At 39.3% G+C, this 70,631-nt stretch overlaps 7 protein-coding genes across 8 annotated transcripts; 5 read left to right on the top strand and 2 right to left on the bottom strand.

The window, feature by feature from the left end:
• Positions 1–997: 997 nt before the first annotated feature.
• LOC140929377 (uncharacterized) lies at positions 998–17,358 on the bottom strand. 2 transcript variants are annotated; one of them, XM_073379178.1, is made up of 5 exons: positions 17,259–17,358; positions 13,677–13,809; positions 6,573–6,806; positions 5,691–5,738; positions 998–1,483 (listed from the first exon to the last, which is right to left on the bottom strand). In XM_073379178.1, the coding sequence occupies exons 2-5, from the start codon at positions 13,759–13,761 to the stop codon at positions 1,275–1,277; spliced, it is 576 nt and encodes a 191-aa protein (XP_073235279.1). In that variant the 5' UTR covers positions 13,762–13,809; positions 17,259–17,358; the 3' UTR covers positions 998–1,274. The 2 variants fall into 2 exon arrangements, with proteins under 2 accessions (XP_073235279.1, XP_073235278.1); XM_073379177.1 differs by lacking the exon at positions 17,259–17,358 and adding an exon at positions 16,486–16,550.
• A 1,335-nt stretch (positions 17,359–18,693) lies between these two features.
• On the top strand, positions 18,694–23,902 carry LOC140929376 (uncharacterized). The gene is made up of 3 exons (XM_073379176.1): positions 18,694–18,857; positions 19,523–19,649; positions 20,868–23,902. The coding sequence occupies exons 1-3, from the start codon at positions 18,800–18,802 to the stop codon at positions 22,153–22,155; spliced, it is 1,473 nt and encodes a 490-aa protein (XP_073235277.1). The 5' UTR covers positions 18,694–18,799; the 3' UTR covers positions 22,156–23,902.
• Positions 23,903–44,420: 20,518 nt separating this feature from the next.
• Positions 44,421–46,227, top strand: LOC140931551 (uncharacterized). Its single transcript, XM_073381358.1, has 3 exons — positions 44,421–44,499; positions 45,245–45,763; positions 46,037–46,227. Exons 1-3 carry the CDS (start codon positions 44,421–44,423, stop codon positions 46,225–46,227), a joined length of 789 nt encoding a protein of 262 aa, XP_073237459.1.
• A 1,707-nt stretch (positions 46,228–47,934) lies between these two features.
• On the top strand, positions 47,935–51,475 carry LOC140931550 (uncharacterized). Its single transcript, XM_073381357.1, has 4 exons — positions 47,935–48,013; positions 48,381–48,932; positions 49,949–50,062; positions 50,578–51,475. The coding sequence occupies exons 1-4, from the start codon at positions 47,935–47,937 to the stop codon at positions 50,943–50,945; spliced, it is 1,113 nt and encodes a 370-aa protein (XP_073237458.1). The 3' UTR covers positions 50,946–51,475.
• Positions 51,476–55,841: 4,366 nt separating this feature from the next.
• Positions 55,842–57,410, top strand: LOC140931549 (uncharacterized). Its single transcript, XM_073381356.1, has 2 exons — positions 55,842–56,831; positions 57,154–57,410. Exons 1-2 carry the CDS (start codon positions 55,997–55,999, stop codon positions 57,408–57,410), a joined length of 1,092 nt encoding a protein of 363 aa, XP_073237457.1. The 5' UTR covers positions 55,842–55,996.
• Positions 57,411–58,672: 1,262 nt separating this feature from the next.
• LOC140929375 (major facilitator superfamily domain-containing protein 6-like) lies at positions 58,673–60,950 on the bottom strand. The gene has a single exon (XM_073379175.1). It carries the CDS (start codon positions 60,858–60,860, stop codon positions 59,226–59,228), a length of 1,635 nt encoding a protein of 544 aa, XP_073235276.1. The 5' UTR covers positions 60,861–60,950; the 3' UTR covers positions 58,673–59,225.
• Positions 60,951–68,141: 7,191 nt separating this feature from the next.
• On the top strand, positions 68,142–69,743 carry LOC140931548 (major facilitator superfamily domain-containing protein 6-like). Its single transcript, XM_073381355.1, has one exon. The coding sequence runs from the start codon at positions 68,142–68,144 to the stop codon at positions 69,741–69,743; it is 1,602 nt and encodes a 533-aa protein (XP_073237456.1).
• The last annotated feature ends 888 nt before the right edge of the window (positions 69,744–70,631 follow it).

The raw sequence follows: 70,631 nt of genomic DNA, 5'->3' as shown, positions 1-70,631 counted from the left end.
ATGAGTTTAAATGTGGCTAAATATCATTTAGGCAAAGTTAAATTTGAGCAAATGCAGCCAGCGGTTCTCCTCATCTGTAGCACGTGACCTTTGGGGTGGCTTCTAGAGGTTTCACAGGGTTTCAAGGTTCATTGCTTTACACGTGCAGTGTTATCAGCTGATCTTTGCGGATCAAACGTTTTGCTATTGCGCATCATTGCGGATTCTTGAACCCTCTCCTCCCTCCCTCTTCTGCAATTGGTTGCCAGGGTAAGTATCTTTTCAGGTAAGTTATTTCCACTGATTTTCAGTGTGACGGTGCCGGTTAGCGGGCGCTCGTTTGGGTGGTTCCCGCATTCCAGGGTTGCCATGGATACCTCCCTGCGGCTATGGCATCTGGCACCCCGCTAACCTTTAAGGCACCAGTTCCCAAGCTCATCTATGTGTGATGAGTTTAATCTATAGTCGGGAAACTGAACTCGATAAGTGTTTGAAGGCTTTCTCTTCAGAAAAAAAATATAGTGGCACTGTCTCTAAACGAATCAAACAACACGATTTGAGTTTTCAACCGATTTGTTAAGGTGAATATGTCAAATCCATAATCACTCGACAGAAAGACACTGGAAAGAAGGAACTGTGGGTGGTGTTTGCTTGGCTATCAAATGTCAGACTTGCCGAGCGAAGCGCGAAAACCAGCTAAAACCGGGTACAACTAAGATGTTCATGTTCATGTGGTAAAGTATATACAGTCAACTCTCGCCTTGTAGACACCCCGCTATAACGGAAACCCCGATTAAACGGGTAGTAGCTAAATCCCCGGCAAAAAGGAATTACAGACGTTTGACTGAAATAAACTCCTCCTATTACTGACTCTCGCTAAAGAGGACACTAACTCGAGGTCCCTACACTGTCCGCTACAAAGGGAGTTGACTGTATAAACACTTACCAATGAGTCGATAAAGTAAATGTGCCTCCGTAAAACATAGTGATAAAACCATGACATTTTGAGAGCCAGCTCCGGTTTTAATAATTAAAAAAGAGCTTTAAAATCTCTCTTTTATAGGCATTTCCTCATGAACTTAGTAGATAGTTAAAAAATGTTTGTATTTTACTCTCTTGATTACGCACTGATGTCCCTCGCATTCAATCATTCAATCACGTTTAAAGATGCATGTAGAAGCCGTTATATCAGCTATGGCCAGATCTAGAACCAACAATTTCAGTTCTATTATCTGAATCGCTTGGTATTGTAGATCTATGATCTGTACAGCTGAGTGACTTTGAACCCTTATCGTTCACCGCGTTTGCTTGTCTGATTCGGTGGATAGTGGATAGTACAGAAACCACTTGTGCACATCATCTTTTTTATCCTTGGTTAACACCAACAGAGGTTTTCCAGTCAGATAAGAAGCACCGCTCTCGACAGCTGTTGTTTTTTCTGGAATTCCATTTGAATCAACCATCACTGGGGCATCGGTAATTTTCACTGTTTGTGAGGCGCTATCTTAGATATAAAGAAAAGAAAATAGCCCGACATAACCACTCGAACCTTTTTTTAAATCGAACTTAATCGAACTCAATCAAACTTAATCGAACGATTTGGTTCGATTAAGTTAGATAATCGAACACAATCGAACTCTCACCAAAAAAATTTAGTAATCGAACCCAGTCGAACTTTGATTGAGTTCGATTAGGTGCGATGGTCGAAGTTTGCATACATTCTATTAAAAATGGGACGTTAAACAAGGAAATTGCTTGTTTTGCTAAATGTTTCCTTTTACTATGGGGTTTACTACGACTGAGTAAATTCCGGGAGTGGTTGTGGCGGATCACTGTGGTGTATTTTTTCTAGTGAAAATATATACAAGAACACCCGGGAAGCTGCCTCGTTCCTAGGCGTCTTAAGTGTAGAAAACGGAAAACGCAACTGCACGAGCCATCAAGGAGTATCGCGCAATGTACCATGGGGACGTTTAGCGTCGACGCATGATACCTAATAATCCCAGTCGCTCTCGAATCGGCTAGATCGCGCCTGGGTAGGAGGTAGCCCGGGAAGAACAAGACCATATTGAAGTAATACAACTTTATTTTTGTGTCCCTTTAATCAACCTCCTCAATCACAGAGTTAATATTATGCTTCGTTATGGAGTTTTTTAATATTACAGCGTCCCTTGTAGTTAACGTCACAGTCAATCGCACCGGCACGTTCAGATCTCCTCCACTTTCGTAAAGTCAATCTATTGTTCGTTTCACTTAATTCTTTTTTGGCTTTTTGCTAATTTCCCGGTGATTTGTTTGCTGCTTTCCTGATTCTCTGACTTTTCAAAATCCCTGTCTATTTTGAGTGTTGGTTTAGAACGTTCGATTATAATAAGTTCGATTGGCTCGATTGAGTTCGGAAAACGAACTTAATCGAACTCTCATGGACATTTTTTGGCTCGAGTGTGTTCGATTACCGAACTTAATCGAACCCAATCGTTCGATTAAGCTCGATAAAGTTCGACTACCGAACAGTTCGAGTGGTTACGTCAGGAAATAGATAAACAAAAACAAAATGAAAAATAAATGAACGAAAACTTCCCAAACGAGTAGTTCTTCTCAGAATTTATGATCGTTTTTAACATGTAACTTTGATATATTGATAAGGATAAAATGTAGTGAGATGTATGTTATTATGTATTGTTTTCTTCCTAACGAGAGGTTAAAATAGATATGATTTTCAGGTTTTTTCAAGAAGTCTTTCAACCAAACAACCTCCTTGTAGAGAACTTGAAGTACATCAGCGTTTATTATCACAGTATGTTGCTGGGTAACCGGCCACTTTGCAGAGCTCCGTTGTTGTCCAGTATCCGGCCACAACAATACACCATAATTATACATAAATTTCGGCAGGCAAGAGACTTATAAGCTTTTCTTACGCTTGCAAAAAAGTCTGGCAATCGATTCCAAAGATATCGTGCGACAAAACATAACAAATGACTAGTATATGCCTGGGATGTGGTCGGGAAAAACCACTCACTTTCCCATTTAGTCTGACCTGCAGTGTTTATTTCTTCATGTTGAGTCCCCACATTTGGGCCGTTTTTCTAGCACTAATTCCTCCTTCTTTCAAGTCTCTCGGTCCTTTTGAGAAATTTTTCAAACTGTTGCAACCCCGTTTAGCAGTCACAACTGGGGATTTGTATGAGAATCCCGGTTCAGCTCCGACGTTCCCGGTTATATATAAAAAAATGCAGTCACCCGAAACAAGCCGTGCACACGAAATCAAGTCGCCTCTGAATGAGTGAAGAAAATTTCCATAAGGAGTTGAGTAGAATTACATTATACAGATTATATTATAAACCCTAACCTTTAATTATAGTTATAGATATGAAAGAAATCTTATCCGGATAATGTACGCAGTTAATTCATCGATTCTGCACAGTAAAGACAACTGTCCAGATACTGGGCACCTGACGTCAATACTTAGTGAACGTTTCTGGCCTCCTTTATTCCAAACAAATTAAATTTCAAGAAGAATTAATAATTTTCTGACATCCTGACTTCTTTAAGTATCTTCACTTTAAATATACCACAGTTTCTTTGAAGATATCACATATTATCAATCCTTTTTTTAATATCACTAGTTTTACGAAAAGTTTACTCACCTGAACAGAACGGCGCCCTCTGCAACTTTCTCGCAAGCTGTAAACCCGCCAAAACTTTCATTTTAAAGCTGAAATGTTCAGCTTCCAAAAGACAAAAGAAATTTGGGCAAACCAGTTTTCAAAGAAGTCTCCATGTTTCTTTTTTATTATTTCGAAGAGATGGATATTTTCTATTTTAACCTGAAGTCGACGTGGTAAATCCAGTTAAATTCACACGAGACAGTAGGGTGAAGAAATTTTGTACAGCGTATGGTAGATAGCATCAGCAATGGGTCTTGAAATGAAGAGGTGACTGACCAATTCTCAGTTTGAATTACGAGAAGCTAGGGCACTCAGACAATCGCCATCGTACTGCCTTCAAGCCCTTGTAGGTGAACACGCGCAAAGACAAGCGCAGCTAACACCTCGAAGCAGCGCCGATATCCTTGTTTTGGCCCCCCAGCGGACTCAACGAATTACCGGAAGTGGGTTTCAAATTTCCTTTCGTCTTGATTGGCAAATCGACAATGGCTTTTTCAAAAGGCCAATCATGGCGCGTACTCAAATCCTGGTACACAAGTGGAGGCCCAAGGGTGTTTCACAGAACGACTTAACCAGAGTTGAGTTTCGTCTGTGGCGCAGGCTAACCACCGTATTAACATTTACTATGCGTCCATCGATAAAGTGTTGTCCGAGTTTGAGCTCAGGTTTAGCGGAAATGATCAATAAATACTCTGTGCTTTGGGAAACATCTGTCACAGTGAAACACCTGATAAAGAAAGCTTCTCTCGCGTTGCTAAATTTTGCAAAATCGACGGCGAGATCCATGAAGCCGAGCAGAAAATGTGCGCGAGTTTTAGTCGTATGCACAGATTAGGCTACATGACTGTTCCAGAAATGCTGGAGACAATGCACGAGAATGATCTATTTGATATTTGAATGTTTCCAGCGTTTTCTAATGTGGTACATATCTTTGGAATGATACCTGCTACATTGCATTGTGTTCTGCAGAATGATCATTCACTGCGTTGCGCAGATAAAAAACCTACCTCCGCCGCCACCATGGGGCAACGACGTGTCAGTAATCTCGCACTAATTAACAACGAAAGGTATATGGGAACTCTGTAGTCAACAATGACATGGATCGTATCATTCATATCTTCGGCTGTCAAACGGCCAAGAGTGCTGTTAACGTGTTTTATGAGCTCATAAGACAGATTTATATGTAAGAATATTTTCACTACACATGTAGGCCTATGTTGATGCATCGTAATATCGGACCTTCGTTTCTTTTCGACGGTTTCGTAAAAATTTGGGCAACATGCGAGAACTTTTTGGGCAAATTGTTTACCGCACCCCCCCTCCCCCCTCGTTCCACCCCTTGCAGAAAAATTGCCCGTACGCCTATGAGCTTCCATTCAAAATACTTTGTTTACCGAGAGCTAAAAAGGCCGCCGCAAACTGAGTTTTTGTTTTAAGTGGCCAGATACTGGTACCGGCCGGATACTGGGCAACGTATTGTACTTGTCTGTGCAACGCAAGGAGTACATGACCTAGTCAGCCCATTGCCAAAATGAGGTATATTGATTTCTGAGTTGCGGCTGGGATACCAAGAAGGATTACGAAGAACACGATATTCAAATAATGTAACGGAAAACTTAAGCTGAGCGCAAGAATTATTCTTTCTACTTAGTTTAGCGGCTGAAGAATAGACCGTTCCTTGTTTTTTTTCCCAACTTTTGACACTGACCACTTAGGGAAAATCCACGTTTCTGCCGCCCACCATACAAACGTCTGTAAAAATTCGCGACTTTGAGGAGCTGTATCTTCGTTGGTTTTCGATATCACTTTCAAACTTGGTAATATTCTTGCTAATTTAAAGGCGCTCTTTCCACCGGAGTTGACGCGTTTTCCTTAACTTGTCCATGTCAAACTGAAATTTGAAAAACCCGTGGAAAGGTCTATGCTGACAATTTTCCCACTAAGCTAAAGAAGATATTTGACTTGAAGCTACAGCAACGACAACAGATCTTATGAAGTGTTCTATAGAGTTCATGCACGTTAACATGATTGCAGATTAAATACCTGTTACTTCTTCTTCATTGGGTTTGTCGCTATCGTTTTGAAAATATCCTAAAGATAAAGGGAACATGGTGAGTACGTTTCTTTTGTCTTATTCGACACCAATAAACATTTCAGTAATATTTACTAAATCTTTCAAAATTGATTAAAAGATATACAACTATTATAGTGCATAATATTTCCCTTGAAAAGTTGTCTGAATCATAACGCCTGGCTGGTAACATGTCTGGTATAAAGTTACCAAGATAGTCGTGAGTTACCCGCATATTTTATGTATGATAGGAAGTACAAAGTCAAATGATTAGAAAATATATTTAAAAAATTCCTCTTTACAACACTACTCCGTTTCAAAAACACACCAAACATTAATGATATGAATCGTTGCTTTCCTTTTACGTGAATGCATAAAGTCTATCTATTATTTATCTTGAATCGTTTGTGCCAAATAAACGTTAGAAACTCCATCATAACTTTCGCAACTCTAAAGACTAGTTTCTATTAACGTCGGGATCGGAGTTGAGCCGGGAGTCCCAAGAATCCGAACGAACTCGATCCTCTATGATTGTTGGAGTGAGAAGCAGAAGCGGTAGAATGAGTTAAAGCAATGTACCTTCCCACGTGTTGTCGTGGTTGGTTTTGTTTTTCTACTTCTTCTTGCGACACTGATAATCTGATTACACTAGATTGTAAGTGACTGAGCCTAAATCTGACATCCACAACTTGCAAAATCCTAATCAGGACCTTTCGCTTGCTACGAGCTTCTGATTACAACCTCGACTTACACCTGTTTTTAAAACAATTATTTGTCACTAAGATGATTCATCTTCGCGTCGCCCGTAGTCCCTGTTTCTTTTGAATTAACAGCATTTAAAATTTTAAGCCAACCTTGTGAGAAGCTGTCATTTGCTTGGTACAATTTTTCGTCGCCCTTTTTTGTTTGGATTTTGGCACTTAAAAGCTCCTCGCCAATCTCCTGACCACTCTTAATGGCTTCTGTCTCATTGTCTAAATCGTCCAGAAGTTTGGTGATGTCGCTATTGCCTAAGTTTCTTTGACGACGGTTCAGCCCACCTAAAATAGCCTCCTGATGTTTGACATGTTCCAACTTTCTTAAAGAAGCTGTCCAAGGTAAATGAAGATGAGATCAATAAAAAGGGTAGGGTGAATGACCGACATAATACCAAATTTAGAAGCGCCTGCAAATACAAATTCACATTCTTTCACATTTCATTGGTGTAAAAGGACTTAATGAAGGTAATTTAAAACTTCGAGTGAAATTGACAAAACAGTTTGATAAGACTCGAGAAGTCTATGTTCTATAGTTCATCGTCCCTGCGAAGAAATGACAGTGTATCCTCCCCCCCAAAAAACAGAACAAATGAAACTTTTTTATTTCTCTCCAAAAAAAACCCAGATCTTGTATCTCCCGTTAGTAATAAATTATTCAGTTGTGATATAAGTTATTTAACTGAAAAACAATGCATTCTGAAAAAAAAGTATATCGTTGTGATTAAAGGCCTAGAATAAATGAAAAAATCTTGTTTTGCAGAAAGTTGTAACTCATATATCAATCGAAATCTCCTTGGCTTCAAAGAAAACATAGAGGATATTACATGGCCGCGCGGAGGTACGAAATTTCTCTTCGAGTGAGCGTAGCGAACGAGTGAAATATTTTTCAACACGAGGAGAGAAATTTCGAATCTCCAAGCGACCATGTAATGTTCTATTTACTATATAAACACCAATGAAATACCAAACCACATTTCACTTTAATAGCTTTTTACTGTGAAAGGTGCAATTTATCATGCAGCCATAGCAACGGTGATCTTCTCACATGTGAAGACAACGTGTTATTTTCACGTGTGAAGATATTGTTGAACGGCTGGGAAAGCTTCCATCAAAGGAACAACAGCTTTCGAGAACACAACTCTTTATTCTCAAAGCACATGCAGCCATCTTCAGTTTACACATACAATACGGCCCACGCGGAACAGCGCTGACCCCTATGATACAACGACAGAATTGTCTCCTATCAACATCCTCCCTTTCAATGAAAACTATTAACATGTTATTATGTTTCGAAAAATAAAAAACAAAAACAAAAAACATAATAAGTCATTAACACAAACACATGTGAACTGGAATGTCAGATAATAGTCAGCATCGAGTACCATACTGCACTCTAGTCTCCAGTTTCAAAGGTCCAGTCTCTTTGGTGGTCTAATTGGCCGGCCATAACGTGAAGTTTGCACTGGTGGAAGTGACTTCTCATTCGTGGACTCTGAAGTGGGGTTAGGCACTATGGTTTCCGCAGAATTTCCGACATCTACACCACTATCTATTACTGGTTGTTCTGGCAAGGGTTGTGGGTCACATGGGACCTGAGGCTCATTAGGTCTTAAGTGGATCCTGTTCCGTCTAACCAACCCGTCTTGCGTTTTTATCACGTACGAACGTGGTGTTACTTCGCCCAAGACTTCGCCGTGACCACACTGTTCGCCATGGTGATGGTCATTTGGCCTGGTATACACATACTGTCCAGGCGTAAGAGGGGGTAAGTCTCTGCCAGCAGTTTTGTCATAGTGAGCTTTGGCTTTAGCTCGCCCACCCAGATGCTCGTCACGGACTACGTTTACAGGTGGCACAGATTGGCTCAACAATGATTCAGATATTGGCAAGTTAGACTTTGTTCGTCGGCAGAGAAACCTTTGTGCCGGGTAGTAAGTCATACCCTGAGGCGGAGTGTTCTTATGGTCCAAGAGACCAGTGGAGAGGTCTGATTTTTCTAACATCTTGGCCTCCTTAACGGCAGCTTTAGCTTTACTGGTAGCTCTAGCTTAATACGGTGACCGGGTAGTCAACTTGAAACCATAGGTCTTGGCAAAATTTGAAAATTCCTGCGAGGTATACTGAGGTCGATTGTCGGACAAAAATATATCTGCTATACCATAACGGGCAAAGTGCGCATTTGTGACTGAGATAACATTGGCAGCAGTGATGTCTTCATTCAGATCGACCTCAAACCAGTCACTGTATTGGTCTACTGTAACAGAATACCAACGCCCAAATTTCCATGGACCTTGTGGAATTTCATGAGACAACATCGGTTCCTTTGGGAGGGCCGAACCATAGCTAGCACACAATGAACATTTGGCACTCTCTTGAAGGATTGCAGCTTGCATTCCAGGCCAATACACTACTTCTCGAGCCCGGCGAATCATGCTTTCACCGCCTTGGTGTGCGTGGTGGAGTTTTTTCAGCATAGTAAACTGTAGCTTCACGGGAATGAGGACTTTGTGTGACTTGTACAATACACCATTGTATACCGCTAGCTCATCCCTTAACGGATAGTAATGACGGAGTGCTGTGGGCGCCTGTGATTTGTCGGAGGGCCAACCATGGGCCACGAACATATACATAGCACCTGACAGGGTAGGATCTGCCTCGGTTTCAGCTTTAATTTCCTCCTCCAGGGTCCTAGGATACATGTCAGGGGAGTCTAGTTCCATGGTCTCTAGTTCTACCCGGATCATCTCTAGTGCATCCTCTGAGTTGCACTGGAACACCTCTTCTTGTGGGTCTGAGGGTGTAGGGCGGTTCAAGGCGGCTCTCGACAGTGTACCGGCTAAGTACATGTACTTGCCCTTCTTGTAAACTACTGTGAACTTGAGCGGCTGTAGCTGAAGCATCATCCGTTGAATTTACTCAGGGGTTTTTTGAAAATCGTTTCTGGTGATCAGAATGTACTATAATATCTTGTTTACTGTAAAGATACTGGTAGAACTTTGTACAGGCTACTTTGATGGCCAGACATTCCTTTTCAATAGGCACATATTTGACTTCAGTTGCTGACAGCGTTGAACTTGTAAAAGCCACAGGTTGCCCATCTTGCAGCAGGGCACCTCCAAGGCCTGTGTCAATGGCGTCCACTTGTAATACACATGGCTTGTTCACATCAAAGAACTTCAACGTCGTGGCATTTGCAATTAAGCTTTTGGCTGTCTTAAAAGCTTTGTCATGCTGGGAGGACCATGACCACACTGCATTCACATGTGTCAGCTCAGTGAGCGGCTTCACAATTTCTGCAAGGTTTGGGGTGAAGCGTGACAAATAATTGCACATGCCCAGAAACCGCTGAACCCATTGCACATCTCGTGGTGGGGTCATGTCCTTAATAGCCTGCACTCGATCTGGATGTGGAGTGATGCCATGACTGCTAAGGAGATGGCCCATCCAGGTAACTTGCTTCACTTTGAACTGAAATTTCCTGGGGTTTAACTTTCACGGCACCCCAACATTATGATCACAAGTTAATATCGTGATCCTTCTCAGCCTCCTACATACTATCTCCCCTCCCAAAGACCAAAATGTCATCAGCCTTGTTCACAACACCAGTAAATCCTTCCAGTGCTTCATGTTGTCTACGCTGGTATTCCTCCGGTCCTAAACTGACCCCGAACGGCATACGAAACCAACGGTAACGACCAATTGGAGTTTGCATGGTCGTTATGAATGAGGAACTGTCATCTAACTCAATGTTTGTGAACCCCTTGTACACATCCACACAGCAAAAAATTTTGGCATTGTTCAACGTAGGCAGTAACTCATCAACTGTACGTTGGAATGGGGTACTTTGCGACTTCAATGGCTTTATTGATCGTTTGGCTAGGATCAATACACACGTCGGGTTTCTCTCTATAGACGCTGTTGGAGATCCATGCAGTCGGCTCAGTAACCTTTTTCAGGACACCCTGTTTTTCAAGGTCACGAGTTGCGTCAAATGCTTTGGCCTCCTTTGCTACAGGGCACCGATGTGGATGAGCTTGGATTGGAGTCACATCAGGGGTCATGCTGATGTGCAGGGGCGGCCCCAAAGTTCCCAACCCTGTATGGACATCCTCAAAGGCATCCATGACACTGGATTTAGTCAGTTTTACCCAGGGGACAGGCACATGGGACACACCCACCTCACTAGCCATGTTCCCCTTTGGACGAACTTTTTCTTCATTGGTTACAGCACGATGAACGATATACTAATATCCTCACACGTACCATGTACTGGAGAGGTGGTGGTAGTTTCCTCAGTCAGATTAATCTCTTCTGTTGCACTACCATTCAGTGAGGCGGGCCTGACTTCGTGATCAGGAGTTCCACTTTCCTCCACTCTTTCTCGCAGAGGTCCCGAGTTAAGCTGGCACACTTCTGAGGCACCCCCTTTTGGGTTGTTACGATCCAAGGAGCAGGTGTTTCCTCTCATCTCAACCAGGCCTAATCTAACACAATCAGATCCACTTAGAAGAGGTGGCCTTGATCCCATGACGTCCTTAATAAACAGCCGAAACTGAAGAGTGTGAAACTTTCCTTGAGTTTCACAGACCAATTCTATTTACCCCACTGGCTTTATGACACCTCCTCCATAGGTACTCAGGATAGCAGAGGAGGGTTTGATTAGGCCATGGATATCAACCCCTGTTGGACACATGCTCCGGAGGTCCTCCACTGCAAGGGTGTTGGTTGTTGACGTAGTATCTAATTGCAAAGTTTTCCAAGTAAAAACCTTTTTTGCTGCGGATAATTTAATCGCCGCGAAAAACTTTTTCCCTTCTGTAGAGATACCGATCTCACAGAGTGAGTGTCCAGAGTAAACAAATGAAATGTTTCTTGCCCATCATCAGAAACTGAATCATTCAATGCATTCAGGTTCTGAGGTTTGCTCAAACATTTCCGAGCTATATGTCCTCCTTTGCCACATTTTCTGCACTTATACTTAAGGAGAAATGCACGACACTTTTCCTTTGGGTGACTCGGTGTCGCTCCACGGTAGTGACACTCAGACTGTTTCCTAGACAACTCTTTGCCATTGCTTTGGCTTTGAGAGCGAGTGCTGTTTTGCCTTGACTGGGATGCTTTTTCGGTCCAATTCACCTGCTCTTGATCTCCACGGACTTGCCTCATAAGCCTTCGAGCGTCAGTGGAGGATTCATAATTCTTTGCTATTTCAACCACAGTACGGAACTCCACAATGTTATTATCCTTGTCACGATGACCATTAGTATTCAACTTTCCATGTAAAGTTTCGTCCACCAAGCCAGCAATAAAACGGTCGCGGCATGCTTGATCTTCAAAATTCCCATATTCTCAATATCTAGCTCGCTCCACCACTCGACATTCCCACGCACCAATTGATTCTCCTTCGGAATTAAACATGCGTCCCATTTTCGTTCGCTCAGCCTGAACGCTGACACTGCCTCCAAAGCGCTTAATGAGGGCTTTAATAACTTTCACTGGGTCACTCTTATCTTCTTCGGATAGTCCCAGCGTTTTGTTGTTTGGATTAATCAATCTCTTCATCTGCGAAGGCAAAGTTGCTCGAAGTGTTGACATGCAAAGGTTTTGTTTCTTCCATTGTTTTTTCCCATCCTCGCTTTGATCGTCATATTTACATCCGTCTTTCCGCTCGAACCATCCCATCACCGTGCAATAATCAATATAATCCAATATGAAAAAGTCTAGAGCTTCTCGCTCATCTAGCCCCTCTTGCATTTAGGGACAGGAAAACCCACTGGAGCGTTGGCCATGATAACAGCAAACACAAACAATTTATACGGGCACCAGCTTGATGACATCCGAAAATGGCGGGAACAATTCGTACAACTCCCACAGTTCGTTGTCAAACATAAACTGACCGTACTATGGACGAAAGCTCCTGACTTTAGGCGCTTGTTAGTCTACTTCTGAGGCCATGTTGACCGGCTGGGAAAGCTTCCATCAATGGAACAACAGCTTTCGAGAACACAACACTTTATTCTTAAAGCACATGCAGCCATCTTCGGTTTACACATATATTACGGCCCACGCGGAACACCGCTGACCCATATGATACAACGACAGAGTTGTCTCCTATCAACAATATCATGTTTTCGCGCGAAACCTCACCTGGCATTTCATCGGTGTTTATATAATAAATACTGTTGAACTTTCCCTTACCTTTTGAATACTCTTAAATTTTAAATGACGAAGAGGCTGTTCACTTGTTAAAGAAGAATTTTTGTAAGAAGTTGTTTTAAAGCACTGTGCTATTAGACCTATTAATTTCGATAACTTGTGTTTTATTAATAAAAAATATAGTTTATCCCCGGCATACACTATTCTGAAACCTGCTGATCAACCTGCTTCCCTAAGCTTAGTTCATTTGTATTTGCTTCACTTTGAAGACACTTTTGCTAGTGATTTTTGACCTTATTTTATTTGAACCACTTATTGTTCAGTTTAGCGGCTGATGTTCGGAAGAAATTAAATCAGTAGCTATTATCTCTTAGATAGATATCAGGTTCAGCAAATAAAGGCCTGTTTACATGGAGATGGTGCACCCCAGATAGGTGAGGTGACAGGTGGCGGGTCACCCCACCTACAAAGTAAATGTGATCAAAATAAAACGAGAGAATATATGGACAGGCGGGTTACCTCACCTCCCTGGGGTTCCCCACCTCCATGTAAACAGGCCCTAAGAGGCAATCAGCCTGTTAACAACGATTCATGAAAAGAATTGAAGCACTGGGAATTAATTGACGGTGGCCTGATTTTGAAATCATCGAGGGTTGCGGTTCTATGTCGTCGGGTCAATTATTGTTGTTCTCCCGGCAGGCCGCATTTTTTCTTTGCCTATTGCACCTAAGCAATTATCTGCCTGTTTTCACTTACTGGTAAAACTTTTTCCATTCCAACACAACTTAGCCTATCAGTTAAAAAAGTTGTTAAGCATTTTATGGATATTTTTTGGCTTTACTGATTATTTTCCGTGTGTTTTGAAAAGATCAGTGTTTTACTTGCTTTGCCTACTTACTCATAACCAATAAACTAGGCGAAGATTATATAAAAATAATAGTTACCTTCTCAAATAGGCAAGGTCTATCTCAGAGAAACCATCTTTTTGTGTTATCCTTACGACTTATAAACTGCTGCGATACTTTTATAATACAATAAGCTTACCGAGGTCAACTGTGGTTACAAAGAAAAACGTAATCCATGCTATGACAGCAAACAGGTTCGGAATTGCACTTCCACTCATTAACATCCACTCGAGATTGACTGAGCTTAACTTTTGAGGAGCACTCTTTTCAGCCTGTGATATATAACAATTTATTTAGAATTACGTCATGAAAAGACAGCGCTTTTTACCCTCAATGAAAGGCGATTGCCGTTTGTTATCTATAAAATGATCTGCTCAGCTTCAAATACAGCAAAATCTCTACCTTGTTACTCTGACTTATGGAGAAAATTTTGTAATAGAAACATTGTTACATTGCTTACCAACTATACTTGCAATGAAATCGAATTGAGGCTCTGGTGCGTATATTTATGGAGGTAGCATAAGATTTTACCGAAATTTATTTCGATTCTATTATTTATTTATCAGTTGGCTTTTTTTGCAGACTATACATCTTGCTATCGCTAGCGTATGATTCACATGTCGGTAGTCTTGGTAATATTAAGATTTAGCCAGGGCTAAAAGCGAAGCCTCCTTTTATATACAATTTGAAACTAATAACTTGAACTCTAAGCCAATAAAAAGAAATCTTCAAACCCCTTCTTAATTTTAGGAGCCCTCGGCATCAGTTAACCTTCAGAGGGAGCGGTAAAATGATTAAGAAAAAGTATCCCGCAAACACTATTCATCAAGTTCCAGCACACTACAAGAATTCTTTCAAACTACATATAAATCATCGAGCCCCCAAACAACCCCCCACTACCCCGCTCACCACCACACCCCTCTGCGAAGTTATCGGTCTCTTCAGGAGCAGCTATTTACAGGTTACAATTTCTAGGGTCAGTATTTCTGTCTTTAAGGGAAGACATAAAAGAAAAATTAGGCCGACTTTTGTGTTCCCGTAGGCCCATTATGTTTTTTGTCTTTATCGGCCCCTGACGAACAGTATGTGTAGCCTTTACACTTGTACCTCACAATATCTGATTGAAAGTTTTACCGTAAGGTGTTCATTTTCTTTGAAAGCAAATAATAACCTTTTTCGCTGCTAATAAGTATAATTCTTCAACCAACACAAACCGGGCGGTTCGAGTGGTCCTTGTTCAGGTGCTCACTGAGAAAACATACGATAGACTTAATAGGTACACGTTACAATAACTTAAAACTTATTTTCAAAAAGATAATCTCGGGCTCGAAAAGCCGACGAGTTTGTCATTAGAAGAAAGGAGAACTCTTTCATATTTCAGATACTTTTTTTAGCGAGAATAGCAAGTGTAAACAAACGCATAAACTTCATTTAAGCCGTATTCAGGGCAATAGTTATGAGAAAAGAGTAGCACACTGCAAAATTCTTGAATGGCAAGCAATGAATAAGAAAATGAATCACAATTCATTTAAAACAACACTTCAGTTTTAATTCAAGAAAGGCGAGTAGACCGTCTGAACTGTTTCTAAAAAGCTCACGATCAGTAGTCTCAGGATCGTGTTTTGAGTTAATGTTGTGAATGAAAAATGATAGATGAATTATTTATAACACTAACTGGATCGTGGATCCGTTCATGCAAGTTAAATCGGCTGAGCACATGGCAAAATTCAACATAAAATCAATTTCAAATCACGGCACAATTTTTCAAAAACCTTCGCTGCCTTGGTTAGTTCAAAACAGGCCAAGCGTTCTTCCGTGAAAAAAACAAGGTTGAATTCCTCGAATGAAAATTTCGTAAAGAAAAGCTTTCGTTTGTCCACAAAAAGGAAACTGAGCATTCTTTTGAACTTTTGTCTTTTATCGTTTTTTTTTTTCAATCTTGAAATGCAAAACTTTGGTCTTGAAAACCGTCGCACCGCATGGTGAACGCGTGCCAGCCATTTTGTTGAAAATGGATGTCCTTTACTAAGGTGTCAAATTCTTTTCTTCCCCTACCCCCTGAAAAGCACCAAACGTGTGCTCATTAGATAGATTCTGGTTGTTCAATCGTGTCTTAAGCGTTTTGAAACAATAGGGGACAAAAAATGCTCTATGGAAGGAGGGGAGGAATTCGTGTCTACTTACTCCTACGTACGGTGACGTCATAACAAGATTTTCTCTCACCGATAGGCTTCGACCAATTTTTATAGAAAAGGAGGCTCCACCGCGCGCGCTTCGCGCTTGGAGGCTCCGCGAGGGTGCTCGAGAACACGCTACTGGCGTCTATACAAACCAGACATTTCAAAACGTTGCAGGATCCAAGGACTTTGAACGACAGCGAATGTAATATTTGCCAATGTGATAAAACTAGGTGCATTACTAAGCCTCGCTTAAGATCAAAGCATTGGCAAAGAGCTTAAACCTAGCACAACAGGCATCAAGCTGTTCTGTCTTAGTGAAAACCTTATTACAGGCAAGTACTTCAAAGAAACCCTGGCTGTTAAAAACAGTTCCAAACATTAGTTCGACCTAGAACTGTATAAAATTGTGAAAGCACTACTTCGAAACTTTGGGCTTTGAAATGTTTTCGTAGTGTGACTGATATTTATGAAAACGGAATTGCAAAAAGGAATAAATAAATGACAATATTAATACATTCTCTACAAATTTTAAATTGAAAAAGGCTTAACATGTCTATTTTTTCTAAAAATTCGTAACCTATTTTGACCAATTCATCTTCTTTAAGAGAGTCAAATGTTAAATTATGAAGGGACGGACATGACGCACTAAGAGATTATTTTTTTGGTGGACAATGTCTGCGTTTACTCTGCCTCAAATACACGACGTAGAAATAAAATAGAAAGTTTTGGAACCTAACTAGGAAACGAGAGAAAATGAGATTTGTTTACCTGTTCAAAAATATTTCCTTCTTTCTAGCGAGCTGTTGTTTATGGTTTTACTAATGCCCTGCTGGTGATGACATTATAAACATAACAGGTAAGCAATTCTATGTGTTATTGCTTTCTGGCGGGAAAATTCGCGGTGACCACTAAACATGCAAAACTTGATCAAGGATTTAATTATAGGACAGAGTTTTTTCTTCCTAACATTTTTTTCATTAATGCTATAGACTCTTAATAGATCAAGTTTAGGGCGGTAAATCAATCATTTGCCGCCTCCGCCCTTTGGATTAACCACCCCCATTTGAATCAGTGGCCATTCCCAAATCTAACCATTAATTTAAAATGACCCAAATTAATAAATACCGGGTATTCGCATAAGCCGGCCTCCACTAACGCTTTATTCGAGGAGCAAATTTACATTTAATAATCTTTTCACTATGGTTAGTGCCGCAAAAAATGTCATTAAATTACCATAAAAATCAAAAGAGTGCCATAATTTCATTTCGTTTTATTGGAGCTCGGCGCGTGCGCAGATCCCTCTTGATAAGAAAATCTTGTATCCTGTCGATAAGTATTTGGGAGGAAAAACCGACAATTCGTTCGTCCGACCGTCCGTCCGTAAATCAATGTGAAATGGCAAACTTACCCAGATTTATATAAAATGGCAATATACACTCTCTCACTTGGTTAGCAGCTATGTAAATTTATTAGATAAAAGAATTAAAATTTTGCAAAATTGGCTTGCTACGACATCAATTTCAGGACTGAAGCACACATACCAACTCAGCTTAACCATATCATCCCCGGCAGTAGCAGTCACGGACAGCTGTTTCGTCCTCATTTGTATTAGCTTGTTACACCAACTTGTAAGATGTTTCAGGCCGCAGTGACGTGGTGTGAGAAAGCCCTACAGAATGATATACGACGTCAATCGACAGCTGTCAAAGTACGTGACCATGTCGGAGGTTCATTCTCGTTCGCAAGACCACATGATCAAGAAACGACGGGCCTTGGGGACGAGAATGATAGGAGGCTTAGGTACACCATCCGCGCTTAATTATTTTTTAACTGATCCGCTGACCAATTGATAATAACGACCTTAAGCAACAACTACGACGACGACAACAACAACGTCAAAAACAATTGGTTTTATGACTAAAACAACAGCTTTATACGCGCATCACGCTTTTTAGTACATTTCTTTGATGTCCACTCCACGACTACGACCTGAACGTCCCAGTGCGACGGTATATTATATGGAGGACGTGGACATACGACGACAAATATGGATAAAGCCCTTATAAGAATTCAACTCCAAGAAAAGTCGCCTACATTTGACGAATTTAGCGGTTCCAAATAGACGCAATAAGTTTGAAAGGACGCAAATTCATTTTTTAGTGATTTTTTCACTGCCGTCGAATTTTTTTCCTTTTTGAAATTTTTGTCAGAGGTGATTGTTTTCGATTGCAGTGTCACATATGGTTAGTATTTGTCAGGAGGCTTTTGTTTAAAATGTTCAAAACGTTTTCAAAAGTTTGCAAACATTAACCAGCTTTGTTTAGTCTTCAAGAAGTAGATAATTAAGGATATGAATAGTTAAATCTCAGAAAATGTGTAAATCAGTTTTAGTATAATGAACTTTAGCTGTTTTTGATTTTGTTACCGGGCTTTATTCCCCCAAGTGACGTATAGTGACTATAGTCAGTGCTTTGAAATTCCCTGGAAAATTGAAATGTAGACTCTTGAATCGAAAAACATGTTACTCCAACCGTGGTTCATTAATACAGTCATAAATGAAAACTCATAAAGGTTTAGGTCACCAACAATCAGGATATTGATGCAAAATAAAAAAAACTTTAATCTTGGGGCATCGGCGTCACATTGCCGGATATTGGTATGAGTGCCGCAATTAACATTGCCATTCCTCTCGGATTCACAAGCATATCTTGATGTACTCCTTTTAAATATGAGTTCAATAGCTGTCCATCATCAAAGCCTTTAACATTTTTACTTCTTTTGGCTCGGCAGTATGAAAAAATAATTATATTGCCAGGGAAGTCGCAATAACAGGGCAGGCAGAGCAACAGGTTGTTGACAGAAGCAAACAGGTGTTATCCACCCAGCATCTTAAATCAAAGTGCTTTCCACTAGAAACATCAACTAACCTGTGTTTGTTCTTTGTGTTGCTTTCAATAATAAATGAGCTACAACTGACTCTGTAAGGAAATGAACTCTTAAAAAATAGAAACTTTAATATGTAGCAAAATCAGGGTCAATATGTGAGATAAATCAACAGAAAAGTGACGGTTTCTCTAACAGCATGAATGGAATCGTGGCTGGTTGGTTTTTCTTATGTTTTGTACTACAAAACGAGGCAGGTATGTTGTCATTCCCTATCCGTAAATGAGACACTTTAATGATCCCCTCTGCTGGCAACATATAATATTTACAGAACGTGACCAATGTTTACTATAAATTTTTTGCTTTAACAAGAAAAAGGTAAAGTTAAACTTGATTACACCTTTTGGACTTTTTTTCTTTCAGTTACTCTGTTTAGCGCCGTCATTGCAGCGCCACTATAATATTACGTTATTTGTAAATGCAAAGTGCTAAATTCTATTTGTTTTGCTCATGGGTTTTGCACGGGTCATAACCCCTAGATTATTAAGAAATGGCTCTTCGAGAGTTGAGGGCCAACAATGGATGTATATGTAAAACTGGGGCCACGCTAGAACTGATTTTCAAGGTAAATCTGAATAGCGTGTCATTTATTGTTCTGTTACAGACAAGCAATCAACGAAGGTAATCAGTAGCCGCCGGTTTTACTATCAGTTTCAAACTTATCGCAAGGCTGTATCAACACCCATAAACGAAGAATTCGTGCTTAAAGATCATCCGCTAAATAATGTTCTTGCGATTTCGACAATTAAGAAAGGGAAGGTTTGTCGTATCTGTTGACGCAAACAAGTCTTGACTATCTACACACGAGCCTGCATGCCTCGGCTTAATTGCTGAAATTTGTAACTTGGGTTTCCATTTACAGTATGCAGAAGAAACAACGAAAACTCTCCGTGCATAATTGCTCAGCAGGAAGATTATAGAGAATCCGACAAAGCCAGACTAAGAGAAAAGGTAGATGCGTTTCTCCAGAAAAAATTCTTATCTCATAGGTGAGGACAGTGTTTTTATTATGTATTATCATTTATTCAAAATATTTTTTGGTTGCTGATTCCCTGACTAATACTTCATAACCAGCTAGCAGCGTTTACCAAATTTGGCGGACTATTTGTAAAAATGACGCCAGTTGTACAGAATATCGTTAAAAAAGGACGCCTCTGGGGACGAGGCTGAGGGCAGTTGCCCAACTGAGATGAAGACAGTGGCGGAAACTTTCATACTTTTTTCGAAGAAGCAATGGCCGAACTTCTGCTAAAATATAACCCAATGTATATTGCAAAAGATCCAACTCAATGGACACCAATTGCTCTTTGAAGGATATCTGTTCATATCTGCATTTGCCAAAAAAGAGGTAAAAAATGAACACGCATACGGTTACTTTACATCAATCTAGGCAAGCATGTTCTCAAGTCTAAAATATTTTTAATAAATATAATAAAATAATTATTGAATCTAAATTTTGTATGAAATGAACAAGAAAGCAGATCGCGGAGGTTGTAATCCGCTTCGGCCATTGATCTGTCCAATTCTCCATATCATACTTAGTGTCATCCTATATATTAAAATTGCTGAACACTGTGTGATAACTGTTTTCCTGAGTAACTTTGTAAGTGAAAGTCCTTATCTTATTAAGACTGAGCAACTTCAGCCACTTGGCAAACAACTCACCAACGTTGGAATTGTTTCCTTTTGTCTATATAACAAACAGATTCCATGTTGCAGTGAGTCTGTTCAGTAATAGATTACAGACGACTTCAAAATGTGAAAACAAAGAAGTGGTACATTCGCCTGTGGCTCGTGTGACGTCCTCCGTGATCTATTACTGAACAGACCCACAGCAACATGGAATCTATTTGTTTTATACAATGATCAGAAATGAAAAGAGACCGATACACATACTTGCCTGGTACCGCTTGACTGTTCGAGGACTTGTGCTGGTTTAGGTTTTTTTTAAGTCCCAAGCGTTAATTTTTGTCTCTACTTCTTCTTTTTTTCTTTATCTTACTTGTATACAGTTTCTTCGAAACGTTTTCAACATCTTTTCTTGTTCAAAGCAGAAAAAGAAAATAAAAAGGAAAATAACCTGTGCTCTTTTGTTCCCTAAAAATCATCGTACCATTGTCGTTCCCGTCTCCGTTGTGGTTTCTTAAAATCCATAGCATTAAAGAATAAAAAAATCAAAAGTTGATGGTATTCACATTTTCTTGCAGGAAAAAACTTGATTACTCGAAGTTACAGAACTTAAAGCAACGACGATCGCTGAATTCTTCCTCTGAGTCTGCCTGTTGCAGCTCTAGAAAGTCAGTTTGGAAGAAAGATGTTACGGTAATAAACCCTCAAAAGATCCACTTTTCAAAAAAGATAATAGTTGGTGAACCGTTTCGAAAACTGTTAAGAGCGTTATATCGAGACCATCCCAAGGAGGCTGAAGTAATAGACGGGAAATTTAATCTTTCAAAGAAAAAAGCCCAGGATGGGGACGACAAAGTCAGCATATATAACATAGAGGGAAAAACAGACGCTGAGAAAAATAGAACAATTACTGAACTTCGCAAAGCAATACTCAAACTTTTGGATAATTTGCGGAAAAGGGCTAAATTTCCAAGAGGTACCAAGAACATAAAGCATGAAAAACGTAAGGAAAATATACAAAAAGCCGAACACAAATTACCTGAAGTTAACAATTTCAGAACACCTGTTGAACCAAAAGACACAGCCACGGCATCCAATGTAGATGAAAACATTTCGGCTAAACGAGCAAACCAAATAGATTTGCTTAACTTCATCGAGCGCATGAAAAGCGTAGAGGGTGTACAGGATGATGAATCTAACAAGTTGCAAATGTTTAAAAGTATGAATGGGATGGATATGAATGGATTTAACGGAATAACTAATCCAACAGACATGATGTCACCTAGTTCAAATTTAATGGCAGGATTGTACAGCCAGGATGAAAATAATTATTTCCCTGGGAATGGGTTTCGAGGAATGAACGTAGAGGAGCAGAGAAAACGTATTGAAGATCAGATGGAGAATAATCTTGCTCAACTTCAAATGAAGTTTAAACTTCTTCAACAACAGCAAGAAGAAGCTCCAGTGCAAAACCTACACAACGATCAAATGGCTGCGGGCTTACAGTATGCCGCTGCTCCCTATCCAACCGGGGTATTTTCGTCTGACGGATTGAAGGAAACAGCAATGTTAAACCAAGCACAAACTCTAAGTGATGTTAATCCTTATTTCCCTATGAACAGGCCCCTCCCGAGGTTCACAAATCTTATACCATTTTTTACGCCAAGGAATCTACGATCTAGATCCCCACTGTCAACTTATAACGAGGATGTAAGAGATATTCCTGACGATTATGGGGAAGATGATGATAGTGATGAGGAGGATTATGGACGTGATATACCACCGTCACATTATCCTGAAGATGAGGAAGCCGATGATGAGGATGACGAAGAAGGACCGCATTACGGCCCTGAAGATAGAAGATAATTGTACTTATTTCGTAGTCGTTCAGATGCGTGAGATACCACCCATAAATCATACAATGTGCATATAGCGTATGAATCTGTCAACGACCATACAATGATTTTGCCTTTTTCATTCCTGTGTATTTATGACAAATTTTAAAAAGTTTTACAGGAATTCAGCTTTTTTAGCCCACGACCTCTACTTTGTGTACTTATCATTTAACTTACTATAGTTAATTTAGTAAGTTAAATAATAAGTACACAAAATAGAGGTAAATTAACTCTACTAGGAAAAATAAATATTGTAAAATCTCTAGGCCTCTCAAAACTTATTTTCATTGCATCTGTTCTTCCAGTCTCTGAAAAATTCTGTGGTCAGGTAAACAAGATCACCTTTAACTTTATCTGGGACAACAAAATGGCCAAAATAAAGAGGAACACAATTATAGGCGAACGCGAGAATGGGGACCTGAACATGATTGACTTTTCCTTAATGAACAAAGCCTTAAAATGCACTTGGATAAAGCGCTTTAGACTGAATGAGAATTCAGCATGGACGGTTATTCCTAATGAAGCCACTTCACACTTGGGAGGTTTTTCCTTCCTCTCTAAGTGCTACTGCAGCAGCAAAGATATCAGCATTAAGAAGTAATACCACTCTTTTACGTAAGAGCACTGCAATACTTGTTTGAGTTTAAGGATATGCAAGATAATACAAAGCCAGGTATAAAAAACACGATCATATGGAACAAAAAAGATATTAAAATTGATAATAATACTATCCTCTTTCGAACTTGGTTTAGTAGAGGAGTTTCCACTATAGAAACCCTTCTTGATCATAATCTTGATTTCATTACTTAAGAAGAATTTAACACCCGCTACCAAATAAAAACAAATTTTTTGACTTATTACGGAGTAATAAACGCTATTCCAAATGAATATAAAAATCTATCAAACAAACGAACGTACAACAAGAACAACCCACACAGCAAAGTCAGTGCTTGAAAGCACTAACAACCAAGGCTATACGTAAGAGTTTTGTTAATCACATATTTGAGGTACCTACAGCCGCACAACGCCTTATTGACAGTGGGTTACCACCAGACCACATAAACGATTACTTTCACTTAGCTTTTTCTAACACGAAAGAAACAAAGCTAATTATGTTGCAAGACAAGATTTTACACGACATAGTTTTCACTAAGGAAAAATTGTCCAGAACTAATATCGCCAATAGCGATCTCTGTTATCTTTGCGTGGAAACAAAACGAAATCTGAAACATATGCTAGTCGCATGTCAATTCGTCTCAGAGTTCTGGGAAGCTTTCCTGTACTGGTACGAGTCTCACGTTTCAATAGAACTATCAACCATTAATATCTTGTATGGTATTATTGGTAACAACCACCTCAATAAGTTAACTAATCATCTCTTACTACTTGTGAAATATAATTATATCTACTGCTGCAGTATCACAGAAGAGCCTTTGTTATTAAGTGTTTTTAAGTATCCAACTTAAATAGTGGTAAACAAAGCCGAGATAGAAAAACAAATTGCAGTAAGCTTTAACTCACTTGAATATTATTATGATAAAATTAATGGAAACCTTTAATTGAGAAGACGTTTGTTCGCTAGCTATATCTAAATTCAACTAATTCAAGTAGTTAGGTTATACTGAACATTAGACTCGCATTTTATTGTACTTTTGTAGCAAGACTGTAATACAATGCACTGCAATTTATTGTAAAGTACCGTAATTTTTTTTTATGTTTGTGTAAGTGTTGATAGAGATTGAATAGAATAATAATAATAATAAATCATTTAACTTACATATATCCTCAGTTTTGTTCCGTCAGAGGAATACTTATGACAGTGACGTATAGACCTTGTCACGGTTTTCGACGCCATCTTGACGAGTAGGCAAACATGTGAGAAATTACAGCGTTTATATGAAAAACTCACGGATAATGTCGAATAATTTCCGTAAAACGGCTTTCCTGAAAAAAATATCAATCGTAAACTTAAGCTACAAAGCGAAGGATTGTTCTTAAACATTTTGGCCCTTTTACAATTTGTACGTAAAAAAACGCAAATTGTTTACTACAAAATTTTCTCAAACGATTTTAAGAAATCACCTCGGCTTCATTACAACATCTGCAATTAAATTATGTTTCATGCAACATCAAGGCATTTATTAACTTCCAAGAAAATTATCAAACTGCCAAAATACATTTCTGCTCACATCATATTACTCCACTCAATAAAACAGTATCTAATTATTGTGTCAACTAGCTTCTTCCAATTTTATTCCCTAACGCTACTGTTTCTACTTAAGTTACTCATCTTTACTAAATACAATACGTTTCAATAACTATAATGCTTAGTATGCGGGAAGGGTGTATCATGTTGTTCACTTATTATTCTTTTTTTTTGGTTTTGCCGGAATGAAAAAGGTCTGTTGAACTTTGTACGCGAGAGAATAATATTTTTAAAGCTTGTTTACAAGATTAACAATACTCGGTACAGCTTTAAAAGAAGTATAAGCTGCCTTTCAAACTTGTAAAACCACATTTTATAGGCCGCATACTTTCAAATTAAAGTCCATATCTAAATATCAATTATTGCTTCACTGGAAAAGCTTTGAAATATACGATCTTTTATACTCTACCTTGAAACAGGCAGGGACACCCAACGGGAAATTTTGAGAAAAAGACCTAAAAACAACAACAAAGCGTGAATAAAATTTTATGAGACTATTTTAAGCATTTTGGGAGATTGCTGGAAAAAAAATTATCTGTTCCTCACTCCCAGCAAGACTGATGGAAGAGTTCCCAGCCAGCAACCTTACAACCTGCAACCTGACTTACTGGGAAGTTTCATAGGGCCAATTCAGATCTTGAGTGGTAAGTAACCCATACAAGTAACCCGTAGCAGCTATTCTAGACTTCAAATCCCCTCTGACACCCTGAATTATCTTTTTCCCAGCAACACTTTCCTTCCAAGGACTATTATTTCTCTCACATCCCCCAGCCAGCAAAAATGTGCCTGAAGAACAGATATTTTGAGGAACAGATCCATTGGGTGCCCCTGAACAGGTGAAACACAACTCATAAATACGTGCGTCAGTACCGTTCGCGATAGCCGAATTCGGTCAGAAATGTCTTGAAATAGCATCCACACTAAAATATGAACCCTTAAACAGCTGCATCACTGTACACAACGTTTGAATCATGAAGATATTTAATATAATGTTTCCAAACACCTGTAGCCGTAATAAAAGACGAAAAAATTGTGAAGAATCAAGATGGCGGTCTCAAACTGCCCTTGTTCGACCTTTAGCAATGTCATGATTAAGGAGATGCCAAGGTTTCCTTGGTTCCTAAGCATCAACTCATAGTTCCTTCAACCTTATTGGCTCTTGCAACAAACATCCGAACATACAAAGGTACAAAGGTACAAAGATACAAAGATACAAAGCCACAAAGATACATACGCTCACACCACTGACATATGAGCTATTTTTTCAAAATAGCTCAATAAAAAAAAACAGAATTTCGTCAATGCAGCAAGTCGCAAAAAATCAAATCAGACTTAATTTGTGCCACTCGTTGAGGCTACAAAATTATATTGCAGACACAAAGATTTTCATAAAAAATTTTTCCAGGACACACGATGCGATTGGTCGCTGCTACGTGTCGCCGCGACATGTTGTTGCCTAGTGTGTACCGACCTTAAAGGAATTTTGAATCCAATTGATTCAAACTAGGTATGCCTATCGATAACTTGCCAAAGAACGAGTGGTGTTTGTTTTTCACACCATTTAACACTTTTTTGTCTCCCATTGTTGCGATGATTAAGAAAAATTTATCTGTTATGAAGATTCCGGAGACAAGCCCAGCTTTTTACCCGCTTAAGAGTGTTAACCTCTCAGCTGAGTCAATTTTAGCGTGCGTTTATTGCAAAAAAGAATTGATTCCTTTGCCCAAGCCAAAACCCGACAACAGCACTTGCACTGATTTCTGTTTGTCTCGCCTTGACCTACTAGGTGGGTCACCCTTTTAGCTGAGTCAACTCTTTGTTTTTCTTGTAATTCGGCTCGCCAAGTTTTGGAAAGAAATGTAAGAAAGTTGGCTCGCCCAGGGTAGCTCGGGTATGGCAAGTTACCCTTCTACCCGGGACAAGTTTTTTTTCTATAGAAACAGAGCCTGAGCTAGCGCAATACTATAGTCTCCCTAACAATAACAACAACAACGAAGTTAGAAAAATTATTAAGACAATTAAGTCTATTGTTCTCAATGTCATGTGTAGTCCCTTACCTTTCAATAATTCTAGTTTAACTGAACGTCTGACCTGTCTGTTCCTGTGTGTCACATCATTAGCAACCTTAGAAAACTAAGACAACGGGCCATCTTATATACAATAGGTTTAGTAAAAACAAACAACAACAACACTGCATGCTAGTTCATTTTTGTAAACGCAGAAATCGCATGATAACTAACACCTGGTTTGAGTACAACTTGAGGCGAAGGTATAAATGGAAGGCCCCAGGGGACATCCGACGCCTTCAGATTGATTATATCTTAGTGAAGCAGAGATACCACAATAGTGTATCCAGGTGCAGACCTGCGAAGAGAGGAAGTTATTAAGGCCACACACCAACTAGCAGATGGGAAGTCCGAGGGAAATGTGCTGAAATGTGGAAAGGAATCGATACAGTTGGACTGGACACTTTTATAGCGCTTTGTAATACCACATACACAACTGGAGTGTGGCCGCAGGACTGACTGGAGTCGGTACTCACTACTATTGAAACCACAAACTACGAAATGTGAAGAACATAGAACTATAAGCCTCTTAGCGCACGCCTCTAAAGTTATTCTTCGTCTGTTGACAAGTAGAATGGAGTCTAAGGAAGAAGCGTTCCTAAGGAACGACCAATTCAGTTTTAGGAAAGGAGTTGGCACGAGAGAAGTTATTGCAGTTGTGAGGCTAATCGGTGAAAGATGTATCGACCACGAACAAGATGTGTATGTATGTTTTGTAGATTATGAAAAGGTCTTAAACAGGGTAAATTGGGTGAAGCTCTTGGAAGTTTTGAATCCATAAGAATTGACTGGCGAGACCGACGGTTGATTGAGAGGCTTGACATGGGCAAAGTGCGAGAGTCAGGCTGAAAGATGGCTTATCAGATCCAGCAGTGATTGGCCGTGGCACCAGACAAGGTTGTTCGTTATCCCCCATACTCTTTAATGTAAATGGTTACGGGTCAAATTTGATTTCAGGTTAATTTTCCTTTAACCTAGGTTATTCAGTTTAAGGTACTGTTATATACTTATGCAGGAAAAAGTGGGGGAGTGTGGTTTGAAGATCAATGTTAAGAAGACTAAGATGATGAAAATCAGTAAGAGATTCACGATCTTTCTTGAGGGTAAACAATTAAGTCAAAATATATCGCACCTTAACTATCTTGGGAGCATTATTACACAGCAAAGATCCTGTGAGAAAGAAATTAGATCGAGAATAGCCCGAGCAAAGAACACGTTTAAGAAGAGGAAAGAACTGCTGACATGAGCCTTCAGCCTTTGCCTGAAAAAGAGAATTATAAAGATTGTCATCTGGAGTACTGTATGGAGCCGAATCGTGGACGTTAAAGAAAGAGGACGTGCGAAGGCTGGAGAGCTGTGAGAAATGGCTATGGAGAGATCTTAAACATTTCTTGGTCTGACAATGTCTGTAACGAAGAAGTATTGAGGCGTGTCGGTTAGGAGAGGGTCATTATATCTGACCGGTTCCAGCGTGTCTCTGTAAATGGTAGTCTCTCAGATCAGGTTCCTTTAAAACAAGGTGTTCCTCAAGGATAATGTTTGGGCCCCTTGCTTTTCACTATCTACACGCGCAAACTGTTTCAGATCGTTGAATGCCACCTCCCACAAGTTCACTGCTACGCGGATGATACACAGTTGTATGTATCATTCAGCCCCAATCGCTCTGCGAATGCTGATTTTGCCATCAAGTCCATGACTGACTGTATCAGTGACATTAGGAGTTGGATGATTTCAAATAATCTTATGTTAAACGATGATAAAACAGAATTTTTAATTATAGGTACTAGGCAACAGCTGGCCAAGGTTAACATCAATTGCATTAGGGTTGGGTCGAATGATGTTTGTCCTGTAACAGTAGCTAGAAACCTGGGCTCATGGTTTGATGAGCAGCTCACTATGTCACCTCATATTAGTAAGTTATGTGATGTTGCCCTTTGCCATTTGCATAATATCAAACGCATTCGCAAGTATTTGTCTCGAGAATCAACGGAAATGCTTGTCCATGCATTTATTACATCTCGCGTTGATTGTTGTAACAGTCTTTTGTATGGGCTGCCCAACTACAAGCTTAACAAATTGCAATTTGAATGCCTCAGCCAGGATAGTTTGTAATGCCCCTAGGTTTTGCCACATCTCACCCCTTCTTCGTGATCTGCATTGGCTTCCTGTTAAAGCCCGGATAGAATTTAAGATACTGCTTATTACGTTCAAAGCAATTCACGGCCTTGCTCCTAAATATCTATGCGATTTACTAACATTTAAATCGCCCTTTTATAACCTTAGATCTTCAGATAGTATTTTACCTTCTATGCCAGCTGTTCGATCGAAGACGTTAGGTGATAGAGCCTTTATAGTAGCAGCGTCAAGGCTCTGGAACTCTCTTCCAAAAGAACTTCGTGCGATTACTAATGTGAACAGTTTTAAGGCCCATATTAAGACTTATCTTTTTAAAGCTTTATATTAGTGAGCAATTTTATATTCAGTTCTTACTTGCATGCATGTTTTTTAAATGCATTATCTTTTATTTGTTTCTTTTAAAGTAATGCAGTTGTAATGCGCAGCTCATCATTCTCATGTTAAGCTGCGCACAATAAGTTCATAAATTATTATTATTATTATTATTAGCGGAGGAAGCAAAGAGGGTGTTTGGAGAGGAAGTCAACATAACGACTGAAGGTCAGCGCCATCTGGGAGCAGTTATTGCGTCGCAAGAATACAAAGATCAGTATTGTGAGGACAAGGTTCGTGCATGGAAAGAGGAAATCGAACGTCTCTCTGAAATAGCGAAGAGCCAGCCCCATGCGGCGTATATTGCTTTCACAAAAGGCTACAAGTCGAAGTTCTCCTACTTCATGCGCACGATTGAATCGTTTGAAGATTATGTCGATCCAATCCAGGAAGTGATTGAAGATTTACTACTCCCTACTTTGTTCGGTCAATCAGAGCCTCTCCCTAACGAGGTGCTCAGACTTGCTACCTTAGCAATGGGTCAAGGGGGTCTAGGCATTCCTGATCTGAAATCCGAGGCACCGCAGCAGTTTGCTGCCTCGAGACTAATAACCACCGCCCACGTAGATTCTATTTCATCACAGAGTTCCATCATGGTGCCAGGAGAAAGATCTACGAAGGAGCTAAAGAGGCATCAACAATCACTTAAGAGAGCAAGTGCCAAAGAGAAAATGGATAGCATTGATTCAAGCCTCTCCCAAGGCCTGCTGTGTCTGGTTAATCAATCGAGGGACAAAGGCGCAAGTTCTTGGCTGAATGCGATGCCTCTCGCAGACAAAGGTTTAGCCCTCAACAAGCAAGAGTTCAGAGACTCGCTACGCTTGCGTTATGACTTACCCTTAGTCGATTTACCAGGTCATTGCATATGTGGGGATAAATTCACCGTTAGTCGCGCCCTCTCTTGTAAAAAGGGGGGGGGGGGGGGGGTTGTAGCGCAGAGACATGACGGTGTGCGGAACTTGTTAACGACATTCATCGACAAGATCTGCAATAATGTCGAAATCGAACCACGCCTTCAACCCCTGGACAACGAGCGATTTCATTTGAGGAGCGCTGTTACAAGTTCTGAGGCAAGGTTGGACATCAAAGCGGGAGGTTTCTGGGCAAGAGGAGTTACGGCATTTTTTGATTTTAGAGTTACGCACGTCAACTCCAAGTGTTACCCGAGCAAGCCAACTTCGGAAGTGTTCAAAGAGCAAGAAGAAGAGAAGAAGCGCAAGTACCAGCAGCGGGTGTTAGATGTAGAAATGGGTTCGTCCACGCCTTTAGTGTTTGGAACCAATGGCGGAATGGGAAACGAGTGTCAGCGGTTCTTAAAGCATCTCGCAGACAAGATAGCTCAGAAAGACACCGAGCCTTATCATGTTGTAATCACTTGGCTCAGGACACAGATCTCGTTTGAACTCTTAAGATCGGTACATGCATGCGTCAGAGGTTAGATAGATAGATAGATAGATAATCTTTATTTATCCACGGTACAAAATTCGTCAGCTTTAAAAATGCCTAATACTAATATAATAAAAATATTTAAATAATAATAAAAAGCTGCTTTCCACGAATGCCGTGCCTTACAGTTCTTTGAGTAATCGTTTAAATTGCCCAAGGGACTCTGCTTCCCTTAAGTTACAAGGAAGACTGTTCCAGAGAATGGCGCCACTATAGCTGAAGCTGTTTTTGTAATAGTTTGTGCGCGGTAATGGAACATTGAGTTTATTTTCAGAGTCCCTTAGGTTATATGCGACTTCTCGCCTTTCAAATTTAGAACTAAGATAGTTAGGAGCCAACCCGTGCAGAGACCTGTAAACCATCGTAGCTCTTTGAATTTGTTGCTGGCAAGCCAGGTTTTTCCACCCTAGAAGTTTGAAAAGGTGACCAGCATCAACGTCATAGCTTGAGTAGGTCAAAACACGGGCTGCTCTGTTTTGTAGCTTTTGAACCTTATTCTGTAAAGTTATCCCACAGTTTCCCCAAACAATGTAGCAGTAATCAAAGTGTGGCTGTATTAAAGCTTGATATATTAGTTGTAAGGTCGCCTGAGGAACAAGGTGCCTTATTCGTTTTATGGCCCCAATACCAGAAGCGACTTTCTTTGTTACTTTCTCGATATGGCCACTCCAATCAAGTCTGTCATCGATGGTCACTGCAAGTGATTTTGCAGTAGTGACCTGGCTAACTTGAAAATCATTAATTGCAAATGTCGGGGACTCTGTGAGAGTACTTAGCCTCTGCCTAGATCCGATAAGCATAAATTCGGTTTTAGTCATATTTAGAGTAAGTTTGTTTGCTCTCAGCCAATTGTGAACATTTTCTAAATCTTGATTTAGATGCAACTGAATATTGTCTGCATTATCACCTGCGTATGTAAGGTGGGTGTCATCAGCGTACATCCTCGGCTCACAGTTTGAAAGACAGTTTGGAAGATCGTTGACGTATAACAGAAATAGTAGTGGACCTAAAATCGTCCCCCGGGGAACACTACAACTTAATAAACAGCTTTGAGAGAGCGATCCGTTGATGGAGCACATTTGAGTACGATTCTCTAAATATGACTTAAACCATTGGTGCGCTTTAACATATATGCCGTAATTGCTTAATTTTGATAAAAGGATCTCATGGTCAACTCTGTCGAAGGCCTTTTTGAGATCTAAGAAAACAACGGCGTTGATTTTACCGCGGTCAATATTGTACGCACAAGTGTCCGTGGCCTCAAGGAGAGCCGTGACAGTTGATTGAATAGCACGAAAGCCTGATTGATATTTACAGATTATATTGTGCTCTTCTAGGTAGGCATATAATTGATCATAGACGATTCTTTCAAAGACCTTGGCCATAACTGAGATCACCGAAATTGGACGATAATTATTTAAGTTCGCGAACGCCGTTTCGTAGCAAGATAGAGCAATCATTAGACTGTAAAATAAATGTCGCTAGTGCGGATATCTGAAATACGTGTCTATATGCTTTTATACTTAGGGCTTTTTATGGACACTGGTTTAGCCGTCATTAGTATAATTCGATTGCAGGATCTCAATATCTCTGCATAATGGAATTCTTAATTTTATAGAATTTTGAACTTTTATTATTAATTATATCTATTTCCTCTTCTTTTATGTAAGGTTAAGTTACTTCTGTTTTTTAGAATTTGTAAATGAATAGTTTTTTCTATCTTCACTTATAATATATAGGATTGTTTTTGTTCTCTAACGAAGGACGAGGGGTTTCTTTTGTAACGGATGGAATTGTAGATAGTGTTTTGATGAATTAATTAGATTTTTTGTAACAGCAGGTTGATTGTAAATAGGATTTTAATTGAGGTTTTGTAATAAAGATTCTTTTCTTTTATTATTATTATTCTTATTATTATTATTATTATTATTATTATTATTATTATTATTATTATTATTATTATTATTATTATATCTGTTATTAACCGAAGACAGAAAGTCTGGCTTGGTCGTACCCTACGGGCACGCTGATCTTGTCCCAGTAGTTATTGAGGGGGAATAATAGGAAAGAGGCCCCCTGGAAGACCTGGAGCGAGAATGCTGGATAGAGTGAGCAATGGCAGCCCTTACGTAACATTATAAATAAATATTTGAATATTATGACCTCCCTGATTTTGATCCTAATAATTTAAGTGAAGCTAAGATCAAACACTATATAGATATAATAAAACAAAAATATATTGCATATTGGCAACATACAATCCATCATTCTAAGAAACTACAATTTTACAGCTTATTTAAACATGATTATAAAATTTCAAGTTATCTAGACTTAATAAGAAATTCTGCTAATAGGAAAGATTTAGTGAAAATTCGTATAAGTAACCACAAACTCATGATTGAAACTGGAAGATATAATCAAACTTCCCGCAACGATAGGTTCTGTCCTATTTGTAACTCTGGTATAATTGAAGACGAATTTCATTTTCTCTTCCATTGTCCAAAATACTCAATCCCAAGGGAGAAATTCTACAATCAAATCCAACAAAATTTTGTCGACTTTAATCAGCTATCTTACACAGAATTAATAATTAAATTAATGAATTAAATTGTTTGTTTGTTTTTTTTTATGTTAAAGCTTTTGCAATACTGTAACTACATAATTATAGTCATGCAAATAAAGCTTATGTTGTTGTTGTTGTTGTCGTAACGGTCAAGAGGCGCGCCTTAGATCGAGAACTATAAGGAAGGACCTACCTGTGGGCAGAACACACAACTTTGTAGAAGTTAACCTTCATGTTTTAGCTCTTGACACCGTGGAATGTCGCGACCAGCAACGAGTATGTCATCTATGATCACAACTGTATGGTCTATCTCTGGTCCATTGGTGCATCTCTGAGGCTAGTTTAATTCCAAACAGCAGTTTTAACTATCTGGATCTTCCAATCGGGGTGTTCTTATTGTCAGAGGGTTGGACTTATAAACTAGTTTCATTTGAAGTACCAGTTGCGGGTAAGAAGAGCGTAAACATTCTGGCATCAGGTATCTTGGAGACAATTTCTTCTACTGTAGGTATTGGGTAGTGTTCGTGTTTCACAATCTTGTTTTGGTCAGCAGGGTCTAGGCAAATCCTGATCTTTTCGCCTCGACAGAGACAACCCTGGAGTTTACCTCATTTGTTAGTTGCGTGAGCTTGGCTAAGTGTCCTTCTCCATCTTTTTTAGCTTATTTACTATTGCAGTTGGTTACCTTTTGGGGCTGTGCACTTGTGGGGTAGATTTTTATTAATTTATTTCCTCATGCGTTGTCTACAACGCATACCCAACATCACCTGGCAGGACAAAGTTCAAAACAACACAGTCCTGGAGCGAGCTGAAATTCCCAGCATGTGTATACACTACTGAAACAGAGACTTAAGCGCTGGCTTGGCCATGTGGTGAGAATGGACGACGAATGGATCCCAAAGGATCTGCTTCACGGAGAATAAGCTCAGGAAAGCGCCCCACTGGCAGGCCCCAAATACGCTATAAAGATGTATGCAAGAAGGACTTGAAGGCTGTGGACATTGACATCAACGGATGGGAAACCTTAACTTCAGAACGATCAGATAAGAAGCGGGTATTTCGCCCTTCAGAGCCTGAAGAGACACTTTCAGAATGGGCTGAGGCAAAGAGACAAACGAGGAAGGCCCGAAACCAGGGAGATAGACCAGCCACTGACCACACTAGGCGCTCCTCGAGAACCACCAATCAGAGTGCAATACCATAGCCTTTCGAAACTGAAGGATGCCAATATCATTGTCTGCCAACTTCGCTAGCTTCGAGTCTTCGCTTGGCTGGCTCGCTGGCATAGTTGGCAATGACTGTCATCATTTTCGAGCCTCAAAACCAAAAATTTAAGCCAGCGGCTAAATATGCGAACAAATTTGAATTTCAAAAATGAATAGGACTATCAACCTCGCTTTCATGTCTTTCCTGTTCCAGGCCTCTCAAGTGAAAATTAATTATCTTTAACCAAGCCTTTCCTTCACAAAACCGTTGCAATACACTTCCATAGGTGCCTTTTTTACTGGAGTAAATCGATTGAGGATGTTATGGCTGATATGATAAAACTTTTGTTGCTTCTCATGGTCATGTTTTTTGAAGATGTGAAAGGACGGCCGCCACCGAAGGTGATCAGTAACGGTAAGAAAAAGCCCTGGTAGAAAAAAGCAAATAAACGCTGTATATTTGATCTATCTGACTATAGTCCCTCGATATCAGAAAAATTTAAAGGCAAGAACGAACTAGTCAGATGAACGAGTAAGGCAGCCATTCAGTGATGTTCTTTGTTTAGTTTATCTCTCTTAAACTTAAAATCAAAGGGAAAATGAGCAATTTAACGTTCTTGTATCACATGTTGGTAAACTAAATTAGTAAATTGAGCACTTGGCTGTTATCTCCGTTTGTCAATCACGTATTATGATTGCTGCAATATCTGGCGATTGATATGAAGTGCTTATAATCGCAATACTGCCTTTAAAAAAAATACAGCGAGGTAGGACGTCAGTCACCAAGGCGTGAATTCAGTCTAAATTTGTTTCGTTTGGTGTTGTCACCTGTTAATGTTTTGGTTAAAGTTAAACAAGTTTGATCGTGGTAGCGGTGATGAATCACTACAACTTTCTGTGCGTTTCAAAATAATAAAGCAAGCCAGCTTTTTCCTGTAACGAGAAAATATTCACAGTAAAGTGACTTTTCATTAATATTATTTTCATATTTTTTGGACTCACAAACGACAATTGGTATGAACTAGGGAACGTGGAAGGAGGCTCTTGATTATTACTGAATCCCCGTTGGTACATTTTTATTCAGCCAACACTTATCTTATTAAGCTCTTTAAGTATTGTTTAAGAGAAATGCCCACGATATTACTTATGAAAAAGGACCTCATGCATATCCGACCCCAGGTTTCCTCCACTCAAGAAAAGAACTTTTCATGATTAATACATCGACTCGTCTTTGATAAGAAGAACACTGAGTGTGAAAACCATAAAAATGGGAAAGTTTGTTCGAAAGGCTAAATTAATAAAGTAAATTATAAGAGTTGTTAAATTACAGCCAATTCAACAAGACTCTCTAATTACCTCTTTACTTCAATCAGTCACTAAACGAACCTGACATTGAGCTTACCAGTTCAGTTTAATGACCAAGATTTTTTGACGCTCTTTTATCATAGAAATAAAACATCGCACCACTTTTAGCTTCGTCACCACTCCGGTGTTAAAAGATGCGCATGGCGTCCCGCACGAGACCACTGCACAAGAGGATCAGAAGTCTTACCTCACCGGCCCTGCTTACAGAATCTTGAACAAGGACAATACCTTCGACACAAAAGATCCTCTCATCTTCTTCCCATTAGTTTCCGTTGAGCATCCCAGAGGATAGAAACTTACTGCAGACAACTGGATATAAAAGAAAGAAAGCATTGGATTCACTAGATATCCGTTAATTGCTTGGTGTCAAAAAAGTGATTCATAGTGATGCTTCTCAAAAATAAAAAAAAATAAATTGAAATTGCTTTTATTCATAAAGCAGTTTATATTCTTCAAAAACCTTTTTTGTATGTGGAAAGCAGCATCTCTTGTTATTATACTGACAGTAAGATAGAAATACATCTATATATGTTACCTTTCCCCTTCAAAACAGTAAAAATGACTGACTTTGAAATACCATGCATAGATTCTTTGTTGAGAAACATTCAACACCGTTCAGATTCAGAGGACAGAGAGATTTCTAGCTTATAGAACAGACGTTACTTTTTCTCGTGTTAAGGCGATCAATCGAAAGCAAGGGTAACGCGGAATGGAGCCGCCGTCCGCGCGTGTCTTGAGCTCCAACCCTTCTTCGTGCTTCTCTTTGCTCGTTCACCTAAAAAATGCGAAAAAAAAGCCTTCTACAGGTTAACAGATTGAAAGTGATAAATATGAAATAAATCATATTTGTAGTGCGGATGTGAAATTAAGAGTCATTGTCAGAGAAAACCGGGCGGTGCCAAAAGATTGGGGTCAGCCGATTTCCTTTATTTTTTCAGCATTTAAAACCAAGCTGATAAGATTAACTTTGGTGACATTAACAAGATTTCCCGGCGTTTCACTCCCGATATTGACCACCCCCCTAGTTTTTGGCCAAAGGAAACCCTGCAAACCACCAAAAACAATGGCAATTTCTCGGGTATAAAACAATTTATCCTTAAGGAATTAGTGCACAGTTTTTTTTCTGAAGCTAAATCACCTAATAACAAACGTTTTGGGTGCTTAAAATCATATCTTTAGTTTAACAGTAATTTTGGCCAAGGTTTTTAATCCGGGTATGTTGAGTAACTGTTACAGGACAACGAATTTCGAGGATTTTCGAAGTGCGTTTTCGTGAAAGTGCGGCTGTTTATTTTTTATTTAGTTACAGATTTGAACAGTCTATACCCTCCTAAGTCAAAAACAAAAGTTTATTGATCGCCACAAGAAACTCTTTTCACGCGAATTTTGTTGGAAAATGTCAAAGATCGCTCTCACGGCTAACTGCTCGCTGAAGTTTAAATAGCGGCAATACTGCATTATAAAGGTACTAATCCATTTTAATTGAGTATTTTATATTCCACTTAGGTTTGAATAAAGGGAAAATAACTATAAAATACTATTGCTTTAACGCAGGGGTATACAAGACTGCCATCATGCACGCAGAGGTCTCAATTACTTGGTGCTTGGATGATTATTGTCTGGTCTATGCGAGTTAGCCAACAGGACGATGTATGTGCAGTCCTATCTAGTGATAAAATCATGACGACTTTTGCATCACATGCAACAGAAATTCTCAAAGTTTTCGCTTCGTATGCAAAGTTTGTTACATACCCTGCGAGGAGATGCTACATTTTCGCTGTGTGACCCGTCGTGCGAAAAGTAGCCTCTGCCGACAACCGTTCAGAAATCTGGACGAATAAATTTAAAAAACGGGTTTTTCCTGTGCTTGACCGGTTTCGAGCATTGCATGAGTCTTGCTTAGCAGATCAGAGTTGTCGCAATTTTTTTTATTCCCACGAAACTCGCGCCATTTGACGACAGACGTGACAATTAATTTTGCTTGCAAATGGCGTGACGAATTTCGCGCATGCACGATAGAAAATCGAACGGTTGTCGGCAGAGGCTACTTTTCGCACGACAGCTCCCACAGCAAAAATGTAGCCTCTGCTCGCAGGGTATTTGTTACATCGATCACTACTGACAAAACCCAACAATGTATTTTATAAAATGCGAAAGAAGAATACGTAGTGCAAAATTCAGCTATTTCCGACATGAGCACAACTTAGCGTAGTCATGAAGTGGTTCAGTAAAAGTACGTTTTCTTGAGTTGCTACCATTTGTTTGCAGACTTAATGCTCTGCATACTTCTCTCAACTGTGCTAACTTCAGCGAACTGAGCTTTCCAGCACGCGAAAGTTCACAAACGTTTACTGCTTCTATTTTAATAGGGTGACTGATAGTTTGTTCAATGTCTCTGTAAACCTCCTGGCGTATGGCTTGAATGTGGTCTTCTGATTCAAGGGCTGTGAGGTCTTCGTCTGTTATTTCTTGTTCCTCTTCCTGGCTCTCTATTTCATCAGCTTGTCTTTGGCGCTGCAAAGCTGACATCCTTGCGAAAAAGCTACTAATTTGTTGAGCGGTTCTCCATTCGTCTCGTTTGAATTGTAACTTTCCACTGCTATCTCTAATACTCCTCATCTCTCTAGCCACGTGAATTGGATCAGCCTTTTGCCCTCCCGCTACTCCTTGGTTAAATTTCTGAACAAGAAAGGCTTTTACTTTCTCTTCCATCCTGTTGGTCCGCTTAGTTGATTTAAGCGCCCACCCTTTATTACGGCGTTCTCTAGCACTGGAGGGCCCAGCTTCTTCAAATGCAATTCGCTGTCTATCTCCGCTAGCCACCACATGCATCTCTCCGACTCGGTCAGCCCACTTCTTTCGTGCCGCATCGTACACAGACTCACAATCTAGATCTGATGCACGTACATGCTTCCCTGCGTCCATGTGAGCTTCCGCTTCCTCTCCAGTGTTGAACGTTAGCACGCATGTACTTTCACTGCATGAGAATATTTCTCCTCGTGGACTGGAAGCATGGCTAACTGAGCCAAGATTGTTGCTACGTGGACCCCACTCCTTTAGGACTTTCAATCCAGTTTCTTCCTGTGGTACAACTTCAAGCTGACTGTATGATAAGAATCTGCCGGGTCCAACGCTAAATGCACGCCAAGCGCGTATTCCGTTTCCCTCAAACGAAAAGTTGTGAAGGAGGCTGATACCTGGTATCTTGTTGGCGGTGATTTCTTTATTAGTGTCTACTTTGACAACTGCCGCCCTGACTCCTTTTACTCCTCCATGCGACTCTAGTGCTGTCTTCATGTCTTCCGCAGTGATGACATTGTGTTTTTCATTGACCCATCGTCGTATGTGTGCCTTCATAGGAGCGGTCTTTCGGTCACAGATGTCTTTTCCGGACTGTGGCTCTGAAAAGTCGTAACGCAGAATTGTCATGCTGGTTCGTTGACCAATGAACGGAAGACTGAGCAAAAGAGATCCACTATGATAGCAACCTGCGTTATCGGATCTCAGGAAAACATTTTCAATCCCCGGTGATTCTTTCTTGATGGTATTTAAAAGATGCTCTATTATAGAGGCTACAGCAAAGCTGTTCTGCGTGCAGTTATCGAACAGATCGACAAAACATTCCACTTGGAATTTTTCAGTAGGTTTAGTGATCACAGCACTCACGTGCCAGCTTCGTCCTCGTTTTCCGAAGAAATCACTCATTCGTTCCCGATAACGTTGTGAGAGGTATTTCATGGCCCAATCCATAACGATTAAACATGAAGCTGCATCAACATGTACAAGAGCAAATTGCTTTCCTTCTTCTTGATTTACTGTGCGAAGCAAATGCGCCTTCCAGTCCTGGATAGATGCCAAACAGAGTTTGTAGTCGTGGCTTAACCGCCATCTGTGCTCCTCCGGCATCTCAACACGGTTGATCTCGGATTCAATTTCCTTCAAAACTGTCTCTAATGATTCGCATTGCTCGCAGTCAGTTTCATGCTCGTGCTGATATATGCTTTGCAGGTTGGAGTCACTTGTGTCACCTAGGGCATGTGCAGTGCAGTGATCAGCACAAGTTTCTTCTCTGCCAACATGGGACTTAAACTCAGTCTTAAGGTATCTGTTTGCCTCCTTGATTTTTTGTTCTGCATCCTTTACCCAGGTAGCCTCCGATCCATGGTCTCCAAGCGTTTTAAGCACGTCAGTGACATTGTCTATGGCCTCCGTCCCTTCTGCTGTAGTTTTGTCGAGTCCCTGCAAAGATTTTTGCATTGAGGCACCACACACCTCAATTATTCTGTAGAGTGAACGCTGTCCTGCTGGTTCAAAATTCTGCTCTTTGCAGTAAACTGAGTATTGCTCAATTATTCTTGACGGTATCATAGTCCTTATAACTGCCGGAATGATAATGCTTCCTCCCGTGTCGAGCTTAAGCACTTTTGTGCCAAATGCTACGTCCTGCAGCATCTCAGGTCTTGCGATGTAATCGATAAAATGATCAATTTGAACGGGTGATATTCGGGAACGGAAAATTGGCTCTTGCGGAACAGGCAGACCTTCACCAACTTTGGTAGCATGCTGTCGAGCTTCATCTATTCGCCACTTTGAAAGTGTTGGTATCATGTTCATCAACTGGGACCTGCTAAAATCATTGGCAAAGAGAGAGAGTATCTGTCGTTTTGTTTGCCATGACTCGGCATGGTTATATGACTTGATCAGAACGTCGATTAGCCCAGATTTCGGATTAAAACTTCTACGTCTAGTGGCACCAGCAGAATCCTTATTTACCAATCTTTCCTGTCGAAGAGTGGTCCATAATTCCTCTTCCTGTCCAGGGCTAAGGACCGAAAGTGCTGTGCATGCGCAGATGCTTTCTTTGGCCTTTCGCAGATAGTACTTTTGCTGTGTTGTCGATATATCATCCCAAGACGTATTCAAAGTTGACAGAATGGGTGAAATTCTTCCTCCAGATAAATTGCTAATGGTATTGTTCAGAAGCTGCCTTCTCTGTTGCTGTTCCTCTACTTCGTCGGACCAGATACTGATTTCTTCTTCTGGGATACTTTGTTGGGATGATTGTGATGATGATGAAACCATCTCTTGTTCTGCATTAGATGTTACCAGAGCGCCCTGATCTTCATTCTGCTGTGGTAGTTCAAATACATCTTCATCACCAGCCACTTGAGACTGTCAGTGCAATAAAACGAATATTAACCACATTTCCCTAATTTTTCTGTTACGTTGTTACCGAGAATGGAGCCACAGAAATTAAAAGGGAGTTACAGGACTCCTTAACTAGTAAAAACCACTAAAAGTTGCAAACAGACTAAAACCTGAAACCGAATTTTCGGTTTGTTGTCATCCAAATATTTTGCTACCATGGCAACGTGACGTAACGACTTCTTCTCTCTATTGCATTCAAACCTTTCCCGGTACTAGAGCCTACTCCTCGTCCTTACATTAGAGAGATTTAGAATCACGGCAAACAGCAAACGTCGATTTGCCGCATCTCTTTTATTGTAGTTTACTAGTCACGATATCTACACAAATAGAAGTTTCAACTGAAAGCGATCTATACAAAACTTATGTACTCACTATACCTTAGTCGCTTTATTTTGTTATAATTTGATAATAATTTGTTTTTTTTTTAATTGATAGATTTGTTACGTAATAATATGTTAGAGCAAGCATTTATGAAGTAAAAATGTTCTCCCCTCTCTCCAAAATAAAAATCTTGGTGTCACATTACACCCTTCCCCCTCCCCCATAAAGGCCACTCTCTACAACGCCCCCTCAAAAAGTGGCCGTTGCAGAGTGGTACTGGTCGGACTGCATCAAGCTGGCAGGTCGCTAAAAAACGTTAGAGTGGGGATAGCCAGTCCATCTAACTCCATCTATTTTCAAACTGAAAAAAGAGGTATTAACGTTGGCAATGCTATCTATCGCTTTTTCGTTCTCAGTTCCTAGCTTCCCAGCAAATGATATTTTTTTTCCAAATTCCTGCCCCTCCCCCCCCCTCCGAGTTTTCCCATCCACGTTTCTTTCACGGTTTTTCGGTTGTTCTTCTTTTGTTTTCTTTTACAGTCTTGGATAGGTTTTTAAATATTTAAACCTGTTGTTACGTGTTTCAGATGCCCAGCTTAAATTGCGTGACTAAAGAAAGCAAATACACAACCTGCTGATCGCCCCTTCCTCTTTCAGAGTCTTCTACATGGCGTAGTCTGTAATGCTCTGTGCGACACTTTACACAAATAGCTAATACAAATGAAATAGATAAAGATTAAAAATGTGACTCTTACTTCAACCCCCCAAAATCGAATTTTATACATAGTTTCTGGGACAGCTAAAATTTAGACATTGAGTTTCAATCTTGTCATCAGTGAAAGTGGAAAAATACGAGCACTTAAAACATTTTAAGAAAATAGCGCGAGATGAATGATTACTTTTTATTTAAATTAATTTTCCTGTTCTAAAATAATCTGATAAACGTTTACAGTTGTAGTTTAAAGTTCCTGTTCATGTAGGCGTGTCACGCTGTAGCTTCTGTCACGACAACACTTGGAAAGACTTTTTGTGGCAAAACAGGCTTCCGTTTAGCCTGCGAAGCGCAGACGTATTTCCGGTCGTCGCTTCCGTTATTGAGGGAGAGAAGCGACGACCGGAAATACGTCTGCGCTTCGCAGGCTAGCTTCTGTTCTGAACAAAAGTATCTTGCTTGCTCACCCCATCCTCGGAGACCCAGGGGCAGTCAGTCCGTGCTTTCGTCGCGCCTTTTCTCCCGACCCAACTGACTGCCCCTGGGTCTCCGAGGATGGATCACCCTTGTTTGATTTATGGCACATCCAAGGAAATTTACCCCCACCCCCCGCGCTTCTGTTGATATACTGGCGCTTTCAAATTTGCAACTTGATGCCAGCGCTTTCACTACAATAGTCATACTCGATACGCCTAGAGCCTAGAGCCTTTCGTGATATTTATGGAAAACGTAATTTACCAGGTAAGATCGACAAAAGGATTTTAAAGTAATAAGAGACACTCACTGGACCCAACTGGGACAGCAGCATTGTGTAAAGCAAAGATTTCCTTGGACATTGCGTAATTGACACGGCATTAGTCCTTGACTTGCTTGCGTTGACCTTTGTGCGGTGGATAGCAACATGTCGAACTTTTACGACCTCTCCAGTCGACTGTCAGGTCTCTTCTGTGTTTAGGACAGATGGTCATGGCTGCTACTCTGTCTTGAGATAAATCGAAGTGTCCCGCTCTATTCAAGATGAGCTCCTTCTCAGTGATTTCTATTCCTTCGGATCGCCATCCTCGCTTGCTACTCACACCAAGTCCCAGTAAGTGTGGTGTTATGTCTTCTTTACAAGCATCCAGCGGCAGAACATTTGTACTAGATCCGTAAGAACTACAAGGTGACTCTTGTGAAGCGAACGAACAGTTCATATTTTAAAGCAAGTGTGGTACAACGAAAGTACGCAAATTTCGTCAAGTCGTAAATGAAACCTGATAACCCAGCGGCGCGCGAGACATATAGATGTTGCTCGGTCTCAAATTACGCAGCTACAATTATACGTGTAAGTCGTTAATTAATTTCTTAATTTCATATTTTGGCAAACAAAAATTTTCCGCAAAATCCAAGTAAAAAATATTCCCCTGAAACTTTATATGACTGAAAATTCGTCGCACAGACAATTTAAAAATCGTCCATTCATTTCTTTATAATTAATTCTAATTAATACGTCTGCTTTATAATTTGTATCATACGTGTAGGACTGCAACGGTTTCTGCTGTTCCAAGGTAAGGTTGATTTCTTTTCATTGCAGTATCCTTTCCAAATTATTATTTTTTTATACGGATGATGAAGTTTTCAGCCGTCTAAAGTTACACTTTAAAGGCCATTACCAAAAAGCAAGGTTACATGATTTATGCAAAATACCGCAAAATCACGTTCACGAAAATAGGCTTCCTGTGAAAAGAGTTTCTTGTACCAATCAATACTTTTTTTCTTTTGACTAAGAAGGGTATAGACTATTGTAAAATGGAATTATTTAACAAATAAACAGCCGCACTTTCAAGAAAATGGGCTTAGAAAATCGCAGAAATTCGCTGTCCTGTTACAGTCACGCAACATACCCGGGTTAAAACCCTTGGACAAAATTACCGTTACACTAAAAATTTGATTTTATGCATCCAAAGCGTTTATTTTAAGGTACTTTAGCTTCAGAAAAAAATCTGTGCACTAATTCTTTAAGGAAAAATTGTTTTAGACCCGAGAAATTGCCATTGTTTTTGGTGGTTTTTAGGGCTTTCCTTGGCCAAAAACTAGGGGGGTGGTCAATCTCGGGAGTGAAAAGCCGGAAAATCTTGTTAATGTCACCAAAGTTAATCTTATCAGCTTGGTTTTAAATGCTGAAAAAATAAAGGAAATCGGCTGACCCCAATCTTTTGGCACCGCCCGGTTTTCTCTGACAATGGCTCTTAAGTGAAAGATCTCTGATTTTAGAGAACAATTGGCCGTTTAGAAAATGTAATACATAACAGGGATGGTGCTATCAAGATTTATCCGAATTGGAAGAATGTATCTATTTCTTGCTCTGCGTTTAAATAACGTAATTATAAACGCTCGGACAATGTACTTGACTTATTACTTTCACAGGACCGTACTAGTTCTAATTCGTCACTATTCCCGCCTAAGCTGGAATGACCACTTATTTTGATAACTTCTACAGGTGTCAGTAGCACAAACATCGCAATTGCTAACAAGATTCTGGTTTTCTCCCTCTATTAAATCAAAACAATGATGTTTGGATGGTACGTAAGGAAAAGGGTATTTAAGTTTTCTTAATTTTACGAAATATAAGACATCTAAAACTTTCGTTTTCCACGATGCATTTGGCTTCAATAAAAGTTCTGGTAATCTTTGTTGTTGTCAGTAATAAGGAAGCGTTTTTCCGTCCATTGACAGGTATGTATCCATAAGATTTTCTATTTAATACTTCCAGAGATTTTCAACAAAAAGAGTTGCCAAGTATTTTTTGCTTTTGTCTCAATCAAGAAACGCCCACCTTCGTCAAAGCTTCCTGGTCATTTCGGAAAGATCATGGCATTTTGTAGGAGTTATCTAAAAAATGGATTATCTCCGAAGCTATCAGGGCCCAAATACTAACGAAAGGTTTCAGATCTTTAACTTATGATAGCTCTCCCCCTATCTTTTTTCCCGATCAACATGATACTCGTCATGCACGGTACCGAAGTAACAAATTGGTTTAAGGTTTGTTGCAGCTACGGTTGTACCTTACGAAGACCCATGTTAATTTTGATAAATCTTTAACGAGTGTAAAGTTTTTCATGATCCTTTTGTCATTGATAATAAGTATTTTACATTCTCAACTCTTTTTACTCTCACGATTATCCAATTGAAAGTTAAAATGCGGGAAAATTTTCTAAAATTTCAATGTGAAAATTCTGGTAACTAAGTGGTACCGTGCGAAGACCTGTGAAGCGGTCATTTATGCGGGAATAGTTACACCATGGGATTACAGGATTTCAATCAAAGGTTAAAAGGTTTAAAGGTCATTAATTACACATATTCCGGAACTTGACCCATTGATTGAAAGAGTGTATCTCTAAGGTATTTTATCTCAATTCAATCTGTGCAAAATATTCTTATACCACATTACCTCTTGCATCCTTCACTGTATTAACTTTAGGCAACCAAGTTATTGAATTCAAGTACCCACTCAACCCTTATGGTGGAACATTGCATAGACGACAAGAAGTGGTGGCGGTTCCCCCGGTAACGACATCCATCTTAGAAGGACCCTACCTACCTCCTGCATATGCTGAAAATGAATTATTCGTCGGTCCTCATGGAGTACCAAGCCCTCTTCATCATGGTTTCCCTACGTTTCCTGGCAGTCCATTCTTTCATCCGCTTCCACACCTTCCTCATCCGGGATTTCACAGCTCTTACCCACTTCCAGCATATCGTCCCATAATACCTTTTGGCCTACGACATGGTTATCATACTCACTGGCCCCATATGCAGGTATCAGGACCAGTTTTCTTGGCTGATCCTAACGATGGCATGTACCAGGAACCAGTAACAGGAACACTTGTTCCTCGTCCAGTATTACCACCACAGTATCCGGGATACCATGCGGCTGGCACGAATGGATATCATTACCCAGAGTCAATGCTCTTTGACGGTCATGGAACAAGATTTTTTCGTAAGAGTTTTGTTTAATAATTTTTCCTTAAGATTAAGTTACAACCATTTGATTCAATTACAACTGGCCTCAAAAACTGTGTAATTAGGGTATCAGACGATCACATTAGAAAAAAAGGTACTTGGTGAGGAATTTATGTTGGGATTGTAATAATTTTGCCCACATTCCTCCTTCCCTATCCTTAATTTTTACAGCATTTTCTCTAAATATGAAATGAATCCGGATTTATTTCGTTTAGTTTTGTTTAATTAGTGTTGCTTTTTCTTCCTATAGCCGTTGATACTACTTTTGTGGAAGATCAGATTGTGGATAACAACGCAAACCTGCATAGCTCTCCGCTTCAGGATGTTGCTGAGAACATGGCAGAGATAAGGCGAGAAGAGGAACTTGAAAAACTAAAATTAATGAAAGCAATGAAGGATATGAAATCAAAACCCACGGTCAAGAAGCCTCCCAAAAAGTAGTTGCTGAGAAAACGTTTATCTGCATGCATGTAAATGAAGCTCAACGAGAAAAAGAGCGAAACAGGACTGAGGCCTTGGTCAAACGGCGAACTTTTCATGGGATGAGCTAAACTCTAATTTGGATCGACCTAAATTAAGTTAAGATCGTCTGTTGCGTCAGACGTCGAACTTAGGACGCACCTGACCAATCAACTGAATCAGACCAAGAATCAATTTTAGCCGAACGAGGCTAAATATACGTTAGCATACAAATATTTGATATATTAGTTTATATCGTCGCATGCGAAGATCGACGTTTGTCGCGGAGACGACCTTCAGACGTTCCATCCATCTGAAGCAGACTCATTCAAACGAACTTAACTGAGCCAGACGTCGAACTTTTCATGAACTTAACTTACTAAGTTTGGTTGGTCTCATGAAAAGTTCGACGTTTAGCTTAGGCCTAAGAGTGAGAGTTAAAAAACAAACGAGACGATCTTCGTTGGAAGAACAACATAAAATTTTATACCGCCAGTGAGAAAATAAGAAATGCTAGCGGCCAGCAAGGTGAAAATGAACGGCAGCGATAAAAAAAAAGCGAACAGGAATAAGCGCAAAATTTTTTGTGAACACATACCACATTTTCTCCATAGAACGTGTAAGTAGGAAGTTTACGTTGCAACAACAACGGCAAAGAAATTCACCATAAAGTGTGCTTTTTTGTTTTTGCTAATTGAGCCTATCAATTATTTTGCCGTTCTCGTTTTCGTCGCCTTTTAGCATTACACGATTTTATTTTTTGTTTGAGTAAATTATAAGTATATAAACGAGGGTTTCGCTTTTAACCCTGGCTTTATTTATAAATATGACTGATTTGCAAACCTTTTGCGGTTTTCTGAACTATCCGCTGTGGACCAAGCTCCCCAGAAGCCCAAATGTGCTGTTGTTCGACATAGCTGACAAAAAGGGAAAACGTTGTACAAATTGCTTCTTTGCACTGGCAGGTCCGATTCCCATACTAATTTTAATCAGGATTGAGATCGACTATATTACTCAGTAATAATATATAAATAACTCATTCCCCATTTGCGCATCTCCCATAATACACCATATCATGTGCCCCCCAGAAGATTTCTCCTGGGTATTTCAATCGTCGCAAGAGAAATTGAAGACGATGCTTATGGAAAGTTTTTGGGGGCAAACAAGTTGTATTATTGGCCGGGAGATGTACAAATAACGGATTCCTGTTTTTGGTCTGTTTCTATTTCAGCTAATTTTTGTTGATAATGAATAAATAAGCTGAATTTTTAGAAATTGTTAAAACACTGATAGTTTAATGAAGTAAACTTGGAGAAAAGTGAACGTTGTAAAACCTTTTAGAAAGAATCAAATCAGAAAAATGAAAACTTGTGTTCGTTCTGCCCGCGCGATGAAAAAGGAGACAAAAACCAAAACACAAAAGACAAGGCACAAACGACCCCCTACAGTTTGAATTACGGAATGTTTTGTTTTATCTTGTACCCGTAAGATTTTATTATCGTATTGGAGCAATCTTTTCCTGTTTGAAAGCAAAGAAATAATTCACTAACCAAACAAAATATAGGACACCAGTTTAAGTCAAAAGAGAGAAAATTTCTCGAAGATTTTTTCTTTTAATTGTTTAAAATACTTCATCTCATTGCTTGTACCTGATCTTTCGTGAGGACGACTAATTCATCCAGAAGTAAAATGAAGGAAATTGTCATATCCTTTACCCTGTTAATCGCATTTTCATTAAATGCCAACGTCCAAACAAAAGGAACAAAAGGTAGGTCCTACCAAGATTTAATCGTTTTCGTCGACACTCTGTCAGTTGAACTAGTATGTACTTTTACTTAATTTCTTTTGACGAGAAAGAAACTTCTATAAAACTTGTCGATACACATGCTACTTGTTGACTTCCACTCAATTTGTTCCCAACTAGAATGATTAAACAAAATACTACATTATGTAGTTTTATATGTGATGACCGAAATGATGTCAACATCGCATCGTATTAATTGAAAGCTAAGAAAGATACTTGTTAAAAAGTTGTGCATGCATGTAATTACATTCTTGAAAATGTCAGCAAACAAAAAGTAACTGTTCGCTTTGACGAGAATGGTCATTAACTCTAATTTGTTGTCGTCCATGAGGTTATCATAAACCTAAGAGATGGGTAAGACCAATAGTGCACAGACCAATTAAACACCAACACGTCAGATCCAATCACAAGAAACACGACGTGCTCACGTTAGCAGCTCCGCCGAGCGTGGTTTCCGTCCTTCCCTCTACGCGCACTATGACCCTTATGCCAAACGGTGTACCAACCGCTGCGGGTGAATACGTTCAGCATTTGATGCACCATCACCCGCTCAATATACCCGTGTACCACGGTGGAGACGGTGTTTATCCAGTTCATGTACCAGAACACTTTGGACCACTTGGACCGTTTGGACACCATCGATTTTACAGGCACCGCTTGTGGCCCAGTTTTGGATATGGTGTTAATTATCCTTACGCACATGGCTTTGTATCTGGTCCTTGGTACGGTCCGCTACCTGGGCATGCCTTCGAATATGGATACCACCGCCATTATGGACGTAGACCACCCTGGAGACATGGACCAGCTGGTTATTGGTATGGATTAGGACATGGGAGTGACCGTAGAGGATTCTTTCATAGGCATGGGTATAGCCGTAGGGATGGTACGTTATCAATAAAAATGATAATTGACTTCATTTAAGGAAGTCTCCGCGGACCTGCCAAATTTGTGGTCGTTCTCAAATGCCTGATAGCATAGCAACTTGACTGGAAAATGACGGACGCAGAGCTTGGAGTAAAAACTGTTGATCCGTGACGCCATTTTAGTAGGATACTTTTTAGACCATTTAAATTTGAGATCCCCCGCTTAACGTTACAGACAATTAGGGGAAGGGGACATTTAAGGGGAAAGGGGCAAGGGGCTGGGAAAAGGCACTTAACGTTAGTGCGGATCATTTTTGAACAAAAGAAAACTCATAACAGTTTCATGTTTCTTACATCGGCTTAGAGAATACATCTTACATCACGGTGGTCGTGACGTTATCAAAAAAAACCAGGTCACATTACGTGGACGTTAAGGACGGGTGGGGGGGGGGGGGGGGGGGGGGAGGAGGGGGTGACCTGAACGTAAAGTTGACGTGAAGTCGGGACTAAGTGAATAGGTAATACTAGCGAATTTAGAAGACAGATCTACCGGTAAACAGACTCCTCGATTAATGCTCAATTGTGTAATTACAAGTAATATGAGCAACAAAGAAAGTCTTTCTTGTAAATACATCAAATGAGCCATACAAGTCATGTGTTTACTGTGAACGAAGCAGATGAACCATCAGGTGTAAATTATATAATATTTATTATGAATTACTGGTTAAAATACGAACTCACATTTGAACTATCAGCCCTTTGATTAGCTTAATTGGATATCTGAAATGGTTGACCAATTATCCAAATAATCGGAAGACGCCAATGACATTGTTTAAGCTCCGGTATTGCTTCCCTGAATTCAATATGTGGAGCCTCTGATATACAGTTCAGATCAGTTCAAGATATTTTAAAAAGCAGTCTTGATAGTAGAGGCCCACTGTGACATTATGGAGTTTCGTTATTGACCAGAGAAATAACGTCGGTTTCAGTTCTTTTATCTCAGTACTCTTTGAAATGAAACAACTTTTCCCCACAGGAAACTGGTGGTTTAATCCAATAACAGGCTGGTATCCTTACTCATTTGACCATAGCGTGGATTTGCGTGGCGATAACGGCCCAGAAACAATGTTTTTTGAAAGAAGTCTTGTGCGTAAGTCAATTTAAATTGTTCTTAATAATAGGCACTAAAAATCCATTTCGCCTAATTTACAGAAACTGTGTTTTTTCAGCATTATTTTTCCGATAAAGTTTAATGTAAATTAAAAACTAAATTAATAAATAAGAAACTGATCAAGAAAGAATTCGTACAGTGCAAAAAAACCAGAATGAAGATATGATCGTCGCGGTGGTAATTGCAATTTAAGCAACTGTAAATTAAACGTACCCGAAAAAAATTTTGGGACTTCAACGGGATTCAAACTTTTGGCCTCTAGGTTAGCACTGCAGCGCTAACGCAGAGGCCATGGGTTCCAATCCCATTGATGCCCCGAAATTTTTTGGGGGTTAATTTGCAATTGCTTAAATTGCAATTAAAACTACGACGACCATATCCTCATTTAAAATTTGTATTTCCGCAATTCATATCATCTTCATTTATACCGTGAATGTGAGACAAACGACTTAGTACTTGTCTTTAACTTAAACAACTTTTCTTTTTTTTCTCAGCAACCTCCCACAAAGGTTCTAGAGTTCATGCAAAAGTAAAAAGGGGGCGCATGACTGAAACTGGAAGAAATGGAGAAAAAATGAAGAGACTGCGTGTGGTGTATCCAGCCCGACACCGCCAAGTGCATCATGGATCCGCAATAGGGCGCAAGCTTATTCCATTTGGGTTTCGTATTCAGCGTTACAAATTAAGCTTGATTCCGTTTAAGAGGAAGCTAAAGCGACCAAGTGAATTTCAGAAATTCAAAAATGCTCTCAAAAAGTCTTTCAAACTATCACTGAAAAATTCACTTAAAAAGCCAGTTCAAAATACTTTCAAAAAGTCGATTCGCAAGTCTAGGAAGATAGCTGGCTTGAAAAGACATTAAGGTATTTTTAATAAGGGTTCTACACTCTGGAATATGAATCTTTTGTGTATTTTTATAATTGTCTCTTTTTCTAAATGTTTCTTGTCAAACGGGCTGTGTCACGACCAGCTATTTCATTGTGTTGATCATGCCAGTTACGCCTCCAACCTCACTCCCAGGATTCTCTCCTTCCCGTCCCTACTGAGCGACGGGTAGAAAAAGAAACCTGGGAACGAGGTTGTTACGCGTCCTTATTCGCTTGAAACTAAAGATGTTACAGCTTTCTGTCAAACAAATATGTCTCCCAAGCATTATATCAAACGTTACAAACAACAAAACTTAACTTTGAAAAAAAATACTAGGCTAACATCTTTTGAAACCACAATTGCAATCCGTTTCAATCTTCTTCAAGTTTGTTTATCCATGCTTCCTTTTGTATTTACTGTGTCATTTATTCCTTCTTTAAATGTTTTGAGCGGCGGTCATTTATGTTGGAGGCAGTTGCCACCAAGAGAGGATTGAATTTTGATGAATTTCATGACACAGCTCTTTTAAGAAAGTGCATAATTTGACTTTTTTTTTCTACACGAACCAGTTACGTCTAGGCATTTTTTCCTTAACTTGCCCAAGATTTATTTTGTATTGAAACAGAATTTTTAAAGGTCAAACAAACCTGTGGCATGTGAGGTTGTCAACCATTTACAAGTGTGGACAAGGAAAAAATACTTCAAGAAACATTTTGCCCATAAATTTTTTTCACAGTTCAGTCAAATTAACACAAGAGACAGGACATTATTTTCTTCCCGATATGAATTAGCTATGAGTTACATCTCGTGTTTTGGTTTACTCCTTGACTTAACTTACGTTTACACGATCCTTTGGGGAAATGTGTATTGTTCTTCCCAGAATGATTTACCTTGTTGTTCGGGACGAGAACATCAACCATACAAACAATTGAAAAACAAGAAAAAGCAAAATAAAAATGCATGAGAACTCGCCCTCGGACGGGATCATCTATGTAAACAGGCCAAAAACTCAAAGGCTTGACTTACTTCCTCTGTAGCTCTTCACACCTAGGCGGTATTCCCTTAAATTCAATTCCAATGATAAGATGAATTGCATCCTGCTGCTATCACGAAGTCTGGCTTCTTCGATTACCATTCAATATCTTAAGCACCAAAAAGGTTTTCCACGAGGCAAAACTCTGATCGATATTTCAGTCTTTTTAGACTGCGAGCAGTCTCTCTTTTTCTTCAGATTTAGTAAGGGGAGTGCATGCGCGCGCGAAGTTAGGGTTAGTTAAGTCACGCGCGTGGTCATTTGCGCGTCTCGGGCGTTTTGCTCGACAGACCAAGAAAAAAGAGAGACTGCTCGTAGTCTAGCGTCTTTTTGGATTATATCTTTAATTATCATAAATATACCAAAAATTTGGATCGCTTTAATCAGAAGATGGAAAATGTAAAAGGGGACACCACCTAACTACAGAATTATAATCTCAAACTAAAATCAGAAATCAATGTAAAACTAATCAAAGTTCATGTAACTATAACCTCAAACAATGATCTAAATTAAATATACTTCGCACCGAAACTGCGTATGTCCTTAATCCATTATACTACTTCGCGAAGTTAATATCCTATTTGAGCCATTTCTTAGCTTCCACGAAATAACTGACGAGTGATTCTATGGCTTAGCTGTGACAAAACAATTTTAATTACCAATAAAAACAGAAGTTGTGGCTTATCCTAGCTTTGCCCCATACTCTTCCGCATGTTAGTTAGCGAATCCGACCAATTTCAAAACCCAGAAGGTCTTGGGTTCAAGTCTGTTAGAGTTTTCTTTGTCCAATAATCGTGTAGGCTCGATTTCCGCCGTCTCTCGGATCCGGTCTTTGATCCTCCCCGAAGCTCTTTCGAGGGGATGATTGCGGGCTCATTTTTCCGAACAGCGGCTGGTAATAATCGTGAGGATTGTGTCAATAGTGGCAAACCGTGCTGTCGCTTTGGTCCATAAAAGAGTGTTTTACATTCTCTTATAACGTCCTTTTTTACACAATAATTCTTTTATGCCATGACCGCACTTTCAACGTTTCAAATTTTGCATTATTTAAAGTGAAACTTCAGGGAATATGGCTTCTGTTCGTCCGTCCATCTTCCTAACAAAACAGCGGTGAATAGTCAAAAAATCATGAGTTAAATGCAACCTCTCCTAACAACATGCCTTTCGTCATGTGGCAATCTTCCTTTCTGTAGTCCTATCCAAGCTAGCTTAGACGATTTTGACGCAGCAATATATCCAAGCTGATGGGAAGCGCACGCCTTAGGAAAAATTTTGTTTCGATGATGGTTCGCTCGCAGGGGAGTCGTAATTCGTATCTGGAATATGTCCTGCAGCTGACTTAACACCATAGAGCAAAGTGCTGAGGACACAGGTCTGATAGGCTTTCAGTTTAGTGTTGTAGGTCGGCTGATTATTTGAATACGTGGCCCTTGTCAATCAAAGTATGGATTATGTAAATAACTTGGCTTTCTCGACATTCATTACCAGAAATTTAAGACAAAATGGCGGACGCCCAAACTCGACCCAGACCTTCTGCTCTCTAAGAATGGCCGCCGATCGTTATAGAGAAATGTATGGAGAAAATTGAAGAAGTGGAAATTTCAGATCTGAAGTAGCACACACGACATTTGCCGACCTCTAAATGTAAAGTGTACGTACCATATCATTATTTACGGTAGTTTTGGTCTCTCGAAAGTTACAGTAAAGTTCGCCAACGGGCCGCAAACAACACATTTTACGAACGGCTGTTACAGTTCCTTGAACTCTCTAATTCTTTCAAAAAAGCTTAGAGGTGCCTACCTTCTCTCCACATTTTAGAACATTTCGTTGATGTGAATCCTTGGTGCCGACCTTTCTAATCATCGATCGATGTTCAAACTTTAAAACGTGTTAAAAATCAGCCTTGATCCATTCCCCAAATGGCCGCAAAATTTGGGATAAAAGAGGTAAAAATACATCCATTCCTGCGATAAAAGCGGCACAAAATGCACCACTGCGCTTATTATTCCTTGTGAAAAGTAGGGTTTCTGTCTCCAGTTTGTTTTGATCGCCATCTTTACAGGAATGTACTTCATATATGATTATTATTATACAGAATATCGCTGGCTAAGTGTACTGTGGGCCCTGATTTTTGAAAATTATTTTTACTCTGCCAAGTCACGCATGAAACGAAGTTGTTTCTTCTCTCTAAAATCGTCATTCGAACAGGAGCCCGGACTCTAGTTTCCCCTTTTTCATTCTCCCTTGTATTGATTACCTCAAAAAAGAAATTAAATTGATTCAGATCCTTTGATAGTGTGTCATTTCAGTCCTTGTTTTTTCTACGTACTGCTTTCTTTATGCCGCCACCTTGATAATTTGAAACCGCGTGCCAAATACTTCGCGGGCGCAAAATGTCGCCGATTTCTGGTAATGCCTAGTAGCCTAGCTGGTTCGAGATAGCCCACCAGTCAGTCGCGGATTGTTACGTACTATTTACTGTTTTTTTTGTTTGTCCCATGCTTGTTATCACAAACACCACACCTACCCTACTTTTTTCATTTCAAGACTAAGCTAGAAGTTTATTATCTTTTCTTTTAACACGCCCCTTATGTTGGTTTAATGGACTGTTTTCTTCTATTTTCCAAATATCGGGTACCAGTTGCACATGCTTCTGAATATAAAACAAACAGGTTGTTTAAAGCATAGCTAATCTTTTGTTGGACGTATCTTGTCCATTTGGAATGAGTTGATCAAACAGACAAGAGTTTTTATTGACTTTACAGGTAATCACTCCTTATCAGAAATCACATACTGCTGCAGTTTGAGACAGAGCAGGTATGTTCTGACTTCTGTCCTTTATTTTACATCCCTCAGACGTTGATGTTTCAGACAAAAGCGAAAAGTAAACTAAACACTTAACAGTAGTAAAATCATCCATTAAAACGGCATTTTGATTACTATGTTGAGTAAAAATTTATCTCCTTAAAGTTTTATCTATCAAAGCAGCAAACTGTTTAGTCTTTTCGTTATGCGAGTGTTTGATTCTCAATTACCATCCACCTGTATACGTTTTTACGAAATAAAATGAATCAAACCTTTACTTCGCCAAAATCAGCACTTGGTGTACTGTTAATCGTCTGAGAGTATTACTTCTTTCAACTTCAGAATGCATGTGTATTATATTTCGTTTCTGATCCAAAAACTATTCAATTGAATAAGTCCTCGTCTTGACAGCGATAAACAACGACAAGATTGAGTAAATCAAATGATGTTTCGATGAATTTTCAATCATAACAAATATCATTTGTTTAGCCTTCACTAGTTGTTTAATTAAAAGTAATCACCTTATAATCAACCGTTTCAATATTTTTAGACGTTCAACTTTGACCATTTTTTTAACGGAAACTATGGTGTGATTTTAGTGTGAAAGTTTTGATTGATACCTACAACACTTAACAAGGAATATACCATTCTAACACACTGCATTTGGTTTACTTTTAGGTAGTCAAGTCAATGCTTTCTTCTTTACTGTTTCACGGATTTTCGCTGTCATGAAAAGCATGAACGTCATATTTTTTTTGCTATTGCTATGTTACATTGTTAGAAGTGACTGCTCTCTGACGAAAGGTAAGCCGTCGAGGAGGGAAAGTTATGTTTGTTTCAAGCTTTCAAGTGAAATTGTAGGGCCCTTGCAGGAAAATTTCTCCTTGTTTGGGCAGTTACTTTTAAAGAACTGAGCTGCTCTTTTTTTACACTTAACTTGAAAAACAACAGACCAGGGGACTATTTTTTTTACCGTCTTATTTGTCAGTTCTTCACATAGAATGACAGTAGCGATTTTGACCTTTCGCTTACGATTTCCCCCACGATCTGACCAACAACATCGAGGTATAAGCTATATTCTTACCTCCTTATTAGGTATTACGAAAACACCAAGGAACTCCAGTCACATAAGTAACATAGTAAAGAAGCAGCAAGTGCTCGCACCACTTGGAAATTTTGCAGCTTTCAACTTTGGTCCAGCGGTCGCAATGTCACCGATGTTTCACTTAGAAGGGACAAACGAACTCGCTTCTTTAAAAGAACCTTCAACTGTCCTCTTAAACGGCAACGACCAGGCAACTCCCTATATTGTTCCAGTGAACAGTCGCCAAATGAACGACTTTGAAGAACATTTACCAGAAGCTCCACTTGAAGAAAACAACTTCAGCACAGATTCGTCTTTGTTCGACACCGATGAGATGGAAAGCTTTAGAGATAGTGCTGAAGATAAAGAAGATGCTAACAAAGGCGATGTGGCTTTTACAGGCGATGAAGATCAAACAACATCTTATGATGCCGGATACTTGAACCAGTCTTCTGAAGAAGACGAATCAGAGCCATCCCGCGCCATGGTGGAGTATAAGAACTATGACAGTAATTATATGTCAAATGCTGATAGTCAAGGTCTTCCAACTCTTTCCTCTATAATTGCTTCTAGACTAAAAGCGAAAGATGCATTAAGTTCCTTTGGTTTAGGCCATTCTGCCACTAGTATCTCAAACTATGCAATGATGGCTAAACAGCTTTCAAAAAATAAACACCTCGCAGTTGAAAATCCTCTTGAGCTCCATTCTGTAACGACAGCAACAAAGAAAGACAATTCCACCAATGTCGATATGACTGCTGATGAAGGCGACGACAGAGAGAGCGACGATGCTAAGAAAAAACAATACAAGGCAATGCTAAAAAACGCTGAAACGGCGGCAAATCTTGCAGAGACAGCAAAAACTTTGACAAAGCTTGTCAAAAAGTTGACAGAGCATGAGGTTATGATGAGCAGAAAACAAGGGAAGGAAATTGAATCCAGGAGAAATGACAGTAAAGGTTTGTTTGTTTTTTTTTTCCTTGTTCTTCTCTAAGTTAACGTCAACTCTAGGACTATTTAAATACTCGTATATTCAAAGATCTTTAAACCCGGTATTAAATTTATGTCAAAACCTAGCTCGAGGTCAAATCCTTATATTAGGTATGCCATTTTATTTAAAAACAATTATTGAATGAGGCTGTGTATGATGAGAAAAACTATACAGATCGAAGAGGGTGGTGGATAACAGCTACCAAGGTCACTAAGCACATGTTATTGCAGGTGATCTGATTCCACGAACTATTCCTGAGTAAAAGCTAATTGGTCAATATTCTATTCCAGCAGCCACAGGTGGTGGATGGTCACCATGGTCCAAGTGGTCAAGTTGTTCTGCTACATGTGGAGGAGGATTTCGTTACACCAAACGAAACTGTAGCAGTCTCTCTTCATCTCATGGGATTCATCACTGCTCAGGCAGACATATTAGAGTGCGAATGTGTAACCTTTACAGTTGTAATGCTGTCCATGACAAGAAAGTGGACTTAGAACGATCACTACGCGAAATGGCAGAAGCTAGAAGTAACATTTACAAACCTTAACAAATCCAAACGCCAGTTACAACTGTTGTCATGTGTAATATGCCGTAATATCAATTTTACATAATTCGCAAATTTACCATGTACCGTCCGCCAAAAGTGTATGGTGTGTGGCCCCTGACAACAGTAAAGTAGCATATGCCTTTGGAAGGGGTGGTTCATTTACTAGTCCAGTCTGTTGGCAGGTTTTGACGGTCTCAGAATTGGCTCGGAGACCTTTTTCTCGAAAATCCCGGAAAATAAAGGGCACTGAAAACCGTTTTACGTACATTTATGCTTGCCGTGTTTGCATTTTAGTTCAAGATTTTGATACTTTTAGAGAGATAGTTGAAGGTACCCTACAATTCTTTAGATTTGTTTTGGAAGATATGGCTTCGGTTCCGTTTTAAAAGTTATTGGGACTTTCTGGGAACGAACCCCTGGGTCCAAGCACTTGGTTAGGGTTTCAAAAGGGTGTATCCAAATTATTACCAGGCTGAAGATCGAGGGACAGAGCTTACTTTGCAAACCACATGATCTCAAGGAGAAACTGAAACCAGCGACTTGCTAGGTGGACGGACAATCTAAGGAGCGTTGGCCGTTACTTTCCACAGCCTCATTTTAATGCTACTGACACTTTAACTCATAGCTAGTAAACTGTAAAAAAAGCTCCTTTTCACTGATCGAAATTCCGATGACCAAAGTATTTGAGAATGCTCACAACATTTAATTAAGAATCATTCTATAGTGGAGGCGAAGAATGTCGTTAATTATCTCGAAGTTCGTCATATCTAGGTTCCATTGTACGAAGATTTCGATTTTGGGCGGAATCGTTTTGGATATTTCTGAACGGGTAATCTTTCCTTTTACTTCAAATTCAGGCTTTCTCTTTTGTATGCTTAAGGTCAAAATGGACCTTGACATTAAGTTTGTCGGTGCGTTAAAATGCTAACAGGGTAAAACAAGGTAAGGAATTTTGATGGATTTCTCTTGCACATTTGCACAATTTCTTCTACGTATGTGTATAGTCAAATGGGACCTTGAAATGATATTTGTGATCTTCTATTAGTGCTAAAAATATCACCAATGCAGGCTATAAAGATTTTAATTTTGGCCAATTGGAGATTCGGGGAGAGAGGGGTTAGCCTATGCTTTTGGGTTAAAATTCTAAATTTTTGTATGTTTTTTCACATTCCAAATAAGGACTGAGAGAAAAAAGATTTTCTTAATATATAGTTTTAATGCACTATTAATGTAAAAATTAAATAACCCTTTTCAACAGCGGTATTTTTCTTTATTTAAGAATTCTCGCGCTATCATTTTTTTCACATCTGTAGAAAAACCTAATCAATGTATAATGTTCGCTGATTCTTCTGTTTCAGTTAAAATTGGGAAATAAAAAATACATTTTAGTTCATTTGCCATGGACACGATATGCAAAGCCGCCAAAGTAATGTCAGTTCAATGATGTGTGTCGCCCAACACATTTCATTAATCAGCGTTTGTACTTCATAGCTGGGCTTTACGTTTGGGATGCGGAGAAAAAGATTTTCGGGAAGTTGTGTCTAATTTATACAGTGTAATGTATAAGTTCTTGGATGCAAAATCACTACCTTTACAATTTCGCTTGGATTTTTTTTAGGTATGAAAAAAATTGGTATCGAAATTTGCTGGTTCAGTATTTTGATAGGCGAGGAGTGTTCAGTGATATTTTAAGGAAAAGGTTGATTCCATGAAACAACCTTTGGAGCAGCACGTACGCGACTATTTAAACAATACAAGAACCTGTCAACACAGTATATTTTAACTTTTTCGTCTGCCAAATGCATGGATAATCTACTATTTAAAATCATTCGCTTTGCTAACAGTCTGTAAGTTAACATCTTTCTTCTTTCCGCCTGTTTGTCGAACATTGTTAACTACAATAAACAGAAAAAGAACTATTAAGCTAAACTCTCCAAAGATAAGAAAGGCCGTACTGGTACCGAACTGGTGCACCATGACACCTCCCAGAAGCCCGCCACTAGCGTAGCCTAGACCAGTGTAAAATCCATTAACAAGCCCTTGAAGTGTCGTGGCCACTCCAGGTTCTGCACCCACATGAGAAACAAACGATGACCACACAGCCGCAGTTGTTATTCCTTGGATGAATTCTATGGGCAAGAACAGCCATGGTCTGGAACAGTACGAGTAATAAAAGAAACGTAATGCATAACACAAAAGTCCCAGGTATATGACCCGGAAGTGACCAATGTTGCGAAGAAGACGCTCAGATAATAAGTACATTACCACTTCTGCAGTACTGTTCGCTAAAATAATTGAACCAAAAAGGGTTTGTTGAGCGCCAAGTTCACGAAGATGCCAGAACAGAAATGTCTGTATAAATCCAAAGGCTGTTCCACAAAAAAATACAATGAATAAAAAGGAAGCATAGTCAAAATTTTTTAAAACTTTTAAACCGCCAACTGCAGTTTCTTTGCACTGCGAGTCATCAACCGGTTTAAATCGAAATCGACTTGCTACTATCAAAGCTGCTATCATGTAGCAGGCAAACACGTAAAAACAGGGGATGTAATTGGTGTCCATCTCCTTGCTGCAAGGATTAAGGGTTTTCTGCCCGCTTATAGAAGTACCAACGATAAAAGCTGTCAAACCATAGCCGACAGAACCCCAGAAAGCTTGCTTTCCATATTCACGGCTGTCCTCTGCTAAAATCTGAAGTGTTGCTGTATCTGCGAGGCACTGGGTAGGAGATGCAAAAATCTGTCCAGCTACCATAATACAAACTGTTAAAATGAACAATCTCGACGAATCTGAGATTTTCTCAGGTGATGGATGATATTTTATGTCTGGAAAAGTATCTTCCTTGAGCTTTGTGGATTTCTCAGCCTCGTAATCACTTGAAAAAAAGCTTAATGCCCAAGGAAGGTATCTGCTGTATCCAAAAACGGACTCGTAAGAAAGTTTCGAAGCATGTTGAGGGCGATTTTTAGGTCTTGAGCGTGTAGTTAAGCTTGTGAAGTTATTGCTGTGCTTGCCGGATGTATTTTGGAACAACGATAGAGAAAGTGAGTTCATTTCATAACAGGCTTTTGGTGTTTCTCCTATGGGTATTATGGCCAAAGAAAATGTTGACAATAACCACGCTGATAAACCTAATAATAACACTAATTTACTCTTGTTGAATCGATCCGCTAGAGCTCCCCAAACGGGTGTAAAAATAAACTGAACAAGACATCGAACCGCCACAAGAATTCCAAGCTGTCGGGGTGATAAGAACAATTGCTTAAAGTACAATGATAAATAAGGCCAAATCGATCCAAAAGCCGAGAAGTAGAACAGGTAAAATAGTTTGGACACCAGTCGCTTTCGGTTGATTTTACAATGGAAGCGATGTTTTGAATTCTCATCTCCTTCTTCATCATTACTGCCAGAAAGCCTTTCTTGGGATGGCTTTCTCTGACCTTCTTCCATTGACTCCGAAGAGAGGTTTTGCACTGTTCCCCTAGGCACAAACTCCAAATCGAAAACAAATTCGCGACCTTCATTGAAGCTTAAACAGGGCTGTTCAGTTACCTACAATAGGGTGACATCATCTAGGGAAATAAGAGGCCTGCTTTGTTTAGCCAGGTTAATGTTTTATGCGTTAACCAAAATAAATCTACGGAACTGGTATTTCAATTGTTTCCCTTTCCTTATAAGGTAATCTATTTGACAATCATTTTTTCTGGGTTATAAAAACTTGATAGCCGGCCTTGTTTTAGTCAGGAAATTTTCATGAGTATAATGGGTCGAAAATATATGCAATACAAAATGCAGAAGTAAATAATACCCTATATTTTCAAGAAGACTTACTTAACTGGGTTGTCGCCTGGGTCTATTTTAAATCCAGACAATGAAGAAAAGAGAACTACTTTACTAACAACTTGGGGCTTTCATTCTTAAGACCTTAGCTGAAAAGGAGCGCCGTTTTGTAACGGAAAATGAGCATATAGGGTAAATATCAAGAAAATGAAGTTTGTTTCGTATTATTTGTCGCCCTTTTTATAACTACAATCATTCACGGTTATCTTGACGGAATATATGATAAAATTAGCTAAATAAATGTTGTACCATAGACCACCCGGAAATGAAAATCGACTTCAAAATACATGTTATAGAGCATTTAAGATTTGCAAGGTATTGATATTTCAATAACAGCGACCAGTTGGAGGGTACACGTCTCGCCAGAGTGGCCAATACATTGAGTATTTGTCAGTCTTTAAAACTAAAGCTCGGTTGAAATGATTCACAGTTTACCTGGTAGCATTTCAACAAGATATTATGTACCTTCCCTTTTACCTTTGAAGTGCAATCAGACTAGAAAAAACAAAGCAAAATGTTGGGAAACGAAAGAGAAATATGGATACTGGAAATTTCAAAGCCATGTCAGATTCATGAACAGAAAAACATCTACAAAAAATTAATAACCACTTAACGCAGCCCAAACCCGCTATGTTAACGCTCAGAAATATACAGTTCCGAGTGCTTTTATAATACTGCGTAACGTGACGACTAGAAATACGTGAATCGCAGAACCACGTGAGGGAATTAATAATGTTCAAGCAAAATGTTTTAAAAAAATCTACTCAAAAGCCATAAACCTAGGCTAGACATAAATATTGTAAAAGAGACGTTTAATTGAACATATAGTGTAGTGTTTAGACATTTCGTGACCGTTATATAGCGTTAAAAGGTGCGCAATGAATCATGGTCTAGTCTGTAACATGGCGTACTGTTTTGCGTACATCAGAGCCGTTGAGTCTGCACTAATCTGTGTATATTAAATTTATACCGCATCACCACAAACGGCCAACAGCTTATTTAAGGAATTAACCCGCGCTAAACCCATCCTGATTCGCGGGCCTCATTCAACAGATTGTACTAAGACTATAAGTAAATGATAATCTAATATTTATAGTCGACTGCACGATAACGGATCATAATTCCTTTTAGTTTCTTGTTATTTTTCTTCAAATTAAATGAATTAGTTCGTTTGCATTTTGCAACCTCCAAAAGTTTAAAGATTACTCAAATTTTGGCGAGACATTTAATTTACTGCGTACTTTAAAAAAAATGTTAGCAGATCAAACAGTCGATATCGGGGTCGATAGCAAACTTGTACCGCGGTTATGAGATTCGCTTGAGTTCGCTATTTGTCTCAGTCTTGACTAACGTATTTTTATGGAAGACACGGAGAAAAACTATCCTGTTCTTGACTCCTCCGAAAGTTTTTTTCTAGATACAGATACAAACAAAAGCAAAAAATCTGGGTTACATTGAGAAAAACTGTAAGCTCTACGATGGTCACCAAACCAAACCTTGTACGTCAAGTAACTGTAAGTAACTTGCCTAAGCACCATGTTTTCCTGAAGCTGGTATTTGTTGAGCTCCCGGTGAAGCTTTAAGCAAAGTTGTGGAAGCTTCCTCGCTTATTTGCCCTCTCGCTAAACCAGTAGCTTCGGATATGGGTGAACATCTGTGCGAAATTTGTCCTCCGATCCTTCTTTATCCTTATCCGAAGTTTAGACTTCCAAACACTGGCAAGCCTGTTAATTTCAAACAGAAGAAAAGAAACATGCTATGCGGAAACACACAACACCTTCTGGCATACTGGGTCAGTAGCAGTGTTCATCTTTTTCTAAAGAAGACGACCGACGGAACAGAATCATTCACTAGACATGCCATAGGCAGCTCCGTAATAATCTTGCTTTTGTTTTTGTTTTCTGTGTATACACGGATAAAATGTAAAAAGCCAAAAAGGTATTAATTAGGCCGACTGGTGAAGTTTTACGGGGATCATTCGTTTGCAACATACGCCGTCAGCGGCCGCATTGACATTTGCTTTTACGCCTTAAAATGGCTATGCTGATTTGCTTTCGGAAATAAGTGTAGGAAGGAAAATGGCAAGGAAAAACCCACTGTCGCAAACACATGGTTTGTTTCGCTTACCATGTAGTCTGCTCCATCCCTCGCTAGAAATAAGGCTTGGAATCTCCATTTTACATTGACTTAAATACAGAAGTCAGTAGTCTGAAGTCTGACTAAGTCCCAAGTCAGTGCTGACGCATTTCTGTCGTCGTGTATCAATTCAAATAAAGTTTTGTCATAGAAAAAATGTTAAGTGGTACGAGGTTAGCATTAATAAACAGCTGAACGGTATGCTTGTTTTTCTTGGCAAATTACATGAAGTGCAGTGCACGTTTTTGTAATATTTATATTTGCTCTAAACGTTTTAAACAGGATTTTAAGGCCTGGCCCCAAGCAGATAGTCTATAAGTTAAATAAGGAACAATTAATGACTGATAAACATCTGGGAGTGAACAAAAAGGTAGATGGCATTCTCTTGGTTTTGTGATTAGACCTACAGTTTCACTGATTTTGAAAGTAATTTTCTCAATATGGTTTTCCAAGAAAGGTTATAGTCAATCGATAATATTTTACATATTCTTTACAATCCGAGGGGACGTTCTTCTTTTTTGGCTGTGAGCTCTGTGGAATAACCTTATTATGGGCCGAATTTTTTTTTTTTTTTAAAGGAACGGAAAATGACTTGAAAATTTGATCTTCCTTAAGTTATGTTAATTTGTTTAAAGTCGGCCAGCAGCATAGTTTATGTAATTGAGTATCAACGCCTTGTTACAATGAATTATTTTGATAAGAATTTTGTTCGACATATAAGATATAAGTATCATCAGCTGTAAATACCATTAACGTATAAAAAACAATAACGGGCCCAATGCAGATCCTTGCGGAACTCCGCAAAGTGATACGGTTCTTTCAGAGATGTGTGGACCAATTTGTGCTGTTCGTGTTCGGTCTTGCGGATATGAGAAACAGTTATTCATTATTCCAGGAAATATTGTATGATCTACTATATCGAATGGTTTTTTTTAGGTCTGTAGAGACACCACACGAATATGGGCGTTTGTCCATGTGTTTGAATAGTATTTACGATATAAATAATTGCACGTTGATTTGAGTGTTCTTCACGAAACCCGTCTTGTATCTGAGAGGGATTCAAAATTTTATTTTTTTATTTACGGAAAGATTTCATTCTTTTATATTCTACTAAGGTTAGACAATAAAGATATTGGCCGATGGTTATTTGGTTCAGTCTCGTCTTCTGCGTTAAAAATGGGTGTCTCAAATCTCAAATCTCAAATATTGATTTTAACACGGTAAAAATTCATCAGGCTTTTTGGTACAATATAAAATACCACTACATAAAAATATTTAATAACAATAAATACGAATCTAAAGAGTCTCTTCAGTAAAAATATTACTCATAATTACCCTAAACTAGACCTGTTTTCCATGAATGCCGTGTATCTAACTTAATTAACTAAAATGAAGGTTTAACAAATGCTTGAAACGATTTAGATATTTCACTTGCCTAAGATTGCAGGGTAGACTGTTCCAGAGAGTTGCACCTCTATAGCTAAAGCTCCTTTTTAGATAGTTTGTTCTTGCTAAGGGGGGGATTTAATTTGTTTGTAGAGGCCCTTAAGACATAACCTGACCTACTGCGCTCAGTAAACATAGAAGATAAGTAGTCAGGAGCCAGATCATTAAGAGCTTTGAACACCATTAAAGCTACTTGAATTTGACGCTGGGCAATCAGGTCTTTCCAACCAAGTTGTTGTAACAAGCACCCAGCGTCAGCATCATAGGAGGAGAAAGTCAAAATGCAAGCACCACGACAGTTTTTTTAATTTGTCTGAGAGCGTTTTGCCGCAATTCCCCCAGAAAATACTGTAGTAATCGAAATGGGGTTTTACCAAGACATTGTAGATTTAACAGAGTATTTCTGGCCAAACAAAAGGCTTAATTCGCTCAATGGCGCCAATGCCAGAGGCAATCTTTTTGGATAGTTTGTCGATACGACTATGCCATGCACTGTTATCATCAATAAGGATCCCAAGAGATTTAGTAGCCGGAAACTTGTTTTATAGGAACATTATCTACCGAACGTTCAAGGGATTCAAATAATGTTCTCAGTTTTTGTCTAAAACCAATTAACATAAACTCACTTTCAGTTGGATTGAGAGTAAGTTTGTTGCAGTTTGTGGATGTTACTTTGTCACGATTTAGACTAGTCTGCGCTAGCAAATGTTATGTGGGTGTCGTCAACATCTTAGGTTGGCAGAACGATAAACAGTTTGGTAAATTGATATAGACCAAGAACAGAAGAGGGCCTAGGATAGTTCCCTGAGGGACCCCACAGCCCAGAGAACAGACTTTGGAAAGCGAACCATTGACGACACATTTCTGGGTACGGTTATTTAGATACGACGTAAACCAATTGTAAGCAGACTCCTGTATTCCGTACAGACTTAATTTTAGCTAAAAGAACATCGTGATCAACGGTATCAAATGCTTTTTTCAAGTCCAGGAAAACCATTGCATTTACGTTACCGCGATCTATATCGAAAGCCCAGCTGGATGTGCGGATCTTATCTCGGGCTCGAAGAGAGCAGTGACAGTCGCGTGCAACGAGCAAAAACCTGATTACTGGTTGGTGATTATCTCTTCATTAGTCAAAAAACTATACAATTGATCATACACTATTCTCTTTTACTGAAATAACAGAGATTGGCCGATAATTATTCATGTCAGTTCGTTCACCTTGTTTAAACAATGGAGTCATTTAAGCGCGTCTCCAGTTTTCTGGGGAAAAAAAACCAGAACTTAAGGACTTGTTGAAAGTATTACATAAAGGGATCAAGATAAGATCCGCACATTCCCGAATTAGTTTGGCAGAAATATTATCGGGACCTGTTGCTTTGGATTTGGATAATTTATTTAGGGGAGAAGAAACATTATTACTACTAATTGGACTGAAAAAAGAACTTGTTGTTGCTTCTAACAATGTAATCGGCATAACTTGAACCATCAGTAACAAGGCCGGGGTACTTCATTGGCAAGTTTGGTTCCAATGGTTGAAAAGTGATCATTAAATGTATTGGAAGCGTGAGCTCGTGAGAATTGGTTACTGAGTTCTCGTTTAGTTTTAATTCTTTCACAGACGCGTTATTTTTCTGACGGGAGGTGAGTTCGTTAATCAATTGCCAGGTTTTACGTGAATCGCCATTAGACTGAATAAAAGCATTAGCATAATAGGATGCCTTTGTAGATTTAACTTCTCCATTGATCTTCTTACGTAGCCTTTTGCACACCCAGTCTTAAGGATCGTTAGACTTAATAGCTTTCCGTTTAGCAACCTTGCGATCGCGCATACCCCTCCGCAGGTATGATGTGATCTAAGGTACCTTGCCTGACATAACACGTTTTGTTTTGATTGGAGCATGACTGTTCACAATGTTAAGAAAATTAGCTTTCCAGTCAGCCCAAAAAAAGTTCGGGTCATCAAATGGTCATCACTGTACCAGTGATGACCATTTCAGGAACTTTTTAGGTTTCCGTGTCGGCATAATAGAGGTGTCTGCTAAATAAAGGTTTCGCGTCAGTAAATAAGGAAAAAGGAATTGGGGCATTTCGGCTCACTGTCCGCTTAATACGGTGTCCGCTTAATGCAGGTTTTACTGTATTAGGGTAAAAAAATGCACAAAACATATACGTGCAGGATCTGACTATAATTCTCATGGCTCACGGATTTAATGTTAAATCAATAGTGTTCATTCACTTCAAAAATATTGTTATAAAAGTTATTAAAAACATTTTTTACGAAACTGTTTGTGTCCAGGGCTAAAAACCTGCAGCTTAGTAAAGTAATAACCAGACCTCATCCGTTCAAAAGGTTGATAACCCTATCCACGGGATCGAGTGCAATTGGTTTTTTTAATATCTCTGGATAGCGATTTATCTGGTGCACTGGATAGCACTATCCACCTTTTAAACATCTGGGACGAGAAGGTCATAGGTTCGACTCCTATCGAGAGAGAATAAACCAAGAAGCTTGTTGGACCAAGGCCAGGGGTAGTGCTTTTCGGTGGTTAACAACGTTTAATGCGATTGCTGCGGGGCTTCAGTCAACTACAGCACAATTGCAATTTATTGCTTAAGAGCTATGAACCGTGAATCATTTCAAAAAACTAATCCTTCGTTTTCGGCATATGGTTCTTTAAAACACCATCATCAGTTGTGGAATTTAAGCTGCCTGACGGGCTGTTCATTGTTCTAAGTTTTAGAAACCCTTTCCAGGCTAAAATTCAAATATTGATGGTAAAATATAAGGTAGGAATTTTGAAGAACAAAAAGGCAGAAGGCTACTTAACTCTAAGGTCCGTTAAGTTCTTTTTAAGCTGGCAGTGTGAATTAACTCCTCCTCTCAAACCTATAAGGGGAATCATAAAATTTAAGTGTTTACTTTCATCAATAGTTTAAGTGAAATTTAAGTACTTCTGTTGGAAAGAAGTGACGCAACCAAATCAAACGAACTTTAGGGAGCTGAAAGAGTTGAAAAATATGGCCGCGGGTTCTAGCGGGTGGTTAACAACTAGAGGTGTGTTGCAATTCCAAAAAGTAAAATTCATGGATTGTATAAGGCACGAAAACGTTGAAGAACAGTCTTAAAGAAATTCTGTATAACGCATCAAGGAGAACAAACTGCTTATTTTACAAATTGCTTCAGTCTGAAAAGGAAGGGTCAGGGGAGATACAGAAGCGACTTTCAAGTCAGTAGTGTTTGCGTTCATTTTCAATTAACTTTTAATTTTTAATTTTAATTCTTTTTCAATACACTCTACACAAACAATGGCTGTTGATCCTAAGCAATATTGTAGCAAGACAGTTATGAAATCAAAGGAGAATGCCGCAAAACATGATCAGGAAGAAGAGCAAATTGACACTAAAGAAGACCACCAACACGATGGCAATAGTGACAGGAACTTTTGTCCACAAATCGACAGAAGACTCATCCCATCGAAACTGTTTTATTTCTTGTATTTTTCTTCATTGGGAGCTTTGGTGCCTTATCTTGCTTTGTATTTCAAGCAAATGAGACTAACACCATCCCAAGTTGGAATATTAATGGGACTGAAGCCCTTTGTGGAGTTTATTTTTACTCCCCTTTTGGGGGCGTTTGTGGACCGTTTCAAAACAGGCAAGGCAGTTCTTTTGCTATCCCTTTTCGTTACTGCATTGTCACAGTCCTCGCTGTTTTTTGTTGCACCAGCTGAGCGGATATGCGCAATGCGATTAGTCTCTCGTGCCACTGAGCTGCCGAGTAATACATCCAGCATCTTGCCTCAACATAACGGAAATATCTCCTCTTACTGGAAGAATTTTGTTTTAGTGTCCTCCGTGGTGAACGGAAAGCCATGGCCGTTGGTTTATTTGAGCGAAGAAGAGGCTTCATCTTCGACGTCGCCACAAGAACACTTCAACACTTTAAAAGCTTTCACAATATTATTTATCGTTATTTTATTGAGCAACATTTTTTCTTCTCCGTCATTAGCCCTTGCTGACTTGATCACAATGAAGACATTAAAACCTAATGTGCACTTGTATGGTCGGCAGCGACTGTGGGGTTCTGTTGGATGGGGAGTTACCTCATTCGTAGTAGGAGCGTTAGTTACTCTGAGTCACCATTGTCCTAATCCATTTACCAAGCCTTCGGAAGTCAACTTTATGCCATGCTTTTGCACATTTGGTGTATTAATGTTATCAGCCCTTTTAACCTCTACAAAATTTGAATTCTCCTATGACACAAAAGACAGAAAAGGTGAAAATAAACACAACGGGATAATTAATAGCCTTAAGCAGAATTTAAACCTGAAATACGTTATGTTCTTAGTCACGGTGTTTTATTTTGGAATTTTGAATGCCTTCACAAAGACTTTCCTGTTTTGGTATTTGAAAGATTTGGGCGGAACTCAGCTGCTCTTTAGCGTTATCACAGCTGTAAACTGCTTTGCAGAAGTCTCTATGTTTGTTTTATCAGACAGAATCATTTCGCGCCTCGGCCACACATGGGTGTTATTTATTGCTACAGGAGGTTTCGCCTTACGTTGTCTGTGGTATTCATGCCTGACTAACCCCTGGCTCGTTCTTCCGATTGAATTCATGCCTGGAATAACAAAGGCGTTAGCTTGGGTGGCAATGATGTCCTATGTCAATGAAATATCGACCATTGATAACGCCACAACACATCAAGGAATTCTATACGCATTTTACAGGGGACTTGGATATGGGTGTGGAGAGGTACTCGGTGGTGTAATGATTAACTTTGTTGGCTCGGCAAATGCTTTTGAAGTTTATGCAACAGGTGCAGTTTGCATTCTTTTTGGGAACGTTCTTGTTGAGAATATAGATCAACTAAAACAATTTTTACAGGTCCCTCGAGTGATTAGTTAATGTATATCATATACCAAATCCATGATAAGTGAGCTGGTCTCACATCTTTGAGCAGATTAAAAATAATTAGATAAATAATTAAATATAATTGGTTTTATATGTCGAAGTTCGAATCTGATTGTGATAGAGCACGAAATTTAAGGATCTCTCACAGGCGTGGCCAATTCGACTTACTGGCAATGAAAATGGTCGAAATAAATAGAGGGTTTTCATGAGGTTAACCAGTAGCCATAGAATGACCAAAACGTTTATCCGTTAATCGTAAAAATGTTGCAATAATAAATGGTGGAAATTTCGGTGAAAACTTCAATGTGTCAAGTCTCAAAGCTAACGGATTCAACATCAGCCCTTCTTGTATGCGGGAGTGGACCTTGAAAATCTTAATCGATCTATTTTTTGAAAGGCAACATTTTTAGTCTAACAGAAAAATCTTCTAAAACTGACCCCTAATAGTTGTGTTGTATCTAGTCGGATATTCCTAAGCTAGTCTGGAATCGTTTGGTTGAAAAGTCTTTGCTACATGACTGAATAGACTCCTGTTCTCTGGATACTTAACGACTGGTGCCATTTTTTTGTTTGAAATGAATGTTTTCAATGACTTTAATTGCTTTACTTAAAATGTGATAAATAAGCCTACGCTTTCGTCATTGCTTATTTCCGGTTTGCTGACTTCTGCTAAAATAAATAAATAACGTCACAAAGGATAGTTGTAAAAATTGCTCCCCAGTTCTGCTCATTTCATCACTTGGGCTGGTAAAACTTCCCTAGCGGATCGACCACCTGTAAGCTATTCTGGTGGTTTTAGCGGGCCTGTGTCTAACTAAAATAAGCAGCGAAATCGAGAACAAGCTAAATTGCTTGAATAGTTAATCTTTCTATCATGAAATG

The sequence above is a fragment of the Porites lutea genome, chromosome 3 (genome assembly GCF_958299795.1).
Source record: "Porites lutea chromosome 3, jaPorLute2.1, whole genome shotgun sequence".
In the NCBI taxonomy this organism is placed as follows: Eukaryota; Metazoa; Cnidaria; class Anthozoa; order Scleractinia; family Poritidae; genus Porites; species Porites lutea.
Note: the sequence above shows the minus strand (reverse complement) of the source record. Positions and strands in the feature narration are given on the sequence as shown.

Excerpts from the sequence above, each read along its gene's own strand:
- LOC140931550 (XM_073381357.1), top strand. The coding sequence starts at position 47,935 with ATGAAGGAAATTGTCATATCCTTTACCCTGTTAATCGCATTTTCATTA. Across the intron at positions 48,014-48,380 it reads CCAAACAAAAGGAACAAAAG|GTTATCATAAACCTAAGAGA; the intron begins GTAGGTCCTACC and ends GTCGTCCATGAG. Across the intron at positions 50,063-50,577 it reads TTTTGAAAGAAGTCTTGTGC|CAACCTCCCACAAAGGTTCT; the intron begins GTAAGTCAATTT and ends TTTTTTTCTCAG.
- LOC140929376 (XM_073379176.1), top strand. The coding sequence starts at position 18,800 with ATGAATGGAATCGTGGCTGGTTGGTTTTTCTTATGTTTTGTACTACAA. Across the intron at positions 18,858-19,522 it reads TGTACTACAAAACGAGGCAG|TATGCAGAAGAAACAACGAA; the intron begins GTATGTTGTCAT and ends TTCCATTTACAG. Across the intron at positions 19,650-20,867 it reads AAAAAATTCTTATCTCATAG|GAAAAAACTTGATTACTCGA; the intron begins GTGAGGACAGTG and ends ATTTTCTTGCAG.
- LOC140931551 (XM_073381358.1), top strand. The coding sequence starts at position 44,421 with ATGCATTTGGCTTCAATAAAAGTTCTGGTAATCTTTGTTGTTGTCAGT. Across the intron at positions 44,500-45,244 it reads GTTTTTCCGTCCATTGACAG|GCAACCAAGTTATTGAATTC; the intron begins GTATGTATCCAT and ends TATTAACTTTAG. Across the intron at positions 45,764-46,036 it reads TCATGGAACAAGATTTTTTC|CCGTTGATACTACTTTTGTG; the intron begins GTAAGAGTTTTG and ends TTCTTCCTATAG.
- LOC140931548 (XM_073381355.1), top strand. The coding sequence starts at position 68,142 with ATGGCTGTTGATCCTAAGCAATATTGTAGCAAGACAGTTATGAAATCA.
- LOC140929375 (XM_073379175.1), bottom strand. The coding sequence starts at position 60,860 with ATGGAAGAAGGTCAGAGAAAGCCATCCCAAGAAAGGCTTTCTGGCAGT.
- LOC140931549 (XM_073381356.1), top strand. The coding sequence starts at position 55,997 with ATGTCACCGATGTTTCACTTAGAAGGGACAAACGAACTCGCTTCTTTA. Across the intron at positions 56,832-57,153 it reads CAGGAGAAATGACAGTAAAG|CAGCCACAGGTGGTGGATGG; the intron begins GTTTGTTTGTTT and ends ATTCTATTCCAG.
- LOC140929377 (XM_073379178.1), bottom strand. The coding sequence starts at position 13,761 with ATGTTAATGAGTGGAAGTGCAATTCCGAACCTGTTTGCTGTCATAGCA. Across the intron at positions 6,807-13,676 it reads TGTAACCACAGTTGACCTCG|CTTCTTTAAGAAAGTTGGAA; the intron begins GTAAGCTTATTG and ends TACCTTGGACAG. Across the intron at positions 5,739-6,572 it reads AAATGACAGCTTCTCACAAG|GATATTTTCAAAACGATAGC; the intron begins GTTGGCTTAAAA and ends CTTTATCTTTAG.